The 70660-nt window shown below is 47.0% G+C and overlaps 3 protein-coding genes, 1 long non-coding RNA gene and 1 pseudogene across 10 annotated transcripts in view; 4 read left to right on the forward strand and 1 right to left on the reverse strand.

Annotated features, from left to right (window-relative positions):
• The first annotated feature begins 8379 nt into the window (after positions 1–8379).
• LOC140642115 (uncharacterized) lies at positions 8380–11469 on the forward strand. Its single transcript, XR_012038669.1, has 3 exons — positions 8380–8799; positions 9899–10001; positions 11013–11469. It is a non-coding gene; the product is annotated as an uncharacterized lncRNA (long non-coding RNA).
• Positions 11470–14360: 2891 nt separating this feature from the next.
• Positions 14361–15291, forward strand: OR10P1 (olfactory receptor family 10 subfamily P member 1). Its single transcript, XM_072842642.1, is given in 4 exon segments — positions 14361–14455; positions 14457–14507; positions 14509–14618; positions 14621–15291. Coding segments are annotated over 4 exon segments (927 nt in total).
• Positions 15292–25173: 9882 nt separating this feature from the next.
• LOC140642117 (large ribosomal subunit protein uL1 pseudogene) lies at positions 25174–25880 on the forward strand (annotated as a pseudogene).
• Positions 25881–53300: 27420 nt separating this feature from the next.
• Positions 53301–55285, forward strand: TMT1B (thiol methyltransferase 1B). The gene is made up of 2 exons (XM_072842723.1): positions 53301–53897; positions 54905–55285. Exons 1-2 carry the CDS (start codon positions 53400–53402, stop codon positions 55139–55141), a joined length of 735 nt encoding a protein of 244 aa, XP_072698824.1. The 5' UTR covers positions 53301–53399; the 3' UTR covers positions 55142–55285.
• Positions 55286–55656: 371 nt separating this feature from the next.
• The window catches only part of ITGA7 (integrin subunit alpha 7), a 19065-nt gene continuing 4061 nt past the window's right edge, over positions 55657–70660 (reverse strand). The window contains exons 2-27 of one of the 7 annotated variants that reach the window (XM_072842718.1): positions 69936–70063; positions 69757–69836; positions 68481–68736; positions 67866–67997; positions 67450–67569; positions 66381–66588; positions 66076–66269; positions 65572–65660; positions 65317–65444; positions 65115–65210; positions 64886–64947; positions 64572–64741; positions 63979–64128; positions 63262–63377; positions 62638–62830; positions 62478–62558; positions 62292–62371; positions 62076–62150; positions 61863–61965; positions 61148–61324; positions 60853–60984; positions 58836–58949; positions 58516–58614; positions 58302–58427; positions 57224–57336; positions 55657–56326 (exon numbers count right to left, since the gene is read on the reverse strand). In XM_072842718.1, coding sequence (XP_072698819.1) covers positions 56266–56326; positions 57224–57336; positions 58302–58427; positions 58516–58614; positions 58836–58949; positions 60853–60984; positions 61148–61324; positions 61863–61965; positions 62076–62150; positions 62292–62371; positions 62478–62558; positions 62638–62830; positions 63262–63377; positions 63979–64128; positions 64572–64741; positions 64886–64947; positions 65115–65210; positions 65317–65444; positions 65572–65660; positions 66076–66269; positions 66381–66588; positions 67450–67569; positions 67866–67997; positions 68481–68736; positions 69757–69836; positions 69936–70063 — 3283 coding nt within the window. In that variant the 3' untranslated portion in view covers positions 55657–56265. Of the gene's footprint in view, positions 56327–56663; positions 56820–57223; positions 57337–58301; positions 58428–58515; positions 58615–58835; positions 58950–60852; positions 60985–61147; positions 61325–61862; positions 61966–62075; positions 62151–62291; positions 62372–62477; positions 62559–62637; positions 62831–63261; positions 63378–63978; positions 64129–64571; positions 64742–64885; positions 64948–65114; positions 65211–65316; positions 65445–65571; positions 65661–66075; positions 66270–66380; positions 66589–67449; positions 67570–67865; positions 67998–68480; positions 68737–69756; positions 69837–69935; positions 70064–70660 lie in introns of those variants that run through there. The other 6 variants (XM_072842716.1, XM_072842722.1, XM_072842721.1 and 3 more) reach the window with 6 other exon arrangements.

Below are 70660 nucleotides of genomic sequence, written 5' to 3' on the forward strand. Positions count from 1 at the left end.
AGCTAAAAGAAAAGAGGAAGGGAAGAAGAAGGAAAGGACAGGGAAAAGTCACTGACATTCAAGAATTCCTCAAAGATTCTGAAAGAGATGACTTTTCTGATGAGGGAAGAGTCTCTGGAAGCTTCTGCTCTGCTTCCCTGAATACATAGGGAGAGAGTGAATAGGTAAAGGAATGATGGAGGTTCTGAGAAATTTCCCCCTTCCTCATCCTAATTTCTGATCCTCCTATCTGCCCAGGCTTGCACATTTCTGGAAAGGGCTGATGTCCACAATGGCCAATCAAACCATAGTGACTGAGTTCTTCCTCCAAGGCCTGACAGACACCAAAGAGCTTCAGGAGGCAGTTTTTCTGCTCCTGCTGCTTGCCTTCCTTGTGACCATCTCTGGAAACCTGCTTGTCATCAGCTTGACCTTACTGGACACCTGCCTGCAAACCCCTATGTACTTCTTCCTCCAGAATCTGTCCTACCTAGAAATGGAATATTACTCAACCATTAGAAACAACAAATACCCACCATTTGTTTTGACATGGAGGGACCTTGAGGGTATTATGCTGAGTGAAATAAGTCAATTGAAAAAGGACAAACATTATGGTCTCATTCATTTGGGGAATACAAAAATTAGTGAAGGGGAATAAAGGGAAAGGAGTGAAAATATCAGTGAGGGTGACAAAACATGAGAGACACCTAACTCTGGGAAATGCACATGGGGTAGTGGAAGGGGAAGTGGGTGGGGGGTTGGGGTGACCGGGTGATGGGCACTGATGGGGGCACTTGGCAGGATGAGCACTGGGTGTTATGCTATATGTTGGAAAATAGAACTCCAATTTAAAAAAATTTTTTAATAAATTTGGTTGCAGACCGTCATCATGCCCAAGATGTTGCTCAGCATTGCCACAGGGACCAAGACCATTAGTTTTGCTGGTTGCATCACTTAGGACTTTTTCCACGTCTTCCTGGAGGCTACAGAGTTCCTCCTCCTCACACCCAAGGCCTGTGACCACTACATTGCCATCTGCCAGCCTCTCTGCTACCTCAGTGTCATGAGCAACAGAGTCTGCACACGGCTCATCCTCACCTGCTGGCTGGCAGGATTCTCCTTCATCATCGTGCCTGTCATCCTGACCAGTCATCTTCCATTATGCAACACCCACATCAACCACTTCTTCTGTAACTATATGCCTCTAATGGAAGTAGTGTGTAGCAGGCCACAAGTGTTAGAGGTGGTGGCTTTTACCCTGGCCATTGAGGCGCTGGTCAGCACTGTATTGCTGATCACCATATCTTATGTCCAGATCATCCAGACCATTGTAAGGATCCCCTCTGTCCAGGAGAGAAGGAAAGCTTTCTCTACCTCTTCTTCCCATATCATTGTGATCACCAGGTGCTATGACAGCTGCTTCTTCATGTATGTCAAGCCCTCTCTAGGCAAGGGGGTTGATTTCAACAAAGGAGTGTCTGTAATCAATACAATTATTGCCCCCCTCTTGAATCCCTTCATCTATACTCTCAGGAACCAACAAGTTAAGGAAGTAGTGAAAAACCTGATCAGGAAAATGGCTTGGATTCAAAATAAATGACAGCCGTAGTACAAGGTACTTTCCAGGGAAACACAGCTCTCCTCTCCAGGGTTCAAGAATTCTACAAAACTATTTGCAAGGTTAAGCTTTCATGAATAGTCCTCTTCAAAATCCTTAAAGCTTTTCCGGCTTCTACCCACTCCCTGGTCCCAAAGCCACTCCCATATTTTAGATACTTGTTATAGTTAGCACCCCACTTCCAGGTACCAAAATATGTATTGATTACCGACTGCCACTTAATGAGTTACCCACAAAACCTGGTGGCTTAAAACAAGGAACAATCATTACCTCATAGTTCTAGTGGGACATAATCTGGGTGATTAGCTGGATAACTCAGGCTAAAGGTGACTAGTGAGGTTGTAGTCAAGCTATCAACCAGGGCTGTGGCCTCATCTGAAGGCATGATTGAGAGCATGTGCTTCCAAGTTCACTCAGTTGGTTGTTAGTAGGAATAATCCTGAGACCAAAATCAACACTCCTTGATACCAGGGAATAAGGGAAAGAAAAAGGAGAGGAAGTCAAGACTGGGGCAAGAGTCTAAACAGGGACCACTCAAAAACACAGCAGTGTCTAAATGCTCCTCTGTATGGAGAGGCAGCTCGGAAACTCCAGGAAGACAGGCTATTAAAGGAGACATTGAGGATAATTTTGAGTTGCACACACCATCACAGACTTCCTTGGACTCCAGCTACATCCTCATATGCACCACTGATAGACTTCCAGCACTTAGGCTTTGCTCACTCTCCCGACCTTTGCCTACTCATGCCAAGTCCACCACATTCACCTCAGTGTCAGCCTCTTCTTCCTCTGCTTCCAAGATAGCATGATCCAGAAGAAACATGAAGCCCACAGACTTGGCCTATTATGGCTCCATGCCTCTCCCTTCAAACCTGGCCCTCACAGCTGCCCATAAATCCATTTCTTCACCTCTGAAATCCCTGACAAGCATCCTTGTGAGATAATATTCTGTCTTGAATCATTTGGTCCCTGCCCTTTCCCACTATTTTTCTTTTTGGTGAGCTTATCAGTTACTTTTCAGAAGAGGAGGAAGATGTGCAGCCTAAACTCAGAAACAACCTCTACCTTCATCTCAGCATATCTCTGGACCTGTATCTGCTTCCTCATCCTTGTCCCTCTCTGAGAGGAGGAATTATCTCTGGATCTCTGTTACCTCAAAAGATGCAACACAGGGCACGAGGTGTTAAAAAGAACACAAATTCCCAAGCTAAGCAGACTTGTATTTAGATCCTACTTCTCGTGCTTTCTAGTTAGGTGGCTTTGAGCAAGATACTTTGTCTCTCTGAGCCTTGGTTTCCTCTTCTAAAAAATAATTTGCAATAGAAAACATTTGATGCTTCCAGCTCACTTCCTACTCCCTGCCCCCAAACCCCTCAGAGCTGGTCCTTCACCCCAGAAGTGAGTCCCTATTGCCTTTGTACACTTGCTTCTGCCATGCTGCTTCTTAAAGTAATAGAGATGCAGAAATATCTCTTTTGAGAAGGGTTGGTTCCCCAAACTAGCTCCAAATCATTCCAATTTATATTTGTGGTAGCACCATCCTTTCGCTTTTGGGGCTGGACATCTCGAAGTTATCACTGACTCTTACCTGCAATCTGTCACCCATCTCTGCTGTCTCTTCCCTCAAAATGGTTCTCAGATTCTCTCTATTCCTATATTTCAACACTCTGCACATAGGCCACATGTCAAATACGACTATTGGAGACTGCAAGGGGTGATCTCACATCCTTTGCTTCCCTACAGCCACTCTTTGGTAGTACCCTCCTACACTAACTCTGGGTTTGGCCATGTGGCTTGCTTCAGACATTGTGACAGTAGCAAACATATTGCAAGCAGAAATACAAAAAGCCCTTGAAAACCTCTGACTGCCATGTGAATAAGCCTGGGCTATCTTCTAGATGATAAAAGACCCAAGACCTCCTTGCCACCATCTCCCTTGTTGGTAATAATCACACACACACACACACACACACACACACACACACCCTGCCCAGGTGGGCAGCAGCCAACTGGGGATGCATGAATGAGCCCATCAAAGACCAAAAGAAGAGCCACCCAAAGGAGCCCAGCCCAAGTTGTCAACCCACAGAATCATGAACTAAGTAAATGTGGTTATTTTAAGCCACTAAGTATTTGGTTTATTATTCAACAAAAATTGAACAGTACACCAACCAAAAGTAAGTATATATGGTAAACATATGCTGTCTCCTGGTTAAGGATCCAAGATTAGGAAGTGAGTTCAGTTGGCTTGGTCAGGTCTGGAAAGAGAACTTCATCTCTTCTCATCATAGTTGCAAGCTAGAGAAAGTCACCAGGAAATAGGCCCTAACCAGAAAATATAATGATGCAAAATTATTTTTCCTCTGGGGCATTCCATGTCCTCCTCACAGGTAATCTGGTCCCTAAAGTAAGACTCAAATGAGGATGTTGCCCAGTAGACTTTGAAAGTCTTATCCCAAGGAGCCTGATTTGAGCATTCTCAGTGTGAAGTGAGGTTTTTAAAGTTTCCCAGAAAGCTTAGAAACCATGTGGAACCTCAAAGTCCCCACATTCTTACCCCGCATTTCTGAGACATCCTTTTCCAGGAATTCTGTCCCCAGAGAAAATAATTCTCACATGAAGGCCATGGTCTAGAAGAGAGAGACCCAGAGCTACCTAAGGTGTGTCTTTTTCTCAGAAACTGCGGGAAACAATCTGAAGGAGGATATGCTGGCCGATTCACCCACTTGTCAGACTGAAAGAGTCTTAATTGAATGTATCCCTTTCCTTTCTCCACCCAGGAAAGACACAATTATGAGCCAAGTCCAAAGTAGACACACACGCTGTGCGCACACAATGTTCTCATCTCACACCAGCACACTGTATTAGCACCTCATACATTCATTCCAACTTCTGCTTAGAAGTTATTAGGATTTGAAGGTAATTCATCTGTGAGCACCTCAACTAGGACTGTGGAATGGGGAGAGAGAGTCAAGAGCCAGGACACCACTTAAAACATGTACCGGATCTCATTCATTTGGGGAATATAAAAATACTGAAAGGGAATAAAGGGAAAGTATAAAAAATAAGTGGGAACATGCAGAAGAATGAAACTAGACCACTCTCTTTCACCATACACAAAGATAAACTCAAAATGGATGAAAGATCTAAATGTGAGACAAGATTCCATCAAAATCCTAGAGGAGAACACAGGCAACACCCTTTTTGAACTCGGCCACAGTAACTTCTTGCAAGATACATCCACGAAGGCAAAAGAAACAAAAGCAAAAATGAAATATTGGGACTTCATCAAGATAAGGAGCTTTTGCACAGCAAAGGATACAGTCAACAAAACTAAAAGACAACCTACAGAATGGGAGAAGATATTTGCAAATGACATATCAGATAAAGGGCTAGTTTCCAAGATCTATAAAGAACTTATTAAACTCAACACCAAAGAAACAAACAATCCAATCATGAAATGGGCAAAAGACATGAACAGAAATTTCACAGAGGAAGACATAGACATGGCCAACATGCACATGAGAAAATTCTCTGCATCACTTGCCATCAGGGAAACACAAATCAAAACCACGATGAGATACCACCTCACACCAGTGAGAATGGGGAAAATTAACAAGGCAGGAAACCACTAATGTTGGAGAGGATGCGGAGAAAAAGGAACCCTCTTACACTGTTGGTGGGAATGTGAACTGGTGCAGCCACTCTGGAAAACTGTGTGGAGGTTCCTCAAAGAGTTAAAAATAGACCTGCCCTACGACCCAGCAATTGCACTGTTGGGGATTTACCCCAAAGATGCAGATGCAATGAAACGCCGGGACACCTGAACCCTGATGTTTCTAGCAAATAAAAAATAAATTTATTATTTAAAAAAAAGATGTGGTTTATGTATACAATGGAATATTCCTCAGCTATTAGAAATGACAAATACCCACCATTTGCTTCAACATGGATGGAACTGGAGGGTATTATGCTGAGTGAAATAAGTCAATCTGAGAAGGACAAACATTATATGTTCTCATTCATTTGGAGAATATAAATAATAGTGAAAGGGAATAGAAGGGAAGGGAGAAGAAATGGGTAGGAAATATCAGAAAGGGAGACAGAACATAAAGACTCACAGCAAAATAGCTCAGAGGAGGAGAGTCAGAGAAGCTCTCAACACACATAGGTTTGCCAGGAACCATATCAACAATGGCAGCATCCCCAGATTTCAAGAACTTGGGACCATCTTCTAGCTTTTTTCCAGAACAACAATCTATCTTCTCCTTCAGCTCAGCAAACTTGCAAGAAATGTGGACCGTGTGACAATCCAGCACAGGTGCATATCCAGCATTGATTTGGCTTGGATGGTTCAGGATAATCACCTGAGCCATGAAGCCAGCTGCTTCCATTGGTGGGTCATTTTTGCTGGCACCAGCCATGTTGCCACAACGAACATCTTTGACAGATACATTCTTGACAATGAAGCCCACATTGTCCCCAGGAAGAGCCTCACTCAAAGCTTTATGGTGCATTTCAACAGACTTTACTTCAGTTGAAACATTGACTGGAGCAAAGGTGACCACCATGCCAGGCTTAAGAACACCAGTCTCCACTCGACCCACCGGGACAGTACCAATACCACCAATTTTGTAGACGTCCTGGGAGAGGCAGACGCAAGGGCTCATCAGTTGGATGAGTTGCTGGCAGAATGCAATCCAGAGCTCCAAGCAGTGTGGTTCCACAGGCACTCCCATCTTTACAGGGGGCTTTCCATCCCTTGAACCAAGACATATTAGCCCTTGGCTCCATCATGTTGTCACCATTCCAGCCAGAAATTGGCACACATGCTACTGTATCAGGGTTGTAGCCAATTTTCTTTCTTTCTTTCTTTCTTTCTTTCTTTCTTTCTTTCTTTTTTTTTTGTAGCCAATTTTCTTAATGTAGGTGCTGACTTCCTTTATGAATCCTTGTATCTCTATCTTTTCTGGCTGTATGGTGGCTCATTGGCTTATCCATTTTGTTAACACTAACAGTTGTTTTACACCCAGTGTGAAAGCCAGAAGGGCATGCTCACGGGTCTGCCCATTCTTGGAGATACCTGCTTCAAATTCACCAACACCAGCAGCAACAATCAGGACAGCACAGTCAGCCTGAGATGTGCTTGTAACCATGTTTTTGATAAAGTTTCTGTGTCCTGGGGCATCAATGATGGTCACATAATACTTGCTGGTCTCGAATTTCCACAGGGAGATAGCAATGGTGATACCACATTCATGTTCAGCTTTCAGTTTATCCAAGACCCAGGCATACTTGAAGGAGCCTTTTCCCATCTCAGCAGCCTCCTTCTCAAATTTTTCTTTTTTTTTAAGATTTTATTTAATATTCCTCCGCCATTAGAAATGACAAATACCCACCATTTGCTTCGACGTGGATGGAACTGGAGGGTGTTATGCTGAGTGAAATAAGTCAATCGGAGAAGGACAAACATTATATGGTCTCATTCATTTGGGGAATATAAAAAATAGTGATAGGGAATAAAGGGGAAAGGAGAAAAATAAGTGGGAAATATCAGAAAGGGGGACAGAACATGAAAGACTACTAACTCTGGGAAACGAACTAGGGGTGGTGGAAGGGGAGGTGGGTGGGGGGTGGGAGTGACTGGGTGGTGGGCACTGAGGTGGGCACTTGACAAGATGAGCACTGGGTGTTATTCTGTGTGTTGACAAATTGAACACCAATAAAAAATAAATTTATAAAAAATATTTTTATTTATTTATTCATGATAGAGACAGAGAGAGAGAGGCAGAGAGTCAGGCAGAGGAAGAAGCAGGCTCCATGCCAGGAGCCCAATGCGGGACTCGATCCCAGGACCCCCATATCACACCCCGGGCCAAAGGCAGGTGCCAAACCACTGAACCACCCAGGGATCCCCTCAATTTTTCGATAGTCCTTTTGTCAATCCCACCACATTTGTAGATGAGATGGCCAGTAGTGGTAGACTTGCCCAAATCTACATGTCCAATGATGACAATGTTGATGTGAGTCTTTTCCTTTCCCATTTTGGTTTAGGTTTAGCTGTGGTTTTCACGACACCTGTGTTCTGGTGACAAACCCATTGACTGTTTTGTGATTTTCATGGGAAGGAACGGGCAAGGCAGGATAAGTAGAATAGATAAGTTTAGGTTTAGACTAGTTTGGATAATTTCAGCCAGCTCTGAGTTTAAGGGCTGTCTCTAGTTGTCTGGTACCTGATCCTAGGATGATTAGGTCCCAGGAATACTTTGGCCCAGAGTCTTAGAACCCAGGAAAGGTGGTGGCTGAAGGCACAGACTCTGGATTGTTGGTTTGCTTATGAAAGGAAGACTTGTAGGTGAGCCATTTGTTATCTCTGGGAATTAGCTGGCCCTGGGAGGGCAGTCTACCCAGAGTCAGTAAGGCTCCAGATGTCAAAATATCAGAATAAAAAGACATACTTAATATACCCAACCAAATCATTGGGGTGTTATAAATCAAGGGAAGGAGTCTGCAGTTTATTCTACCTCAAGTGAGAAGTTACTGAGTTACTGGAGGGTTTAAGAGAGAGGAATATCATCTGACTTACACTTGGAAAAAATTACACCGGCTGCGTGGAGACAAGTTGGAGAACAGGAATGGCCGTGGTGAGGGACAATTTGCTGGACTAAGACCCTAGCTGTGGAGGTGATGAGGTGCTTGGGATTACATTGTGAAGTCAGAATTGACAGGAGTTGCTGAGAAGTTGAATGTGGAGTGCTAAAACAAATGAATTAAAATGGACAGATAGATTTTTGATCTGAGCAACTGGGTGGGAACAGGTCCCTTGCTGGGATAAAGGAACTTGGGAGAGGAGCAAGAATTCTATTTGAGACACAGTAAATTTGAGATGCTCTAAGACATCCAAGGGGAAATACTCAGCTGTGTATACAAGGAGAAGCCTGGACCAAAGATGTGTGTTTGGGAGTCACAGAGGTCAAAAAAGAAAGTGTTTTAAGGAGAAAGGACAAAATACTGCTGAGAGATTGAGTAAGATGAAGACTGAAAATCACCTAGTGAAACTGCCAACATATTGGTGGTCTCAGTAAGAGAGATTGGGTGGAGTTGTAGGGACAAATGTGGAAAGCAGGAGATGAGAAGTGAAGAAAAAGCCAGTGTCTACTAGAGGACATCAGAAATTGAGGGAAAGGCCCTCACTATTCCAGGTAATACCTCTTTTCTATCCCTGAACTTCACCACCCTCCCCAAACTGAAAACATTCAGAAAGCTTACTCTTGGTTTAACGGCCCCACTAAGAACATCTGCAGTAACACAGGAGACCTGGAGACAGGCAATGTCTTCACTGGAACACTTTCCATTTAAAAAGCACACTAAGAATGGAGATCAATATGACTACATCATATTTCACTATAATTAACTTCTAGAATTTTCCAGAAACATCTACATTTAACTAGGAGCCAAGATTTCACACAGATGAATGAATTACCCGTGGTGAGAATCTAGGCATATTGGAAGGAGACGCTCAAATCTTATACTATTTGTGACCAAGGGGATCCTAAATGAGTGAGGAGGTGAAAGCTAGGCAGAAGAGGAAACAAGGTGTGAGGAAACAGAGAAGGACACAGGTGGGCCAAGAGAAATGAGATCAAGGAGAAATGAATGGGGGTTCGTGGTGGCTCAGTCAGTTAAATGTCTGCCTTTGGCTCAGGTCATGATCCCAGGGTCCTGGGATTGAGCCTTACATTGGGCTCCCTGCTCAGCCTAGATTTTCACTTCTCCTTCTCCCTCTGCCACTCCCCCTGCTTGTGCTCACTTGCTCTTTCCCTCTGTCAAATAAATAAATAAAATATTTTTAAGGAAAGATGAGAGGAAATAGTAGATACTGGGGACCTAGGCAGAATCACCTGGCCCATGACACTCCTTCAGCTCAGAGTCATCTAGGGAAACACCAAGAGTTAAGTCCTCCCAGGTCCCAAGGGAGTGAAGACACAACAGCAGCTAGAGAATAACTGTGGGCACCAGAGAGGTTGAGACTTCCAAGAGGGGAGGAAGAGCAGAGCTCACACCCATCAGCCCCTACCTTGGCTAGGTGGCCTTTTCCATCTCCCCCAGGTAAGTGCCCCACACGATCTTGGCCAGGTTGGCCCTTCCCTGACAAGGCTAAACCTTGGTAAGGGTAGGAAGGGAAAAGGAATAGAAGGCCTTAGAAACTCTCTCTGTGGCCTGGGAGCCAATACCTATCCCTGGTCACAAGAGAAAAGAATTCAGCTGAAGTTTCCCAAAACTTTACCATTGCATTTGCAGATATGTGATCCAGGTGCCACCAGGCTGGCTGGGGAGAAGGGACAAGAAGGAGCTGGGGGCCTGGACAATTTCTCCCAGATGAAGGCATATGTAATACAGCAAGGCAAGTGTACATACTCAGACCAAGGAAACCTTTGAATGCATGATGAGGTGTGTATGCTGAAGAGGTGGACGTGAGACAGTGGGCAGCCAGCATGTGCAGGGCAAGTGTAAGTACATCAAGAGGGCACTCATAGTCTCCCTACTGCCTGTGGTCAATGCCTGATGAAAACTTAGGACATTCTTAGGTTCCTGTTCGTGGTCCCTATCTCAGAGCCCATAGATGGAGCTGCTCACATTCTCCTTTGCTGCCCCATATCCTCCCCAATACACACACACACACACTCACACTCACACACACACACACACACACACACACATGTGCAGTGCCCATTATTAATGTTTCAGGCAAAAAAAAGTCTGAAATAACGAAGATAAGTTGTCTGGCTGTGCTCCTCAAGACCTCCCTGACTTAATAAAGGTGGTCCTCCCTCTATTTCCCACATCCTGCAATGGCCTCCAGAATCCCAGCTTACTTGTCCCCAAGATGGCAGATCTATCCCTAAAGAGCTGCTATCAATTCCTGTCCCATTTTGAGAGCCTCACCTCCTATACTCAGGGCTCTCTAGGCTGACCTGTCATGCAGTCATCTAGCCACACCTCTGTCCCTTCGTTCTTCTGTCCATCTAACCAGTTATCCACAATCTATCTGTTACTCAATCCACATGCCACTTACCTGATTGATTTATACACCTGCCTATGTCACTAAGACTTACTGAAGGGGTTGGAGGTGAGAGGTTAGGTTTTCAAAAGAGTTATAGGGAGGCTGGAAATGGGAAGTTGTTTGATGGGTATAGAGTTTTAGTTTCGCAAGATGAAAAAGTTCTGGAGATTCGCTGTACCACAATGTGAATATACTTAACACTACTAAGCCACACAGGAGAAAGTGGTTAGGATGGTAAATTTTATGTTATGTGTTTTTACCACAATTAAAAAATAATTTTTAAGAAAAGAGAGAGCCTCAGCCCCTCTTTGTGACCAAAAAGGGTTCTCTATCCTCTCTGTTCCTCTGTAGGAGATTTTGGAAGATAGGAGTGGCCTCAGAGCCAGTGTCTCTCTGAAGATTGTCCCAACTATGTCAGGATGTACAAGAGATAAGTTGCTGGAATATGAGAAGTGTTCATTAAATGGTAGTGGAAAAATTCAATGGACTACTAAAGAACTTTGAATAAAAAAAATAACTTTGAATGAGATCACTCAAAATCCTATGTGATCTCACAGCAAAATGCTTCAGGCAAACATTAAAAAGAAAAGGAAAAAAGGGCACCTGGCTGGCTCAGTCAAAAGAGCAATACAACTCTTTTTTTTAAAAGATTTTATTGGGAACCCTGGGTGGCGCAGTGGTTTAGTGCCTGCCTTTGGCCCAGGGCGTGATCCTGGAGACCCAGGATCAAATCCCATGTCGGGCTCCCAGGGAATGGAGCCTGCGTCTCCCTCTGCCTATGTCTCTGCCTCTCTCTCTCTCTGTGTGACTATCATAAATAAAAAAAAAATTTTTAAGGTTTTATTTATTTATTTATTTATGAGAGACACAGAGAGAGAGAGAGAGAGGCAGAGACACAAGCAGAGGGAGAAGCAGGCTCCATGCAGGGAGCCGGATGGATCACGCCCTGGGCAGAAGGCAGGCGCCAAACTGCTGAGCCACCCAGGGATCCCCCACAACTCTTAATCTCGGGGTCATGAGTTCGAGCCCTACCCTGGGTATGGAGATTACTCAAATAAATAAAATATTTTTTTAAAAAAAGGAAAGGAAAAAGACAAACTGCATATACACTATGATTATAAACATGTAAAATGGGTTTGTGGTGGGACAAAGACTTAAGGGTAATATATAAGATAGAAAAGAACTCAAGTGGGAAAATCATGGATGACTTTACACCAAATATGTTAATTGCAAAAATAACATTTTTTAAATTTGAAAATAACAAGATCTATCCTGTAGGTCATCAGTGGTGCAAGCACCTAAAGGGCTATGAATAGGAAAGAAGAGGACCAAGGGACTCAGATACTCCTTCTGTCCAAACCCATTAGATGGAGTTTATCTCCCAGGAGTATAGAGTAAGGCCGTTGGCCTCCCTGGAGATACAGTAGGCATGATGGTTTAAACCTCAGGCTCTAAGTTACTATTCTGGTTCTGCCACTCAGTAATCATGTAATCCTAGATTGGTAACTTAAACTCTCAGAGCTCCAGTTCCTTCTCTGCAATGATGAAGTAACAAATTACAACTAGCACAAGAGCTGTTATGAAGGAACCGAAGATCATGCATGATGCCCAGCACATGGTAATCTCTAAATGTAAGCTACAGAAAAAAAAAATTAAGCAGACAAAGTGGAGGTGGGAGGAAGGTTAGGTCTATGAGCAATAGGAAGGAAGTGTGAGACTCTCCTCCCTAACAATGAAGATGGCCAGGCTAATCTCGTGTGTGGGATGAGTGTGGGTGATAAAAGCCCTGCAAATGCTGGGAACCCAGACTTCTACAAGACTCGGGCTCAGTGTCCTGTCTGTCTTACTGGCTGCATAACTTTAAGTGGGTCACTTTTTTAAGATTTTATTTATTCATTTGTGAGAGACAGAGACAGAGGCAGAGACACAGGCAGAGGGAGAAGCAGGCTCCATGCAGGGAGCCCGATATGGGATCCATCCTGGGATTCCAGGACCACGCCCCGGGCCGAAGGCAGGTGCCAAACCGCTGAGCCACCCAGCGATACCCTAGGTGGATCACTTTATCTTTCTGTCCACCAGTTCCCCTATCTTTATAAGTGAGATTCATTCATTCATCTAATCAATATTCAGCCGAGCACTCAGCAGGTGCCAAATCTCATGCTAGTTGGCCGGGTGATTAAATTTGCCTCTAAGATGGTTGAGAACTGACAGACTCAGTTCTCAGAGCACAGACTCTGGTGTTACGTGGGTCTGGATTTAAGCCTGAACACCCTCAGTTGCTAGATATGTGGCTTCAAGAAGGTTACTAATGCTGTCTGGGCTTCCATTTGCTCTTCTGTAAAATGGAGAAAGTAAAGGTTTCTGTGTCACAGTGTGATTGTGAAGATCCAATGATGTTTGGAATGCTAAGCCCTTTGGCGTGGTGCCTGGCAGGGACTGGGCACCTGGAAAGCACCAGTAGTTGTTAAAATAGACAGGCCGCCACCACCACCCCAACTGTACTGCAGGATCTTACAATGGAGACTCCACTAAAAAGTGCTGGGACCCAGGTACAACTAATGACCCATGAGAACACAGATAAAGGTGCTTTCCTCAAGCATGTGGAGAGCTGTCTGGTACAAGAGGAGTGAGACATTCTGTAAAACACTAAGAATTTAGCCAAGACAAATATAATGAAAGACCCATCCTATAAGCAGAGAAAGCCAAAGCTAGATAGGGCTACCTCTTAGGTGCTGAACTCCCTGTCACTACAGATGTGCCATCAGACACTGCCCAGCACCCCTCTAAGATGTTGTTGATAAGCCTTGAGCCATGCTGAAATATATGACCCCTACAGACACATATCCTGACATGCCATGGGCAATCATTTCTGACCATGAGGAACAGAGAAGCTGCCACAGGGGAGGTAGAATTTGAGTTGAGCTTGAAGGATGAGTGGGATTTTAATAGAATGCATAGAAACATTCTCTGCAGGGGCACACACTGTGGAAACGTACGGGAGAACAGAGCATGCTAAAACAGGGTAGCTGGTGTAGCTCAGCACAGGGACCCAGATAAGAGGGAGCAAAATACAGTGTGGCCAGCCCCGGGCCCAATCCCTTCATGGGGCACAGGTTGGGAATCTGTAATCTGTGGAAAATGGCTTGATAGAATCCCAAAGCATGAGACAATTGGGCAGTATTCCCACAATCCCATCATTGCATGGCATTCTAAATGCATGGCCCACCACGGAGATTATCAGATGCCAGCCTAGGACAGTCCCTGGCTGAGTCCATGATGCAGGTGCTACATTGTCTCTCAGGCCAGAGTTTCAGTACAGGAAATATAATGGAACTTAGGACATAACTCCATCTCCACTCTGAAGAAAGACCATCTCCATCTCCACTCCATCTCCACTCTGAAGAAAGACCCAAAGTACAGAGACGGGGTCTCTTCCTGTGGGAACTAGGCCGTACAGCAGGATTCAGAGTGTAAGGAATAGTGGGAAATGCAGCAAATTTGGAGTCAAGAAACCTAGACTCAAGCCCCAGGCTTGCACATTATTTAACCTCCAAGACAAATGGCCTCATCCATAAAGTGGAGATGCTGTCTCAGTTGATTCTGGGGAGACTGAGTGAAAAATACTAAATTACAGAAGTGCTGCTCTTTTCTGTATACATGTCTCTTCCTTGGTTGTGCCATAGGTTCCAGCCTGAATTGATGGCTGAGGAAAATCAGACTCTGCCTGAATCTCTCCTAGGATTTTCTGACTTCAGGGCTCTGCAGGGCCCCCTGTTCTGGATGGTACTTCTGGTTTAGGGTCACCTTGCTGGGTAACTGTGCCATCATCCTCCTCACACAGGCGAGCATCCCTGCATTCCCCCATGTACTTCCTCCTGCGCCACCTCTCTGTGGTGGAGCTCCTGTACACCACGGACATTGTGCCCAGGACCCTGGTTGACCTGGCCTCCCCATACCCCGGGCCATCTCCTTCCAGAGCTGTGTGGCCCAGATGTACGTCTTCATGGTCCTGGGCATCTCAGAGTGCTGCCTCCTCACAGCCATGGCCTATGACCACTATGCAGCCATCTGTCAGCCCCTGCACTATGCCACCCTCATGAGCTGGAGGGCCTGCACGGCTATGGTGGGTGTCTCCTGGCTCATGGGCATCGTCACAGCCACCACCCATTCCACTCTCATCTTCACTCTGCCCTTCCCCAGCCACCCCATCATCCTGCACTTCCTCTGTGACATCCTGCCAGTACTGAGGCTGGCAAGTGCTGGGAAACACGAGAGTGAAATCTCCGTGATGACAGCCACCGTGGTCTTCATCATGGTCCCCTTCTCTCTGATCATTGCCTCTTATGCCTGCATTCTGAGTGCCAACCTGGCAATGGCCTCCACCCAGAGCCGTCACAAGGTCTTCTCTACTTGCTCCTCCCACCTGCTTGTGGTCTTCCTCTTCTTTGGAACAGCCAGCATCACCTACATCCAGCCCCGGACTGGCTCCTCTGTTACCATGAACCGCATCCTCAGCCTCTTCTACACAGTCATCACACCCATGCTCAACCCCATCATCTACACCCTTCGCAACAAGGAGGTGGCAAGGGCCCTGCAGCGCATGGTGAAGAGGGAGGTCTCCTCACCATGAAGGCACTCAGGAGATATCTGTTCGCTTACTGACTACTCCTCCTCTCAGCCTTCAGGTGCCAGATGAACAGAAACCATGTAGCACCTCAAAGAAATAAGGCTTCCTGGCAGAAAGTGTTGGAATTAAAGCAAAGATAAATCTGTATCCTACCTTCTATCCCACACCTGGCTCACTATCAGAGCACAGTTATGAGGACAAGGTAGACTGAAGGGAAAGCTGCTCACAAAGAACATTTATGGGAAAGAGCATCTTCTAGATTGTTCTGGATCCCTGAGCAAGGTGATTGCTGTGTCTATACCAGTAGTGAGAAGTCTGTGTCAGTCATGAAGGCAAATGTCCATGAAACTGACACGAACTAAGTGACCTACCAGAGCCCATGAAGGAGTTTGCTGGCTCTTCAGTCTAGTTTTCTCCCAGAAACACACTACAGTCTTGTGCTCTGGGCCTTTTAGAAAACAGTTATTCTTCCTTGAAATATTCCACAGAAATATTTAAACATTCTTCCATGCCCCCCACCTTTGACTTCTGACATCATCCATAAAGGGTGATACAATGTCCAACTGGACAAGAATATCTCCCTGGATTCCCTGTTCCCCTTCCAGTGCACCACCAGCTTGATCTCATACCTCCTTCACCATCTAATACTGAGTGAAGCCCCTGAGGCCATCCTGGAGAGGACCTAGAGAGTAAACATTTAACACTCATTTTTGCCACCTCACTTCTGACCCTCTTTCAATGTTGGGAGAAGTCTCATATTGAGGAGGCTGGTGGGCAGGGAAACCGCTTCCCTATGTGCAGCTAAGAACTCTTCCCAGCCCTCCAAGCATGTGACCTAGTTCCACCAATAAATGCACTCATGCCTGACTAAGTAGCTGGTGCCCACAAGAGGAAGGAGCAGCACTGTTTCCCAGGGGACAGCAAAGAAGACTGCAACAGCAAGTTTCTGGCATATAAGTGGCATCTAGTCCCTGGTGGCAGCCCCAGTGTTTGACATGGTCATGTTTGGAAGTTACTCTGAGAAGCTTAGCCTCTGGCATGGTCCTCATCCCGCTATATTTTGTTAATCAATTATTCTTCTGTTTCTTCATCCAGGCAGCTTCTGTCATTGGCAAGAATTTTGACTGATGCAATTGCTTTGGAGGCTGGTGGCATCAGAGGAAAAACCTTAACCCTGGTGTACTAGGAATAAAATTGTCTCGTTTGGAAAAACCAGATAAAAAAGAAAAAAATAAAAGCCCACCTAAAGGGAACTTGGGGTCAGAGAACATCCTCAGACAAGCAGTCAGAATCAAGGAGTCCACAGCTATATGGCACTCCTGATCTTCAGAAAATACCTTGCTCTCGTGGGGCTCCTAACCTCCTAGTCATGAGGAGAATGGAGTGGAAAGAAAACAAATCAGCAGAAAAATATAATGAAAGTAATCATAAAGATGTATAAACATGTACTGGAAGGTAAATGATAACAGTTTGAGGGTGTTTCTGAATATCTTCCTGGAAGAAGTGGCTCAGTGCAGTACTTCCAACCTTCCTCACATCATGACACACATAGAAAGTGCTAACATTTGAGTGGCACACCAGAGTAAACTGAAGGGAATTGGAGACATCAAGATGGGGCTTGATGGAAAAAAATTCATTGTACTCTCTTTTCACTATATAATTACAAAGAAAATAAAATATATGGTAATATGGAAGTTTTTAAATACTAGCTTTCCATAAAACTTCCAAATAATTCTCTTTCTCTCAAATAAATAAATAAATAAAATATTTTTCAAAAACAAAAACAAATAAAATATTCATATTTTTATAAGAAACTTGAGCTTGTTTCTGTAAACATAATTTTTATATTAGATTTTGGGCTTTAAAATGGCTAAATCCCTCCTGGTCAAGATCTTTAAGTACTGATTTCTTAAAAATCACTGATAAGGGATGCCTGGGTGGCTCAGTGGTTGAGGGTCTGTCTTCAGCTCAAGGTGTGGGTGTGACCCTGGTCCAAGAATCGACTCCCACATTGGGTTCCCTGAATGGAGCCTGCTTTTCCCTCTGCCTGTGTCTCTGCCTCTGTGTGTGTGTGTCTTTCTCTCATGAATAAATAAATAAATAAATAAATAAATAAATAAATAAATAAATACAAACTTTTTTAAAAAAGACATGAACAGAAATCTCACAGAGGAAGACATAGACATGGCCAACATGCACATGAGAAAATGTTCTGCATCACTTGCCATCTGGGAAATACAAATCAAAACCACAATGAGATCCCACCTCACACCAGTGAGAATGGGGGAAAAAGTTCTTTTAATAAATTAATTTTTTATTGGTGTTCAGTTTACCAACATACAGAATAACACCCAGTGCTCATCCCGTCAAGTGCCCCCCTCAGTGCCCGTCACCCATTCACCCCCACCCCCCACCCTCCTCCCCTTCCACCACCCCTAGTTCGTTTCCCCGAGTTAGGAGTCTTTTTCTTCTCCCTTCCCTTATATTCCCTTTCACTGTTATTTATATTCCCCAAGTGAATGAGAACATACACTGTCCTTCTCCGATTGACTTACTTCACTCAGCATAATACCCTCCAGTTCCATCCACGTTGAAGCAAATGGTGGGTATTGGTCGTTTCTAATGGCTGAGTAATATTCCATTGTATACATAAACCACATCTTCTTTATCCATTCATCTTTCGATGGACACCGAGGCTCCTTCCACAGTTTGGCTATCATGGCCATTGCTGCTAGAAACATCGGGGTGCAGGTGTCCCGGCGTTTCATTGCATCTGTATCTTTGGGGTAAATCCCCAACAGTGCAATTGCTGGGTCGTAGGGCAGGTCTATTTTTAACTCTTTGGGGAACCTCCACACAGTTTTCCAGACACAGTTTTCCATTTGTGGTTTACCACAAATGTTGGAGAGGATGCGGAGAAAAGGGAACCCTCTTACACTGTTGGTGGGAATGTGAACTGGTGCAGCCACTCTGGAAAAAAATCTTTAAAAAAAAAAAAAAGAAAGATGAATGGATAAAGAAGATGTGGTCTATGTATACAATGGAATATTCCTCAGCCATTAGAAACGACAAATACCCACCATTTGCTTCAACGTGGATGGAACTGGAAGGTATTATGCTGAGTGAATTAAGTCAATCGGAGAAGGACAAACATGGTATGTTCTCATTCATTTGGGAAATATAAATAATAGTGAAAGGGAATAGAAGGGAAGGGAGAAGAAATGTGTGGGAAATATCAGAAAGGGAGACAGAACATACAGACTCCTAACTCTGGGAAACGAACTAGGAGTGATGGAAGGGGAGGAGGGCGGGGGATGGGAGTGAATGGGTGACGGGAGCTGAGGGGGCCACTTGGCGGGATGAGCACTGGGTGTTATTCTGTATGTTGGTAAATTGAACACCAATAAAAAATAAATTTTTTATTAAAAATAATAATAATAAAAAAATAATAAACTTTATTGCCATTAAAAGATTTCAAAAAAAAAAAAAAAGAGCACCAAACCAACCAGAGTTGGTTCAAAATGGGATCACCTTGCCCCCTTGTGGTGAATCTCAGAATAGCCATTTTCCACCTCTGGTCCTCGCTGGGATCTGGGTTGGGGGCGGTAAAAGGAAAAGTCCTCGAAGGTCTTCTACTCATTCCCAACTTCAGTATGCGGAGGAAGGAATGAGATCTTCTCAGTTTGTAACCTGCTATGGAACTTCTCAGGTGAAATCTGAAACCGGCGCCCATACTCAGAGCACAAGGAAAGCCAGAAGAAAGAGGCCACTCCAGGTGGCAGTTTTAATAAGCAAAGGGAACTTACATATGAGGCTTATCTTGGGAAACAGCAATGAAAGTGAAGCCCCAACCCCACCTGGCAAACTGTAAACGTCTAGACAGAGGACTTAAATGGGTTCGGTCACACATACCGTGCAGATGTTCTCAACACCATATCACTATCTCAAGGCTATGTCCTTGGAGCAGCCCCTGCCAGCAGGGAAGGCAAGTGGAACTCACATTCCAAGCACAGGGGAGGGGGCGAGGAGCCTGTTATCACCCGGGTCCAGTCAGGGGTCAACCGGTGGTCACGTCTTTTCAATGACCTTCTCCAACAGATCTAGGAAAGCTCAGTTGGTTTACCCAAGATAACTCAGTGAATTAAGGGCAGTGCTGAAACCAGTAATAACATGTGTCATTTATAGGTCATGGCATCATTGCATAAACCACCTCACCTAATCCTGACACAATGAGGTTCCATTAATCCCACCCTACAGTTCAATGGGTGAGAGAGATGAAGTGTCTTGTCTGAGGTCACACAGCCTGATAGCAGCAGAGCCAGAACTCAAATACAGTCTATCTGCCCCCAAAGCCAGTGTAACTGAACACTACAAATCTAGTCTCTGGCAAACCCAATGCCTACCCCATAGGTCTTTGTAATGTGTCTGCACCTAGATCACAGAAAGAAGATGCCTTGGAGACATCTGTCCTAGTCCCATCATGTCACAAAAAAAGAAAACAAAGATGGAAGAGAGATAGATATGATTTTTCCACAGTCACCCAGGTACAGAGCTAGGGCTGAGGACAGGTTCCTCATCTAATGCCCTCTCTCAGCCTCTTTCAACCTACCTATCTATGCAACCCTGCATACATGCACATGTGTGTGTACATATGTGCTGTGTGGGTGTGTATGTGTTCCACACATGTGCATGCAGGTTTGTGTGCAGGGACCATCATAAACATAGGAAGAGAGCCATGAAAACCCCAAAGTAAGCCCCACCAGTAACAGGAGCTTCTTGAATTGACATCTGTCCCTTTGCAGAGCCTTGAAATCAAAGAACAGAGTTTAAAGGAAGAAAGGAGTCATCAGTGGTGTGAGGACCACAACTGGGGACCTGAGGGACTAGATGTGCTTCTGTGGTGCAATAACCTGGGAGTATACAGTTGATCCTTGAACAACACGGGGGTTAGGAGCTCCAAACCCCCCCACACACAGTCAAAAATTCACTTATAACTTTTGACTCTCAAAAAACTTAACCCGGTTGACCAGAAGCCTTACCAGTAACATAGTCAACTAATACTTATTTGATATGTTATATATTATATGCTGCATTCTCACAATAAACTAGGCTACAGAAAAGGAAATGTTATTAAGAAAATCATAAGGAAGAGTAAACACATCTATAGACAGTACTATACCAAAAAAGCCCTACAAAACCCATGCAGCTCAAACCCATCCTGTTCAAGGGTCAACTCTATTTCTCCCAAGTCCAGTGTGCAAGGCTCAAAGGGATACATCAGTATACTGGCGGTTCAGCATCCTATAAATAGAGCTCAAACCATAAGCCCAGGGAACCAAAATAGGACTACCCCAACCAAGAAGCTTAGCCTCTTTGATGTTCCTGCTTCAGTGCAGAACTCTGTCTGAGCCACTACATGGATCCCATGGCAGGGAAGCCGGCAAACTGACACAGAGCAGAGATGGTATAAAAGGTACCACTGACAGGAGAGGGGATAGCATGGCCAGAGACAAGGGAGGAATTTCCCCAATGCCCTTGAGGTGGGGTCTCCTATGTCAGTGAGCTCATGTTAGAGCACTTGAGGGCAAGACGTGAAGCAGCATGGCACCACAGGCCCTGTGAACACAGGTATCATTGACAGAGAAGAGCCTCTCCTACCTCAGGTAGGATGTTTTCATCCAGGTACATATATAGGTGAGATGATTTCCACCAAACCAGATTTCACATTCCTGGAAAACTCCTGTTAGCTGTTCCCCTGCTTGAGACTCTTTCTCTACCTACTCCTCAAGTTCATATCCTGTCTACCTTCCAGACCCAGCACAGACACACCTCTTCTGAGAAATCTCCCCTGGCTCTCTCAGAAAAACCACATCACCCCACAGTCTTCCATGTATATTATCTCAAAACTGAGTCACTTGAAACAACAAATATTTATTATCTCATGGTTTCTGAGTCAAAAGTCCAGGTGTGAATTAGCTGGTGCCTGTGCCGCTCACAAGACTGCAAGTAGATGTCCACTGGGCTGCCTTCTCTGAAGGCTCCCCTGGGAGAAGGCATGCTCCCAAGCTCACCCACGGGGCTATTGGCAGGCCTTAGGTGCTCACTGGCTGGCAGTATCAATTCCTTGCCACATGGGCTTCTTCATAGACAGCTCACACCATGACAGCTGCCTTTCCTCCAAGTAAGGGAGCAAAGGAGAGTGAGAGAGAGTGAGCAAGACATAAGTCAGCCCTTTTGTAACCAATCTCAAAAATGACATCCCGGGGGAGGGGCAAGATGGCGGAAGAGTAGGGTCTCCAAATCACCTGTCTCCACCAAATTACCTAGAAAACCTTCAAATTATCCTGAAAATCTATGAATTCGGCCTGAGAATTAAAGAGAGAACACCTGGAATGCTACAGTGAGAGGAGTTCGCGCTTCTATCAAGGTAGGAAGACGGGGAAAAAGAAATAAAGAAACCAAAGGCCTCCAAGGGGGAGGGGCCCCGCTGAGGCCGGGGCGAGTGTCCCCAGGACAGGAGAGCCCCGTCCCGGAGAAGCAGGAACTGCACCAACCTTCCCGGGAGGAAAGGGGCCCGCAGGGAGGTGGAGCAGGACCCAGGAGGGCGGGGATGCCCTCGGGCTCCCGGGGACACTAACAGACACCTGCGCCCAGGGACAGTGCGCCGAGCTCCCTAAGGGCTGCAGCGCGCACGGCGGGACCCGGAGCAGCTCGGGGGGCTCGGGGGTGGCTCCGCGGAGGGGGCTGCGGGGCGGGAGCAGCTGGGGGGGCTCGGACAGAGGAAGAGGCTCCGTGCAGAGGGGGCTGCGCGGTTCCAGGAGCAGCTCGGAGGGGCTCGGGCAGAGGAAGAGGCTCCGTGCGGAGGGGGCTGCACGGTTCCAGGAGCAGCTCGGAGGGCTCGGGGGCGGCTCCGCGGAGGGGGCTGCGGGGCGGGAGCACGAATCCAACAGCGCAGGCCCCAGAGCACATGGCGCCGGGACACAGCCCAGGATCCGGCCTCCCCCGGGACAGGCAGAGGCCGGGAGGGCCCAGGACAGCAAGGACGCTCCTGCCCAGAGCTGAGCAGATCAGCGGCCCCGCCCCGGAGCCTCCAGGCCCTGCAGACGGAGAGCTGCGGAGTTACTGCGGGGGCTGAATCCAGGTTTCCAGAGCTGGCCCCGCCACTAGGGCTGTTCCTCCTGGGGCCTCACGGGGTAAACAACCCCCCCCCCCCAGCCCTGCACCAGGCAGGGGCACAGCAGCTCCCCCAAGTGCTAACACCTGGAAATCAGCACAACAGGCCCCTCCCCCAGAAGACAAGCTAGACGGACAAGTTCCAGGGGAAGCCAAAGGACTTAAAGTACACAGAATCAGAAGATACTCCCCTGTGGTTCTTTTTTTCTTTCTTTTTTTTTTTTTTTTGTTGTTGTTTTGTTTTGCTTTGCTTTGCTTTGCTTTTTGATTTGTTTCCTTCCCCCACCCCTTTTTTCCTTTCTTTCTTTTTCTTTCTCTTTTTCTTCTTTTTTTTCTTCCTTTTTTTTCTCTTTCTCTTTTCTTTCCTTCTTTCTCTCCTCTCTTTTTCTCCTTTTCCCAATACAACTTGCTTTTGGCCACTCTGCACTGAGAAAAATGACTAGAAGGAAAACCTCACCTCAAAAGAAAGAATCAGAAACAGTCCTCTCTCCCACAGAGTTACAAAATCTGGATTACAATTCAATGTCAGAAAGCCAATTCAGAAGCACTATTATACAGCTACTGGTGGCTCTAGAAAAAAGCATAAAGGACTCAAGAGACTTCATGACTGCAGAATTTAGAGCTAATCAGGCAGAAATTAAAAATCAATTGAATGAGATGCAATCCAAACTAGAAGTCCTAACGACGAGGGTTAACGAGGTGGAAGAACGAGTGAGTGACATAGAAGACAAGTTGATGGCAAAGAGGGAAACTGAGGAAAAAAGAGACAAACAATTAAAAGACCATGAAGATAGATTAAGGGAAATAAACGACAGCCTGAGGAAGAAAAACCTATGTTTAATTGGTGTTCCCGAGGGCGCCAAAAGGGACAGAGGGCCAGAATGTGTATTTGAACAAATTCTAGCTGAAAACTATCCTAATCTGGGAAGGGAAACAGGCATTCAGATCCAGGAAATAGAGAAATCCCCCCCTAAAATCAATAAAAACCGTTCAACACCTCGACATCTAATAGTTGAGCTTGCAAATTCCAAAGATAAAGAGAAGATCCTTAAAGCGGCAACAGACAAGAAATCCCTGAATTTTATGGGGAGGAATATTAGGGTAACAGCAGACCTCTCCACAGAGACCTGGCAGGCCAGAAAGGGCTGGCAGGATATATTCAGGGTCCTAAATGAGAAGAACATGCAACCAAGAATACTTTATCCAGCAAGGCTCTCATTCAAAATGGAAGGAGACATAAAGAGCTTCCAAGACAGGCAGCAACTGAAAGAATATGTGACCTCCAAACCAGCTCTGCAAGAAATTTTAAGGGGGACTCTTAAAATTCCCCTTTAAGAAGAAGTTCAGTGGAACAGTCCACAAAAACAAGGACTGAATAGATATCATGATGACACTAAACTCATATCTCTCAATAGTAACGGGCTTAATGACCCCATCAAAAGGTGCAGGGTTTCAGACTGGATAAAAAAGCAGGACCCATCTATTTGCTGTCTACAAGAGACTCATTTTAGACAGAAGGACACCTACAGCCTGAAAATAAAAGGTTGGAGAGCCATTTACCATTCCAATGGTCCTCAAAAGAAAACAGGGGTAGCCATCCTTATATCAGATAAACTAAAATTTACCCCGAAGACTGTAGTGAGAGATGAAGAGGGACACTATCTCATACTTAAAGGATCTATCCAACAAGAGGACTTAACAATCTTCAATATATATGCCCCGAATGTGGGAGCTGCCAAATATATCAATCAATTATTAACCAAAGTGAAGAAATACTTAGATAATAATACACTTATACTTGGTGACTTCAATCTAGCTCTTTCTATACTCGATAGGTCTTCTAAGCACAACATCTCCAAAGAAACGAGAGCTTTAAATGATACGCTGGACCAGATGGATTTCACAGATATCTACAGAACTTTACATCCAAACTCAACTGAATACACATTCTTCTCAAGTGCACATGGAACTTTCTCCAGAATAGACCACATACTGGGTCACAAATCGGGTCTGAACCGATACCAAAAGATTGGGATTGTCCCCTGCATATTCTCAGACCATAATGCCTTGAAATTAGAACTAAATCACAAGAAGTTTGGAAGGACCTCAAACATGTGGAGGTTAAGGACCATCCTGCTAAAAGATGAAAGGGTCAACCAGGAAATTAAGGAAGAATTAAAAAGATTCATGGAAACTAATGAGAATGAAGATACAACCGTTCAAAATCTTTGGGATGCAGCAAAAGCAGTCCTAAGGGGGAAATACATCGCAATACAAGCATCCATCCAAAAACTGGAAAGAACTCAAATACAAAAGCTAACCTTACACATAGAGGAGCTAGAGAAAAAACAGCAAATAGATCCTACACCCAGGAGAAGAAGAGAGTTAATAAAGATTCGAGCAGAACTCAACGAAATCGAGACCAGAAGAACTGTGGAACAGATCAACAGAACCAGGAGTTGGTTCTTTGAAAGAATTAATAAGATAGATAAACCATTAGCCAGCCTTATTAAAAAGAAGAGAGAGAAGACTCAAATTAATAAAATCATGAATGAGAAAGGAGAGATCACTACCAACACCAAGGAAATACAAACGATTTTAAAAACATATTATAAACAGCTTTTCCTGGGCACTGGGGGTTATTCTGTATGTTAGTAAATTGAACACCAATAAAAAATAAATTAAAAAAAAATAAAAATAAAAAAAAATAAACAGCTTTTCCGGTTACTGCGGCGCGAGCTACCATGAGCAGCAAAGTCTCCCGCGACACCCTGTATGAGGCGGTGCGGGAGGTCCTGCACGGGAACCAGCGTAAGCGCCGGAAGTTTCTGGAGACGGTGGAGCTGCAGATCAGCCTGAAGAACTATGACCCTCAGAAGGACAAACGCTTCTCGGGCACCGTCAGGCTTAAGTCCACCCCCCGCCCCAAGTTTTCTGTGTGTGTTTGGGGGACCAGCAACACTGTGATGAGGCCAAGGCAGTGGACATTCCCCACATGGACATTGAAGCGCTGAAGAAACTCAACAAGAATAAACTAGTCAAAAAGCTGGCCAAGAAGTATGATGCCTTTTTGGCTTCAGAATCTCTGATCAAGCAGATTCCACGAATCCTGGGTCCAGGCCTGAATAAAGCTGGCAAGTTCCCTTCCTTGCTGACCCACAATGAGAACATGGTGGCCAAAGTGGATGAAGTGAAGTCCACATCAATTTCCAGATGAAGAAGGTGCTATGTCTGGCAGTGGCTGTTGGCCACGTGAAGATGACGGACGATGAGCTTGTGTACAACATCCACTTAGCAGTCAATTTCTTGGTGTCTTGCTCAAGAAGAATTGGCAGAATGTCCGGGCTTTGTACATCAAGAGCACCATGGGCAAACCCCAGCGCCTTTACTAAGACCATTTAATAAATCCTAGTGCTACCGTTAAAAAATAAATAAATAAATAAATAAATAATAAAAACATATTATAAACAGCTATACGCCAATAAATTAGGCAATCTAGAAGAAATGGACGCATTCCTGGAAAGCCAAAAACTACCAAAACTGGAACAGGAAGAAATAGAAAACCTTAACAGGCCAATAACCAGGGAGGAAATTGAAGCAGTCATCAAAAACCTCCCAAGACACAAGAGTCCAGGGCCAGATGGCTTCCCAGGGGAATTCTATCAAACGTTTAAAGAGGAAACCATACCTATTCTACTAAAGCTGTTTGGAAAGATAGAAAGAGATGGAGTCCTTCCAAATTCGTTCTATGAGGCCAGCATCGCCTTAATTCCAAAACCAGACAAAGACCCCACCAAAAAGGAGAATTGCAGACCAATATCCCTGATGAACATGGATGCAAAAATTCTCAACAAGATACTGGCCAATAGGATCCAACAATACATTAAGAAAATTATTCACCATGACCAAGTAGGATTTATCCCTGGGACACAAGGCTGGTTCAACACCCGTAAAACAATCAATGTGATTCATCATATCAGCAAGAGAAAAACCAAGAACCATATGATCCTCTCATTAGATGCAGAGAGAGCATTTGACAAAATACAGCATCCATTTCTGATCAAAACTCTTCAGAGTGTAGGGATAGAGGGAACATTCCTCGACATCTTAAAAGCCATCTACGAAAAGCCCACAGCAAATATCATTCTCAATGGGGAAGCACTGGGAGCCTTTCCCCTAAGATCAGGAACAAGACAGGGATGTCCACTCTCACCACTGCTATTCAACATAGTACCGGAAGTCCTAGCCTCAGCAATCAGACAACAAAAAGACATTAAAGGCATTCATATTGGCAAAGAAGAAGTCAAACTCTCCCTCTTTGCCGATGACATGATACTCTACATAGAAAACCCAAAAGTCTCCACCCCAAGATTGCTAGAACTCATACAGCAATTCGGTAGCGTGGCAGGATACAAAATCAATGCCCAGAAATCAGTGGCATTTCTATACACTAACAATGAGACTGAAGAAAGAGAAATTAAGGAGTCAATCCCATTTACAATTGCACCCAAAAGCATAAGATACCTAGGAATAAACCTAACCAAAGATGTAAAGGATCTATACCCTCAAAACTATAGAACACTTCTGAAAGAAATTGAGGAAGACACAAAGAGATGGAAAAATATTCCATGCTCATGGATTGGCAGAATTAATATTGTGAAAATGTCAATGTTACCCAGGGCAATATACACGTTTAATGCAATCCCTATCAAAATACCATGGACTTTCTTCAGAGAGTTAGAACAAATTATTTTAAGATTTGTGTGGAATCAGAAAAGACCCCGAATAGCCAGGGGAATTTTAAAAAAGAAAACCATATCTGGGGGCATCACAATGCCAGATTTCAGGTTGTACTACAAAGCTGTGGTCATCAAGACAGTGTGGTACTGGCACAAAAACAGACACATAGATCAATGGAACAGAATAGAGAACCCAGAAGTGGACCCTGACTTTATGGTCAACTAATATTCGGTAAAGGAGGAAAGACTATCCATTGGAAGAAAGACAGTCTCTTCAATAAATGCTGCTGGGAAAATTGGACATCCACATGCAGAAGAATGAAACTAGACCACTCTCTTGCACCAGACACAAAGATAAACTCAAAATGGATGAAAGATCTAAATGTGAGACAAGAGTCCATCAAAATCCTAGAGGAGAACACAGGCAACACCCTTTTTGAACTTGGGCACAGTAACTTCTTGCAAGATACATCCACGAAGGCAAAAGAAACAAAAGCAAAAATGAACTATTGGGACTTCATATAGATAAGGAGCTTTTGCACAGCAAAGGATACAGTCAACAAAACTAAAAGACAACCTACAGAATGGGAGAAGATATTTGCAAATGACATATCAGATAAAGGGCTAGTTTCCAAGATCTATAAAGAACTTATTAAACTCAACACCAAAGAAACAAACAATCCAATCATGAAATGAGCAAAAGACATGAACAGAAATCTCACAGAGGAAGACATAGACATGGCCAATACGCACATGAGAAAATGCTCTGCATCACTTGCCATCAGGGAAATACAAATCAAATCCACAATGAGATACCACCTCACACCGGTGAGAATGGGGCAAATTAACAAGGCAGGAAACAACAAATGTTGGAGAGGATGCGGAGAAAAAGGAAACCTCTTACACTGTTGGTGGGAATGTGAACTGGTGCAGCCACTATGGAAAGCTGTGTGGAGGTTCCTCAAAGAGTTAAAAATAGACCTGCCCTACGACCCAGCAATTGCACTGTTGGGGATTTACCCCAAAGATACAGATGCAATGAAACGCCGGGACACCTGCACCCCGATGTTTCTAGCAGCAATGGCCACAATAGCCAAACTTGGAGAGCCTCGGTGTCCATCGAAAGATGAGTGGATAAAGAAGATGTGGTTTGTGTATACAATGGAATATTCCTCAGCTATTAGAAATGACAAATACCCACCATTTGCTTCAACGTGGATGGAACTGGAGGGTATTATGCTGAGTGAAGTAAGTCAGTCGGAGAAGGACAAACAGTGTATGTTCTCATTCATTTGGGGAATATAAATAATAGTGAAAGGGAATATAAGGGAAGGGAGAAGAAATGTGTGGGAAATATCAGAAAGGGAGACAGAACGTAAAGACTGCTAACTCTGGGAAATGAACTAGGGGTGGTAGAAGGGGAGGAGGGCGGGGTGTGGGAGTGAATGGATGACGGGCACTGGGGGTTAGTCTGTATGTTGGTAAATTGAACACCAATAAAAAATAAATTTAAAAAAATAAAAAAATGACATCCCATCACTTTTGCTGTGCACTGCTAGTTATGAATGAGTCACTAACTCTAGCCCAAAAGATCCCAGTTACAAAAAGACTGTAACTTCAGTTTTTCTCACTCTCTCTCTCAGAGAGAGGGCATCTGCCATGTTGTGAGCTGCCCAATGGAGAGACCCACAAGACAAGGGACTGATGTCTCCATTTGCTCAAGGGAAGAGGGTTACATGAAAGCTCAAACCCCAAAATGTGGGGAGAGTTGGGGGCCAGCTGAGGGGCTGCTACCCACCATGCAGCTGTTAGCAGCATTGCTTGAGCAGCTCCTGTACCCAGCACTAGGCTGAGAAACCACGTTAGTTAAATTTTATCATCCACCTAGTGAGCCAAGCATGATTATTACTTCTTTACAAATAACAGTGCTGAGGCCAAGAGAGAGGTAATATGTATGACTTTCTCCAGGTCCCATTAGTCAGTGACCCAGCCAAGATGCAAACCCAAGTTCTGAGCCAATCCCATGCCCTTTCTACCTCAACTGCCTGACACTGATCTCTTCCCAGGTTAGATTCCTGTCTTCACCACCTACAAGCTAAGTAACCATGGGCATGTTGTTTAACCTCTCAGATACTTGGTATTCTTATTTGTAAAATAAAGATAATTCTTATATCATGGGGTTGTTGCAAGAACTCAACAACATAATGTTCAAAAAGCACTTAGCACAATGTCTGGTGTATAATAAAAACTAGCATTGTGTCACATGAATCAAAGAGATAGAGGTAAGTTTATTATATCCATTTCCACCCTAGTCTGGGAAGATAATAAAATTTCAAATCCATAAGAAAAAAGGATACCAAGATTGGAAAAAGTGGGGGGCTAGAGGAAAAATATCGTGAATGTTATTACTTTCAGCAAATGGAAGGCTCAGGAGGCCCTCCTTTCACAGACCTCAAGGGCCAGGAGAGGATTTTCTTGGTCGTATTTTTATTCAGGTGCAAATAGAAATTGGTTGGCTGGAGTATGTGTTCATGGGGGGACATGAGGAGAGCCAAGGAGAAAGAAAACCAACTGTTGGCCAACCCCACAAAGGTCAGAAGATGAAGCTGGCCTCAAGATGCAGCTGATGACATCACAATCAGACCCAAGAAACTAGGCCTTCCTCCTAGAGATCATGAAAAAACACACAAGTCCAGGAAATCCATTTACCCTGAACCCCAACCTTCCTGACTCTCCTAAGGCAAGCTTTCTCTTTGTAGGGAAAACTGGTGAGTGAATATCTCACAGGTGCTAAGAGCTCCTGAGAGAACAAGGTGGGGGCAGGGGACTGGCCTCTCCAACCTCCTGAAACGCTTTTTAATTTAAAAGTCTAAGCAGTGACTTGCATCCCTCTGGATGTATGTATGGAATGATTAACAAATACTTTCTCCTGTGGATGTTGTGTAAGTTTTAATTAATTCCCTCATGTCAGCCGTGTCTCCCTATCTCCCTCAGGCCTGCTTCCCAGCTCCACAGCCCCCCCAGAGCCTCTGCAACAGCAATTACCTGCTCCAAATGAGCATGTCTCCACAAGCACAGCAGTAATCACAACCATAATAATTCCATGATGACTTTTGTCCCTTGACATTTAAAAAAAAGAAAGAAAGAAAGAAAAGGTTTGCAGCCTAGCAATAAATAGAGCACTTCAGCAATTTCCTTTCATTATCTCATTTGGTCCTCACAACAACCCTAGAGACATGACTAACAGATATTACTCCCCTGTTCTAACGATGAGAAAACTAAGGAACCATGTGAATGCAATGTCACTTGTCCAACAAGAGTGGAACTGGGACTTGAAACCTAGAAGCCAAATCCCTGTATCCTGGTCTAGGACACCCTAATACACCACCCAGTCCTGCCCATTATGAGGCCCCCTCTCCTACCAGCTCTGTCCCCACATCAGTTACTTAACCTCTGAAAGCCCAGCTCCTTCCAACACTAAGAGGCCACAATGTCCCACACAGCAAGAAGGAACAACTGACCTCCTCTGAGAGGTCCCCTGCTTCCCCATGCCCTCACCACCTAGCCTGGCTTCTGGATCATGGACCAGTGCACCCTTTGGGGGAGTTATTGCTCCCAGCCCACAGTCTTCACTATGACCCTGTAACACCACCACAACGCCACCTGATTATCTGCCTCCGACCTCCCACTTCCATCCCAGAGCTACAGAAAGATTCATTACTTCTATGTGTTAATGTCCTGTCTTGGTTCTTATTGCACAGCATGAGTAGCTCACCAGGACATATCGAACACCACCAGATGGCAAAAATTAAATGCAAAGGAAAGAAAGAGAAAGAAAGGAAATTTTTTAAACAGAAAGGTAGTGACATAAAATGGAGCCAGGAATGAAACTAAAAATCAAAATATAAGATCTATGCCCTTCTTAAGGGTGGGTCACAAGTTTGGCCCAAACTGTTTAGCAGCCAATCCAAACTCTGATCAGGTCCAGAGCTTTATTGTCCATGAAATAAAACAGAGACAGGGCAGTACAAGTATTCTTGGAGCCAGGACCAGACACAAATTTCTCCCAAGGACACTCCTAGAGCGATGACTGTGGTTCACATCCTGCCCTTGCCTTGAGAATGAGTTACCCAGGATGGTTCTAATAACTACCCTCAACGTAGGGGAGGCCATCACACCAAGGACCTCAGAGATTGTAGGAGAGGCAAGGTACACCATGTACTCTGCTGTCTTGAGGGAGCTTAATCTAGGGCAGATTTCTTTTTTTTAATAAATTTATTTTTTATTGTTGTTCAATTTGCCAACATATAGAATAACACCCAGTGCTCATCCGTCAAGTGCCCCCCTCAGTGTAGGGCAGATTTTTCAACCTTGACTCTACTGATGATTGGGGCCAGATAATTCTTTAGTGAATGTACTGTGCCTTGTAGGATACTTCACAGCATCCCCAGCGTCTACCCACTAGATGCCAGTAGCACCCATCCCCCAATTGTGACAAAATGTCTTCAGATATAGCCAAATGTCCCTTGGGAGACAAAATCACCAAGAGTCACTGATCAAACAGGAGAAATCATTGCTCCTACATTCTATTTAATGTGAAGAGGCAAAGAAGGGACTCGCTTTTATTTTTACTATTTTATAGCTTTATTGAAGTATAATTTACATACCATAAAAAATCTCCCCACTTTGCTGAGGCATTATGTGTGTGTTATGGCATGCCTTTGATTTAAAATATGCAATTCAGTGGTTGTTTTTGTTTGTTAGTGTATTCATAGGATTGTATAAACATCAGCACTATTTAATTTTAGAACATTTTCATCATTTCAAAAAGTAACTCCATACCCCATAGCAGTCACTTCCTAATCTTTTTTTCCTCCAGCTTCTGGCAACAAATAATCTGGCATCTCTCTTATGGATTTGCCTATTATGGACATTTTATATAATACAATATGCAAAGTATAGTGGGGTTTTTTGTGCCTGGTTCTTTAATTCAGCATAATTTTTTAAAGTTTTGTCCATATTATCGGTACTTCAATTCTTTTTATTGCCAAACAATATTCCATTGTATGGATATTTCATATTTTATTTATCCATTCATCAGTTTATAGACATGGAGATGTTTACACGTTGGGGCTAATAGTAATAATTCTGCTATGAACTTTCATGCACAAGCTTTTATGTGGGTATTTGGTCTTAACTCTCTTGGTATATACCTCAGAATGGAACTGTTGGGTTATATGGTAGCTCTAAGTTTAATATTTTGACAAGTTGCCAGTTTTCCAAAATAACTGCACCTTTTTATATTCTCACCAGCAATGAATCCTGGTTCTAATTTCTCCACATCCAGCTCTTGTTAGTTGGTTATTCAAACCTTCTATTTCTCAGTTGGTCTTCCTCCTAGTTGTTCTGTGCATTATTGGAAGTGGAGTGTGAAAGTCTCCAGATATTACTCTTCGGTTGTCTATTTCTGCCTTAGTTCTGACAGGTTTGGCTTCTTGCATTTGTTGTTAGATGGCTGTACTAATACTAGGCAAAAATAGAGGTTACAAAAGAAGTTATTACTAAAGATGGAGAAGAAAAAAAAAGATAAAAAAAAAAAAAAAAAAAAAAGATAAAGAAGAACATTTTCTAGGGATAAGGGATTCACTCATACCGTGAAGAAAATAATAAACATTAGGTGGAAATAAATGAAGTAGGAATTTTTTTTAAAGATTTTATTTATTTATTCATGAGAGATATATATAGAGAGAGGGGCAGAGACACAGGCAGAGGAAGAAACAGGCCCCACGCAGGGAGCCTAACGTGGGACTCGATCCCGGGTCTCCAGGATCAGGCCCTGGGCTGAAGGCGGCGTTAAACTGCTGAGCCACCCGGGCTGCCCATGAAGTAGGAATTTTTAAAAACAAAGAAAATCAGCAAAACAAAAAGTTGAGTTTTGAAAAGATCAACAAAATTGACAAACTTTCAACTAGACTGACCAAGAAAAAGAATAATCAGAAATGAAGGAGGAGACATCACTACTAACCTTACAGAAATAAAAAAGATTATAAGAGAATGCTGTATCCAACATCTGGCCTTCCTTAGCAATCCTATTTATTGCTTCCTTTTTTTTTTCTTTTCCCTGTGGCTGGGCCATAATCTTCTGTTTCTTTGCATGTCTCATAATTTTTGTGTTGAAAACTGATATTTTAAATAATATTATGTGGCAGCTCTAAGAATCAGATTCCTACATCCTCAGGGATTATTGTTGTTGCTGTTTGTTATTTATCTAGTGACTTTCCTGGACTAATTCTATAAAGTCTATGTTCTTTGTTATGTGTGGCCGCCTAAGTGCTCGGCTAGCTTAGCAGTGAGCTAATGATCAAACAGAGATTTCCCTAAGTGCCTTGAGCACTAAATCTCCCCACTTTGCTGAGGCGTTGTGTGTGTTACAGCATGCCTTTGATTCTCCAGCAGTTTACAACTCCCACTTAGTCTTCACTTCCTGCTTGTACAGAGTCCTTAGGTCAGCCAGAGGTCAGAGGTGAGCAGCCATGTACAGCCACCTTGCATTCCAGACCCCCAGGACTAAGAGATTCTCAAAGCCATCCTCAAATTCTCCTTTCAAGATTTTAGCCAGCCTCTTATTCACCTCACAAGATGGCCACGTCAGGCAACTGCAGTTTTTTAATGTTGCCACTGATTATATGACCAATGCCTTTCATGGTATGGATTTCCTCACTGACCAAATAAAAGAGAAGCCCTGTAAATGGGGCTTTTCCAGGGATCTTTCAGACAGGCCTAATAATGACAATTCTCTGGAAAACAGCTCTTTGGGGAGCTCAAGCCCATTCTACCCCTTCTAGTAGCTGCTAGGATTCTGGGTTTTGCAGTTATTGTGGATTCAAGGCCACTGGCTTCAAGGCTATGTGGAGCTGAGAAAAGAGAGTAAGAATAGGACAAGTCAAAACATCACAAAACTCACTGTTCTTGTAAGTTTCTGTCACTTTTCTTTTTTAAAAAAAATTCTCCTTGGGTTGTAACCCTTTGGTTAATTTCTAGAGTTCTGAAAAACTTGATTTTGACCATTTTTATGTTCAAAGCAATGTTCTTATTGCTTTTATGGAAAAACATGTTTTCAGAGGTCTTTATTCCCCCATTCCAGAAGTGCTTCCTCCTGCTCTTACATGTTAATCACATTTCCTTACTAGTTCCCTGGGGTCTCAGAGGGGAGTAGATCCTGAAGAACCAGCAGAGCCAAAAAAGATTTCAAGGACTTCAAGTCTGCCTTTTGCCAGATCCCAGAGTCATAAAACCTCAGGATGAGCCCTCTGTTTCCTCACAACCGTGGTTTTGGGGGTGTGGGGACACAATAGCCTTGTTAGGAAGCTGGGGCCAGTGCTGACAAGGGGTGTCTCAGGAGCTGGGCAGGACCGCAGCTGCTGGGATGAGTGGGGAGTGAGTCACAAGTTTTTGTGATATTGGTATGTCAGTCATGGGGCACCTGGGTGGCTCAGTGGTTGAGCATCTGCCTCTGGCTCAGGTCGAAATCCTGAGGTCCCGGGATCGAGTCCCACATCAGGCTCCCCACATGGAGCCTGCTTCTCCCTCTGCTTATGTCTCTGCCTGTGTGTGTGTGTGTGTGTGTGTGTCATGAATAAATAGGTAAAATCTTAAAAAAAAAAAAAAAGTTGGTCCATAAGACTAGCATTCATGGTTTTCCACTGTTTTTAGTGCCTGTGATGCAAGGGGAGAATACAGTTTTCAGTGTTTCACAATATACAAAACCATGAGTAACTTTCTTTTTTTTTTTTTTAATTTATTTTTTATTGGTGTTCAATTTACTAACATACAGAATAACACCCAGTGCCCGTCACCCATTCACTCCCACCCCCCGCCCTCCTCCCCTTCTACCACCCCTAGTTTGTTTCCCAGAGTTAGCAGTCTTTACGTTCTGTCTCCCTTTCTGATATTTCCCACACATTTCTTCTCCCTTCCCTTATATTCCCTTTCACTATTATTTATATCATGAGTAACTTTCTATAATTGTCGTAACTGACTTCACCTTCTCTCTACAACCTGCACGTGGCAGGCAGGGCCACTCAGAGACTGAGAGAAGACTACTCCTCTTCATTTTCTTGGCTCTAAATATACTTAAAAAAATAAAGAAATGCCAGTATTGACTTTAGATATTTATATTTAACCAACTAAAGCTTTGAATACAACTAATAAACACACAAAGACAGTGTGACCTTATTTGGCAATAAGGCGAAGGCTATACTTGAGGCCCTTCATAGATACAAAAGCCCAGGCCCTGTGGTTTTCCTGGTTTCCCTAGTAATAAGACTCCTCCGGGACACCTGGGTGGCTTAGCAGTTGAATACCTGCCTTCAGCCCAGCGCATGATCCTGGAGTCCCAGGATGGAGTCCCTCATCAGGCTCCCTGCATGGAGCCTGCTTCTCCCTCTGCCTGTGTCTCTGCCTTTCTCTGTGTCTCTCATGAATTAATAAATAAAATCTTAAAAAAAAAAAAAAGACTCCTCCTTTCTGTGCAGCTGGGGAGTTCGTTGCTTCCCAGTGGGAGGCAGTGAGAATTCAGATACATCAACTTCAAGTTTTCCCTTGCCAGGAGAGGCACCTACAGCTCAGTAGATCAAAGTGATAACTCCTAACTCTGGGCAGCCCTGGTGGCTCAGTGGTTTAGCGCTGCCTTCAGCCCGGGGTGTGATCCTGGAGTCCTGGGATTGAGTCCCATGTCAGGCTCCCTGCGTGGAGCCTGCTTCTCCCTCTGCCTGTGTCTCTGCCTCTCTCTCTCTTTGTGTCTCATGAATAAATAAATAAAATCTTTTTTTAAAAAAGTGATAACCCCTCTTCACAAACCCAAGAAGGTGAGAAGTGCATCCTCCCCAACTCTTGGCTGTATCTCAGCCTTTGATTATGCCCTCCTGCTTCTCTGGACTTCCCCAGGGAAAAAACTCATGCCCCGTGTTCTAAGAGAGATCTGCACCACTCTATAAGAGGGAACTCTTACAGCACAGTCCAGATGAAGACTAGAAGAATTGCTTTATCTAAATAAATAATTCTCTTGTATCACACAAGTAAGAGTCCTTATAGCCCTAGATCTTCAGGAGAAAGGATTTCTTGTAGACCTTTTCTCTCTCTCTACCCATGTTCAAACTTCAAATTTTAGCCAAATGCTAACAGAAACTTTCTTCTGTCCAGATTTTTTTTTACCAGATCCGAAGTGAAGAAGAATTATCTCTGATTTCATGAATGAAGTAGACACTGTGTACTGTAGCCAATCTCCTCACAATTTACCTAAAAAGGAAGCACACCTCATTAATCCTAGCAAGGATTAATTTTTCTTCCAAATCAATAAAAGCCAGTTTCATTTAGAAAAGCATACGTTGGGGAACCTGGATGGCTCAGTTGGGTAATCGTCTGACTCTTGATTTCCACCCGGGTTATGATCCCAGAGTCATGAGATCAAGTCCCACATCAGTCCAGGCTCAGCAGGAGTCTGCTTGGGATTCTTCCCCTCTCCCTCTCCCCCTCCTTCCTGTTGATTCTCCCTCCTTCTCTCTAAATAAGTAAATTTTAAGAATTCTTTTTTTTTAAAAAAGCATATATTGCCCTGATGTTAAGACCTTGACTCTATTCCTTGCAAAATGATAACTCTAACAGGACTGTGCTAAGGAACACGTGCCTTCTTCCCAAGCCTGCAGTATCTCTACTAGGTCACTCAGCCCTCCCAGGCCAGGTGCAAGGTCCAAATTCTGATCCACGACTCTCTTCCCTGACAGAAGAAAATGGCAAGTGTCAATACTTTACACAGATCACGGTGTGCATTCTGACACATATCTGATGGTTTCCATTATTTTTGCTGTGAAATACCAAAACATCACATTTGAACATAAGAAGGTGTACGTAGGAGTCATAGGTACAACAAGAAGAGCACCCTAGGATGTTGGGAGGACACAGGCTCCTCTGCCACTCCACCCTGCTGGGGTGCTCCCTGCGAGTCATCCTTATGACCATAGGAAACTGAAGATGAAAGTCTGCCAACTGTAGGATAAAGCAGGACGTTTATCACAGCCATGCCTTCAAAAGGTAAATTATTGCTTTGGGTTAACAAGAATGTTGTTCACACTCAACATTCTGACCCTTACTCCAAGCCTGTGCCTCGCCTCATTCCTGACGTTGAGCACCCAGCCCCAGTCCCTGCCCCAACGCCAGGAATTGGCTCATCTGATCCTCTGGCCCTGACCATTGCTCACTGACCAGGCCCCTCATTGTTTCCCCATCAGTCCCATCCAGGCCCTCCTGCCACTCCTCCCTGCTTAATCCTAGCCAGACTCCGTTTGGTCCTATTTACCCAAGCCCAGTCTCAGGCCCCAGACAGCTGCTGTTTGACCCCACCTGTGAGGTACTCAGTCTCTGGACCTGACTATGTGGGCACAGCTGCTAGATCGAGTCCTTTGCCACCACCCCACCCTGAGGTCAAGCTCTGGAATGTCCAGCCAGCCAAGCCCTACTATAGCACTGCTATCTGGAGGAGTGAGAGGGACTAAGGACCTGAGCTTACAGGCTTCAGATCCCTTTTCAGCTAATAAAGTGGTTTCCTAAGACAGTGCTTCCCAAACTTGGATACACATAGGAATGATCTGGGAACCTTGTTCAAATGCAGATTTAGATTCAGCAGGGATTGGTGGGGGTCGGGGGGACCAAAGCTGAAGGTCTGACAAATACTCAGGTGGTGAAGTCAGTATTGTTGGTCCAGGGACTACACTTTGAGTAGCAAGTTTCTAGAATACTTATTGACATTTTGCAAAATAAAATATTTCACAGTAACAAAAGCTCTGATGTCACTAAGTGAAGGGGGGAAAGTTCCCTCATAGTTTGTTCCAGCCCATAGAATTTGGAGTCTGTCCCATGCATATTTTGCACTAATCACATGCAATACTGCTTTGAATTTCACACAAAAGTTTCCTATATGGGGATGCCCAAGTGGCTCAGTCGGTTAAGCATCTGCCTTTGGCTCAGGCCATTATCTCAGGGTTCTGGGATTGAGCCCCACATTGGGCAACCTGTTCAGGTGGGGGCCTGCTTCTCCCTCCCTCTCAGACTCCCCCTGCTTGTGCTCTTCGACTCTCTCAAATAAAAAATTCTTTTTTATAAAAACAAACTGATCTTTAAAAAAAGATTCTTATATGTTGTGATGAGCGCCAAGTAATGTATGGAAGTGTTGAATCACAACATTGTACACCTGAATCTTTTTTTTTTTTTACATTTTTATTTATTTATGATAGTCACAGAGAGAGAGAGAGAGAGGCAGAGACACAGGCAGAGGGAGAAGCAGGCTCCATGTACCGGGAGCCTGACGTGGGATTCGATCCCGGATCTCCAGGATCGCGCCCTGGGCCAAAGGCAGGCGCCAAACCGCTGCACCACCCAGGGATCCCTGTACACCTGAATCTAATACTATACTGTATGGTAACTAACTGGAATTTAAAGTAAAAAAATTTTTAAAGTCTCCTATGTATGTGATTTGTTTACTACTCAACTGATTCCTTTACAGCATTCATTTATTCTGCAAACAATATTGATTATTACTGTGTGGGGTGGGGGTGATATAGGAACATATGAGCCATAGAGCCTGTGTTCAATAAGCCAATGGGCTTTTAAAGGAGACAGACACATAATTAGATATTTTTGGCACAATATGGTTTAAGTACAACAATAGTGTCTGTATATCATATGAGGGAAAAGAAGCCTAGGAGAATATCAGCATTGGGGAGTCAGCAGGAAACCCATTCTGGGCAAAGGACAGCCTGAACTGAATCTAACAAAGAGAAAAAGAACCAAGTGAGGTGTAAGGGAACCTCCTGGCAGAGAGGCTCCAGTATAAAACATCCAGTAGCAGGGTGTCAAAGCACATTAGCAAAGAAGAAGGCCTTAGAGATGAGATGTGCATCTGGGGCTGGTCACAAAGGGCCTTTGATCGCAGTAAGCAGTTTGGACTTTATCCTACAGACGACAATGAGGAAACAATTCAGGTTTATGAATAAGGGCATGGCATTTGTGTTTTAGGTGAATCATGTTTGGTGACTGTGTGAAGAATGGATTCGAAGGTGACAAAAGTAGGAAGCTGTTTACATGGTCCAGAAACCAGGTGAGGTGGGCCTGAACTTACAGCACTGGCAGTTGAGATAAGAGAGAGGATAGAGGGGATCCCTGGGTGGCTCAGCGGTTTAGCACCTGCCTTCAACCCAGGTTGTGATCCTGGAGTCCCAGGGTCGAGTCCCACATCAGGCTCCCTGCATGGAGCCTGCTTCTCCCTCTGCCTATGTCTCTGCCTCTCTCTGTGTGTCTCTCATGAATAAACAAATAAACTCTTTAAAGAGAGAGAGAGAGGATACAAATTCAAGGTATGTTGAGAAGGTATTTGGAAGTACACAGCAAGATGTAGTGATGCATTGAATGGGGATGAGGGTGAGAGAACAGGAGGGTGAAGAATGGCTCCCAGGCGCCCAAATGAGAAAGGACAGGAAGAGTTGCTAGGTTGGAGTTCCAGACCAGAACCAAACTCTATGCTAATAGATCTCCAATATTGGCTATACATTACTCTTCAAAATTCCAGATTCACATATTTAACTGCTCACTGGACATATCACCTCCAAGTCAGCGTGCCAAAACCAAATTCACCATCTTTAGAAAAAAAGAAGAGTCTTTATCCTGGTGAGTTGCATCCAGTAACCAGAGTCAGAAGTCTCAACGTAATCTGTTAAGAATTATAAATGTTTAAAAGGTGCTTGGGTGGTGGAGTCAGTTAAGTGTCTGACTGTTGGTTTTGGCTCAGGTCCCAATCTCAAGGTCATGAGATTGAACCTGACATGGGGCTATGCACTCCGCATGGAGTCTGCTTGAGACTCTCTCTACATCTCGCCCACCCTCTAAAATAAATTAATAAATCTTCAGGGTGCTTGGGTGGCTCAGTTGGTTAAGCATCTGACATCAGTTCAGGTCATGATCTCGCAGTCCTGGGATTGAGCCCTGAGCTCAATTTCACTCCTCAAAGAATATGCTTGTCCCTCTCCCCTGTCCCTCCCACAGGTCATGCTCTCTTTTTCTCTCTCAAATAAATAAATAAATCTTTTTAAAAAATAAATAAGTAGGGATCCCTGGGTGGCGCAGCGGTTTGGCGCCTGCCTTTGGCCCAGGGCGCGATCCCGGAGACCCGGGATCGAATCCCACATCGGGTTCCCGGTGCATGGAGCCTGCTTCTCCCTCTGCCTGTGTCTCTGCCTCTCTCTCTCTCTCTCTCTCTCTCTCTCTCTCTCTGTGACTATCATAAATAAATAAAAATTTAAAAAAAATAATAATAAATAAATAAATAAATAAATAAGTAGGGACACCTGTGTGGCTCAGTGGTTGAGCATCTGCCTTCAGCTCAGGTCATGATCCTGGGATCCTGGGACGGAGTCTCGCATTGGGCTCCCCCACATGGAGCCTACTTCTCTCCCTGCCAATGTTTCTGCCTCTCTCTGTGTCTCTCATGAATAAACAAATAAAATATTTAAAATAATAATAATAATAATAATAGGTGTGGAGCCTCAATTGAGAAGATCAAAAAGTTCTGGAGATGGACAGTGGCAATAACTGCACAATAATGGGAACGAAATTAATACTGCTGAACCATACACTTAAAGTTGATTTAAATGGTAACTTTTATGTTATGCATATTATACCAAAATCTTGTAAGTGAAAAATAAAAAGCTACTTCTTATCACCTCCTACATAATACTCCTTTCTGTCCCTATTGCTCCATTTCTTATTTTCCCTTCACCGGACCATTGCAAATCATCTCTCTTTTTTTATTTTCATTTATTTCTTTAATTCCCGTGTAATTAATATACAGTGTTATATTAGTTTCAGGTGTACAATATAGTGATTCAACAATTTGATACATTACTCTGTGCTTATCACGATAAGAAGATGCTTAATCCCCTTTATCTATTTCACACCTCCTCCCACTCCCCTCCTCACTCCCCACAACCATCAGTGTATTCTCTATATTTAAGAGTCTGGTTTTTTGTTTGCCTCTTTTTTTTCTTTGTTCATCTATTTTCTTTCTTAGATTCCACATACGAGTGAAATCATATGGTATTCGTCTTTCTGTGACTGACTTATTTCACTTAGTATTATACCCTCTAGATCCACCCATGTTACTGCGAGTGGCAAGATTCTATTCTTTTTATGGCTGTGTAATATTCCTGTGTATATATAAACTACATCTACTTTACCCGTTCATCTATCGGTGGACACTTGAATTGCTTCCTTACCTTGGTTATTGTAAATAATACTGCAGTAGGGATCCCTGGGCGGCGCAGCGGTTTAGCGTCTGCCTTTGGCCCAGGGCACGATCCTGGAGACCCGGGATCGAATCCACGTCGGGCTCCCGGTGCCTGGAGCCTGCTTCTCCCTCTGCCTGTGTCTCTGCCTCTCTCTCTCTCACTGTGTGCTTATCATAAATAAAATAAAATAAAAAGTTAAAAAAAAATGCTGCAATAAACATAGAGGCATATATACCTTTTGAATTACAGCTTTTGTTTTCTTTGGGTAAATACCCAGTAGTTGAATTACTGGATCATATGGTAATTCTATTTTTAATTTTTTGAGGAGCCTCCATACTGTTTTCCACAGTGGCTGCACCAGTTTGCATTCTCACCAACAGTGCACGGGGGTTCCTTCTTCTCCACATCCTCACTAGCATTTGTTGTTTCTTGTGTTTTTGATTTTAGCCATTCTGACAGATGTGAGATAATATCTCATTGTGGTTTTGATTTGCATTTCCCTGATGAAGAGTGACGTTGAGCATCTTTTCATGTGTGTTTTGGCCATCTGAATAACTTCTTTGGGAAAATGTCTTTTCATATCTTCTGCCTTTTTAATGAGATAATTTGGGGTTTCATTGAGGTATACAAGTTCTTTATATGTTTTGGATGCATCATTTGCAAATATCTTCTTCCATTCAGTAGATTGTCCTTTTGTTTTGTTGACAGTTTCCTTTGCTGTGCAAAAGATTTATATTTTGGTGTAGTCCTGATAGTTTAAGTTTGCTTTCGTTTACCTTGTCAAAGGAGATATATCTAGTAAAATGTTTCTATGACTGATGTCAATGCAAATCATATCTCAACTGGTCTCCCAGCCTCCAGGCTTTTTTCCTGTAAATCAGTCATCAGAGATGCTTCCAACAAGCCATCAGACTCCTCGTTTCCTGTAGGATAAGATCCAAACTCCTTAGATTGGCATATAACATCTTCAGTGATACAGACATTTCTCAATGAAATGGACCCTTTCTCAGTGATATGGACCTCTTTATTCATCTATCCAAGAAATATGTGTTGAGTAATCTCTGAGACTGACACTGGAAATGGCCCTGAGTATATATGGCAATGAAGAGGAAAATATGCTTTCTGACATTGTGGAACTAATTCACCAGAGGAACAGCAGGCTTTAAAATATTGACAAAATTAAAAAATACATATTGACAAAATTTTATAATTATAAATTGTAACAAAACTATTTGTTGTTTACTAATCACATATGTTTTTGATAAGCTTGCTAGGTCCAAGAACGGGGGGTGGGGTTCACATAGGACAAGCCAGGAGAGTCCTTGGCTTCGCACAGGATGCAAATCAAATGGAACCTGAGAGGAAGTGAGAGTAGTTTATTGGAGACATAGAAAGAGTATAGATACACAGAGTATCTGGGAGACTGAGACAGGAAAGGAGACTGAGTATCATCTTTGCTTGGGGTCCTGGGTTCTTTTTTTTTTTTTTTTTTATTTATGATAGTCACAGAGAGAGAGAGAGAGAGAGGCAGAGACACAGGCAGAGGGAGAAGCAGGCTCCATGCACCGGGAGCCCGACGTGGGATTCGATCCCGGGTCTCCAGGATCGCGCCCTGGGCCAAAGGCAGGCGCCAAACCGCTGCGCCACCCAGGGATCCCATGGGGTCCTGGGTTCTTAATGAGGATCATGGTCCTAATGTGTCTTCTCAGGCATCCAAGAACAAGTGTTTAGGTCCTCCATGAGTCACTTATGCCCTGGAGTCAGGGATCTTGGTGAGTCAGTGGTCTTGGAAAATTTTCATGACAACCCCACCTGGTCACTCCTTAGAGTGACCCACTCTATTGTGCTGGAAGGGTCCAAAGAAACATTAACCCTTTGACCTTTACAAAGAGGACATATACATTATCTGTTCTATAAGGCATGTGTAAGGCAGGGGTGTAGGTCCTAGCAAAAATAGAAGCAGGAAAAGGAGCAAAAAAAGCAGCTTTTCATGGGGTCCCTTTATTTTTCTTAATAATTAATTTATTTTTTATTGGTGTTCAATTTGCCAACATACAAAACAACACCCAGTGCTCATCCCGTCAAGTACCCCCCTCAGGGACGCCTGGGTGGCTCAGCGGTTGAGCATCTGTCTTTGGCTCAGGGTGTGACCCTGGAGTCCTGGGATCAAGTCCCACATCGGGCTCCCTGCATGGAGCCTGCTTCTCCCTCTGCCTGTGTCTCTGCCTCTCACTCTCTCTGTGTCTCTCATGAATAAATAAAATCTTAAAAAAAAAAAAGAAGAGGAAGTTTATTTAAAAAAAAGTGCCCCCCTCAGGGCCTGTCACCCATTCACCCCCACCCTCCGCCCCCCTCCCCTTCCACCACCCCTAGTTCGTTTCCCAGAGTTAGGAGTTTTCATGTTCTGTCTCTCATGGGGTCCCTTTAGTTTCCCTGTCTCGTTTTCAGTGTCTACTACTTGCCAGGCACCATCGTAGGTGCTGGATATGTGATGATAAAGAAAAAAGACATAATCCTTGCTTTTAATGGAGCTTATTGACAGAAACTAATCAGATAATAACAGCAACAAATATTAATTACAAACTGAGCTAAGAGTTCTTGACCTAGATAGAGGAAGGGAATGTTATGTTTTCACTATAAGTCAATCAGAAAAGGACAAACATTATAAGGCCTCATTCATTTGGGGAATATAAAAATTAGTGAAAGGGAATAAAGGGAAAGGAGAGAAAATGAGTGAAAGTATCAGTGAGGGTGACAAAACATGAGAGACTCCTAACTCTGGGAAATTAACAAGGGATAGTGGAAGGGGAAGTGGGCAGGGGGCTGGGGTGACTGGGTGATGGGCACTGAGGGGGGTACTTGGCGGGATGAGCACTGGGTGTTATGCTACATGTTGGCAAATTGAACTCCAATAAAAAAAATTTTTAAAGAAAATTTAACAATTTTTTTAACAATTTTTTTAAAGACATGAAGTCAGTAAAAAGTTAGGAAGGAGGAGGGCACTACTGCAGAGAGAGTGCAGTAGGCAAAGGAAATGACCAGCCCTGAAGCAAAAAGAAGTGAGAGTGTGAGGAAGTGAAGAATTGTATAGTTCAAGCTTGGAGAGTGTGGGAGAACGGGGTGAAGTGGGCAAAAGCTAGATCTGCAGAGCCTTTGGGCCACCATTAGGATTTTGGATTTTATGCTAATGGTGATGGTAATTCTCAAAAGGATTTTAAGCAGGAGTGGCAGTGGGGAGAGCAGTTATGAGGCTATTGTAATGGGCCAGACAGACAAGGGTTTTGGCCTGCTCTATCCCAATGGAGATGCTAGAAGTGCATGAAATGAAGATAAATCCGAAGTAGAACTGGAGGGACTTGGTAACGGGTTGGGTGCGGGTAAAGGGAAAAAGAAACTCAAAGACGAGTCCTAGAAATTATATTAGACTTTTTTAAGTGTGATAATATTGTGGTTATATTTTTTGTTACATATCTTTTAAAGATAAATATTAAAATATTTACTGATGATGGCATGATGTCTGGGGTTTATTTCAAAATAAAGCCCAGAGTGGAAGGTGGAAGTGGATGAGGATAAGGATGGAGCAGGGTTGATCATGGCTTGATAGTTGTGTTGTGGCTGGATGATGTATACATGGGGGTGCATGATTCTGTCAGCTTTTGTGTGAATTCAAAATTTTCCATTATGCAAAGTTTAAAAAGAGACAAAAAAAAGGAGGGGAAGAGGTGATAGGGAAAGATGGAGAAAGGAAGAGGGAGAAGAAGAAATAAAATAAGTCTTAGGTTACTGTTTATGCAATTGAAAAGCTAATGGTGCCATTTATCAAGATGGTGAGGAGAATGGGCAAAAGAAACTTGGGGAGTATCACAAGTCCCATTTTTGGACATTTAAGTGACACATCCAGAACACATGCTGGATGAATTTGTCAAATAGGCAATTGGATATGCAAATCTGAATGAAACTCAGAGGGAAAGTCTACATTAAAAAGATTAATATGTGAATAATTAAACCCATGAACATGGATAAAATTACTTAATGAGATAATGGAGACAGAGGAAGATCTAAGGCTCCACCTGAGGAAACAAAATCTAGTGGTTGAGTAGATAAGAAAGACTTAAGAAAGGAAAAGGAGTCTGAGAAGGAACAGCTAGGCATATAAAAACAAGAAGGCTGTGATGTTGGGATAGCTTAGATTAGATAGTATTCCAAGGAGGAAGTAGTAACCAACCATTCCTGAGGCTGGCAATGGTCAAATAAGATAAGAATGGTTTTTATTAAGCATGTGACTCTTTTTTTTAAGATTTTATTTATTTATTCATGAGAAACACAAAGAGAGAGGCAGAGACATAGGCAGAGGGAGAAGTAGACTCCCTGCAGGGAGCCTGATGTGGGACTCGATCCCAGAACCCCAGGATCATGCACTGAGCCAAAGGCAGATGCTCAACTGCTGAACTACCCAAGCAACCCAAACAACCCAACATCTGGCCATTGATCTGAGTGCAGGTCAGATCTCCGGGTCTTAGCTCAGGTTTGATCTCAGAGTACTGAGTTCAACCCTCACATTGGGTTCCATGCTGAGAATTAAAAAAAAAAAAAAAAAGGAGGAAGAAAAGAAAAAGGAAGTGTGACTGTAAGAAATAGATCTATAGAATGGGGTGGTAGCTAAAGAGAGACATGAAGTCAAGAGAGGGTTATTTTGTTATTAACCTGATACATATTAAAGATAATAGTATATTGAAGATCCATAGAGATAAAGGATCTAAGAGAGAGGAAATAAAACTAAGATTAAAATTCATGGCAGCATTGTTTATAATACCCAAGAAGTGGTTAACAACCCAAACAAGCATCAACTGATGAATGCATAAACAAAATATCTCATATCTATACAATGGAATGCTGTTTGGACATAAAGATGAAGCTATTGATACATGCTACAACATAGGTGAACCTTGGAAACATTCTGCTAAATGAAAGACGCCAGTCACAAAAGGCTACATAGAGTAGGATTCCATTTATATGAAATGTCCAGAATAGGTAAACCCATAGAGACAAAAAGCAGATTGGTGGTGATGAGAAGTTGGGGGAAATAGGGAGTGACTGTTAATAGGCATAGAGTTTCTTTCTGGAGTGGTAAAATATTCTAAAATTGATTTTGGTGATGGCTGCACAACTCTGAATATACCAAAAACCACTGAATTTCATAATTTAAATTGGAGAATTTTAAGGTAGATGTATTGTGAACTCTATTTCAGTAAAGCTATAATGTTATGTGAGAAGTCAAGAAGGTGAGAAGAGGTATAATATAGACATAAATAGAGAGATTTGACCCTGGACAGGAGTAACAACATACCCTCCATTATAATAAAAGAAGAAAGATGGGAGAAGAGACAGGTAATCTATAGGCTTTGTGATAGAAAATAAAGAAGCTTATACCTGATGATTTCTATCATAAAGTATGATGTAAATTCATCAATGGAAAGTAATGGTAGGAAAGAGGTTTTAAGAAGACAAAGGATTTAAGGACAACTGGGTGGCTCCGTGGTTGAGCGTCTGCCTTCAGCTCAGGTCATGATCACCAGGTCCTGGGATCAAGTCTCACATCGGGCTCCCTGCTGGGAGCCTGCTTCTCCCTTTGCTGTGTCTCTGCCTCTTTCTGTGTGTCTCTCAAGAATAAATAAATAAAATATTTTTTAAAAAAGAGGACAGAGGATTTGATATGAACCATTCATCTCAATACTTATTTAACACAATTAACTATTTTTATCTCAACCCCAAAGTCCACATCATTCTTAATGGGTCTCTTAGTCAAGGTCCAGTCAGGCAAACAGAAATCACTCCAATGCTTTCAAACAGAACTGGTTTAAAATATGTTAAACTGAAGGGGTCCCTGGGTGGCTCAGTTGGTTAAGACTCTTGATTTCAGCCCAGGTCATGGTCTCAGGGTCCTGAGACCAAGCCCTTCTTTGGGCTCTGTGGTCAGCAGGGAGTCTGCTTGAGAATCTCTCTCCCTCTGCCTCTGCCCCTCCTCCTGCTCATGAGTGTGCGCTCTCTCTCTGAAATAAATAAATCCTTTTTTTAATGTTAAACCAGAACTTAATTTAAATATATAAATTAAACCGGGGGGGGGGAATTAGGAAGTTTGGAGGGGCAAAAGGAATAAGGGATAATACTCAGAGATCATAAGCTACGACCAGCCCTGGACTGGAGCCCACAAACCCTGCAGCTGTCCTGTCGACATTGTCACATGTTCTAGATCTGCCAGAGAGGGCAAAGCTGGAATTGCTAAAAAGGTGTAGCCTTTGGCTCAGGCTGATGGAATCTGGGATCACTCCTTCTACACTGCTGCTGTGACACCACTACTGCCAACAAGTGCCACACTGTGCAGCTGGAAACAGGATAATGCCCTCCTCCTCCCATGGTCTGATCTCCTTCCAGTACTTACTATTGGCAGAACCCACAAAGAAGCCAGCAAGTGAGCCAGGTAAATGCAGGCTCTTAACTCCAGCAATATAGAGCAAAGAATAAAAGGGTGTGCAAAAAGCTGAGAGAAAATTGATACAACCTGTGGAAAAGCATCTGAAGTATACCCATTAATATCAGGAACAAGAGGGATTCCTGGGTGGCACAGCGGTTTGGCGCCTGCCTTTGGCCCAAGGCATGATCCTGGAGACCCGGGATCGAATCTCACATCGGGCTCCCGATGCATGGAGCCTGCTTCTCCCTCTGCCTATGTCTCTGCCTCTCTCTCTCTCTCTGTGACTATCATAAAAAAAAAAAGAACAAGAAAAGGATTTAGCACTTATACTACTATTTAACATTGTTCTAAGGGATTAGATAAAGCAATTAAGCAAGAGAAAGAAATAAAAGATATAAAAATTGAAAATAAATAGGTAAATTATTATTATTGGCACAGATCATTTAATGCTTAGAAAATCCAAAGAGGGGTGCCTGGGCGGCTCAGTCAGTTAAGTGCCCAATTCTTGATTTCCACTCAGATCATGATCTCAGGGTCATGAGATCGAGTTCTGTGTGGGACTCCACGCTCATTGACAAGTCTACTCTCCTCTCTCCCTCTCTCTCTCTTGCCCTCTGCCCCCCCACAAATAAATAAATAAATATATATATATATATATATTTTTTTTTTTAGGACTTTGCTTATTTATCTGACAGAGAGCACAAACAGGGGGAGCAGTAGGAGGAGATGGAGAAGCAGGCTCTCCACTGAGCAGGAAGCCTGATGAGGGGCTCAATTCCAGGTCTCAAGGATCACAACCTGAGCTCAAGGCAAATGCTTAACCTACTGAGCCACTCAGGTGCCCCAATAAATAAGTAAATATTTTTTAAAAGAATCAAATAAAAATAAAAGTTATAAACAATAAGAGCATTTAATAAGATGACTAGATACAAAACTAACATACAGAAATCAAAAGTGATGAGATATATATACAAATGGAAGCCATTTAGAAGATATAAATGAAGAGACTTCCTTTTATATTAGTCCAAAAAAAGTAATATAGCTAGAAACAAGCTTAAGAAATGTTCGATATTTACATGAACACATCTTTGAAATACTACTGATGGGACAAAAGAAGATGTGAACAATTAGGAAAACATAACATACTTTTGGACAAAAAGCTATGTCAGTTCTCTCTCTCTAAGATATATTTCACATAATCATAAATACCAAGAGTGAAAATCATACTCAATGGTGATAGACTAAAAACTCTTTCTCTGAGATAAATAAGAGAAAGATGCCTGCTTTCGCCATGTCTATTCAACACATTACCGGAAATTCTAGGCAAGAATAAGAAATAAAAGTCATTTGAATTGGAAAGGAAGAAGTAAAATTATCTTAAATGTAACTGCATTATTTATCTAACACAAAGATTTTTGCCTTGACTCCAAAGCCCACAACATTCTTAGTGGGTGCTGTGGAAAACAGTATGGCAGTTCCTCAAAAACTCTAACATAGAATTACCGTATAATCTGATAACTCCACTTATGGAAATATAGCCAAAAATATTGAAAGCTGGGTCTCAAAGAGATATTTGTACACCCACATTTTGGCGGGAGGTAAGGGGTGGTAGTTTTTTTTTTTTTTTTTTTTTTTAAGATTGATTTATCTGGGATCCCTGGGTGGCGCAGCGGTTTAGCGCCTGCCTTTGGCCCAGGGCCGATCCTGGAGACCCGGGATTGAATCCCACGTCGGGCTCCCGGTGCATGGAGCCTGCTTCTCCCTCTGCCTGTGTCTCTGCCTCTCTCTCTCTCTCACTGTGTGCCTATCATAAATAAATAAATAATACCTTTAAAAAAAAAGATTGATTTATCTACTTGAAAGAGAGAGAGAGAGTAAGCATGAGCAGGAGGGTCGGAGAAAATTTGAAGCAAACTTGGAGGAGGGACTCTGTCCCACGAGCCTGAGATCAGGATCTGATATTAGGACCTGAGCCGAAACCAAGAGTCTGACATTTAGCCACTGCACCACCCAGATGCCCCCTAGACCCGCATTTATAACACTATTATTCACAGTAGCCAACGCAAGCACCTGTGATAGGTGAATGGATAAGCAAAATGTGGTATGGTATATATATATAATATTATATATATATAATAATGTAATAATAATAATATATATTATTGCTGTTATGCATCTTTTATATATATTATATATTATATATATACAAAATATTAGCCTTAAAAAGGAAGAAATTATTCAATATGCTACAACTGGATAACCTCGAGGACATTAAATGAAATAAGTCAGTCACAGAAAGACAAATACTGTATGATTCCATTTATAGGAGGTACTTAGAGTGGTCAAAATCATAAAGACAGAAAGTATAACGATGGTTTCCAGGGACTGGGGGCAGGGGAGAAGGGGGAGTCATTGTTTAACAGACATAGAGTTTCAGTTTTATAAGATAAAAAGAGTTATGGAGATGGATGATAACGATGGTTGCACAGCGGTGTGAATATTTTTAATACCACTGAATGGTACACTTAAAATGGCTAAGATGGTAAGTTTTATGTTATGTGTGTCTTACAACAGTAAAACACAAAAAGGAAAAACTCTAGAAAATGCGAACTAACTTATGGTGAGAGGGCAGATCAATGCTCACCTGAGGATGGGGAGGGAAGAGGGAAGGATGGATTGCAAAGAGAGGTGAAGAAACTGTCATGGTTGGTAGACATGTCCACTATGTTGAGTGCGGTGATGGTTTCACAGATATATTCATATGTTAAAACCCATTTAGTCATGCACTGTAACTATGCATGCCTTCTTCTTTTAAGATTTTATTTATTTATTCATAGAGAGAGAGAGAGAGAGGCGCGGAGACACAGGCAGAGAAAGAAGCAGGCCCCATGCTGGGAGCCCAATGCGGGATTCGATCCCAGGTCTCCAGGATCACACCCCGGGCTGCAGGTGACGCTAAACCGCTGCGCAACAGGGGCTGCCCTGTATGCCTTCTCATACATGATTATGACTCAATAAAACTGTACGTAAAAAGGGTATTAGGTTACAAGCCACTGAATAAGATAGGAAATCTGTGAGTCATTAATAATAATAATGAATGAGTGAATTAAGAGCGATGATAGGTAGGTAGGTAGATGATAGATGGATAGATAGCTGATAGAAGATGACGATGATGATGAAGATAGATAGATACATAGATAGATAGATAGATAGATAGATAGATAGATAGATAGATAGATAGATGATAGATGATAGATGATAAAAGATGCATAACAGCAAATGTTACTAATAGAAGTGTAAATTGAAATAGCCACTTTGGAAGACTCTTGGGCAGTATCTACTAAACCCAATAAAGCAAGGTATTCAAGAGTGTTTACAATGTACTGCCATTTGTGTAAAGAAAGGGGAATGTGGGGCCACCTGGTGGCTCAGCAGTCCAGCGTCTACCTTCAGCTCAGGTCGTGATCCTAGAGACCCCGGATCAAGTCCTACGTCAGGCGGCCTGCATGGAGCCTGCTTCTCCCTCTGCCTGTGTCTCTGCCTCTCTCTCTCTCTCTCTCTCTCTCTCTCTCTCTGACTATCATAAATAAATAAAAATTAAAAAAATAAAAGAAAGAAATGGGAACCCTCCTGCACTGTTGGTGGGAATGGGAACTGGTGCAGCCACTCTGGAAAATTGTGTGGAGGTTCCTCAGAATTAAAAATAGACCTGCCCTACGACCCAGCAATTGCACTGCTGGGGATTTACCCCAAAGATACAGATGCAATGAAACGCCGGGACACCTGCACCCCGATGTTTCTAGCAGCAATGTCCACAATAGCCAAACTGTGGAAGGAGCCTCGATGCCCATCGACAGATGATGGATAAAGACGCTGTGGTTTATGTATACAATGGAATATTCCTCAGCCATTAGAAACGACAAATACCCACCATTCGCTTCGACGTGGATAGAACTGGAGGGTATGATGCTGAGTGAAGTAAATCAATCGGAGAAGGACAAACATTATATGGTCTCATTCATTTGGGGAATATAAAAAATAATGAAAAGGAATAAAGGAGAAAGGAGAAAAAATAAGAGAGGGAGACAGAACAGGAGAGACTCCTAACTCTGGGAAGCGAACTAGGGGTGGTGGAAGGGGAGGAGGGCGGGGGGTGGGGGTGACTAGGTGACGGGCACTGAGGGGGGCACTTGATGGGATGAGCACTGGGTGTTATTCTGTATGTTGACAAGTTGAACACCAATAAAAAATAAATGTATTTTTTAAAAATAAATAAATAATAAAAAATAAATAACATAAATAAAAAAAAACAAATTCCCTTGGCCACTACGCAATTGGTGTGCAGCCTTCGGAACTGCCTATGGGGAGCTTCCCCCAAGGTTCTGAGGGAGGCTTCAGCCAAAAGAGAAGCCACTGCTTAATTATTTGAGGACTTTCTGCTAAGACGACTGTGAGCCCACAGTCTGGGCTCCGAGACTCCCCTGCCTCCATGGCAGCCTGGTGCCGAAGCCTGGGGAGTACTGGGCCGGGCTGTGAGGACAGCCAGCACCGCCTGCTTCAGGTGCTCCCCAACTGTCCTTAGATCACACAAATGTGGAAGCAGGAGGAGACCTTAGAAACTATGGGAGGCCCATCCAACCTCTGCATCTCCCCATTTTACAGTTGAGAAACTGGAGACCAGGAAGGAAAAAAGATGCCCACAGAAGCACACAGCAAGTTATAATGGCAGAGCTAGCTGTGGGAACTGGGCTACCTGGTTCTTCTCCACTCTGCCTCTTTCTCCCTTTTTTTCTTCTATTGCTGGGGCACTGCGGTCTTGAATGTGATAACAAACACCAGTCAGTTGAGAAAATGGCTTTCTTTTGACCTGCAACCTCCCTCCTGTTCTGGCCAATCAGGCCTTACCCTGAATATCCTGAGTTTGGCTCCTATCTGGGGCAAAGGCATGTTACAGTTTACAGAGCCCTGGGGATGTGCCAGGGGAACCCAACCAGATTTTCCAGCTTGCATAACCTGAACAGATCCTGGGGACAGAATGAGGGCAGCACATGCCCATGAGTCAGCTCCATCCGCCATTTGGCCCCCGCGAAGCTGTGATCTGAGACATGTCCCCCCTTCTGCCCTCCCCTCTCCCCTCTAAACCTTCAACTGCCACCTTCAACTGCCAGTGCCCCAGAACTCAGGACATCGGCACCACCTGTTCCTCTACCCCACATAAAACTACAGGGCTGTAGGACCTGTGCCCTCTGGCCGGATTCCATACACCCTCCCCACCCTGGCAAAGAGAAAATTGACAAGTAGAACACAGGGAACAAAGTCCCGTCACAGGGGTAAGAGACTCCTGTCTGCAGCACTGGAGGAAGAAAAAAAACCAGTGCCTCGAGTCAGTGGGTCATGGATGCCCTGGTCTGCCTGCTGCAGCTGCTGCTGCTGCTCCTGACGCTGCCCCTGCACCTGATGGCTCTACTGGGCTGCTGGCAGCCCCTGTGCAAAGCCTACTTCCCCTACCTAATGGCTGTGCTGACGGCCAAGGGCAACCGCAAGATGGAGCGTAAGAAACAGGAGCTCTTTGGCCAGATAAACAGGCTTACAGGAGCCTCCGGGAAGGTGGCCTTGCTGGAGCTGGGCTGTGGCACCGGGGCCAACTTCCAGTTCTACCCAGCGGGCTGCAGGATCACCTGCCTGGACCCAAATCCCCACTTCGAGAAGTTCTTGACAAAGAGCATGGCTGAGAACAGGCATCTCCAATATGAACAGTTTGTGGTGGCTTCCGGAGAGGACATGAGACAAGTGGCTGACAGCTCCATGGATGTGGTGGTCAGCACCCTGGTGCTGTGCTCTGTGCAGAGTCCGAGGAGGGTCCTGCAGGAGGTCAAGAGAGTGCTGAGGCCGGTGAGCAGGACGGAGCGGGAATGGGCGAGGGGCAGGCGACCACCGAGCTGGCCACTCCAGGGTAGGGGATGCGGTGTCCTAGCACTTTCCACCCCCCTCTGCTGGTAAGGGGCGAATGCGAGCAGCGAGCAGCGCCTCCCTGGGGCAGACAGGGTGCCAGGGTGCCGTGGAAGCACACAGGAGAGCCACCTGATGGGGGTGGGGGGACACCTAAGGAGGTGATGTTTACATTGAGACCTGAGACATTAAACAGAATGTGGAGGAGCAGGGAAAGTAAGAGCGTTCTAGATGGAGATGTTTGAGGAAATAGAATCCATAAGATTTCGAACTGGGTGTGAAAGGAGTTTAGGATGGTTTCCAGGTTTCTGGCATGAGTGACTGGTGGAGGGCAAGTGGGAGGGTAGAGGGAAGTGTCATTTGCTGAAATGAGAGAAACCTGCCTGGGACCTGGTTAGGTCTGAGATGCCACCGAGACAGGCCGGCAGAAAAGCCATAGAGGCAGTTGGAGGCCCAGATCCAGAAGTCAGAAAAAGATGTTGCCTGCACATAGAGATTTGGATGTCACCGGCTTGTAGTCGGTAGATTCAGAGCACCAGGGTGCAGGAGATCTTCTAGAGAGGGTTCAGCAAGGAGAGAAGGGCTGAGTCCATCAGGAGTCAGGTGCAAGATTTCCCTGGGACGTTGGCCAAAGCATAAGGTTGGATTGAACGCGTCTGAGTCAGAAGGTGGCGCCTCCGTATACAGCAAGACCTCTGCTCCTGTCTCTCCGTGTCCGTCTGTCTGCCCTCTGGCCACCATCCCCACTGGCAGCTTCTGAGGGGGAGGGTAAGAGCCAGGAGCCACAGGAAAAGTCCAGAGCACAATGATTTGCTCCATAAACCTGCAGACCAGCAACCCCTGCTTCCCTAAGAGGTTTGACCAGGCGCGACCAGGGGGCTGCAGGTGAGGTGAGAGGAAGGTTTTGGAATGGAGCCCAGAAGTGACACTAACTCTCTCTTCTCTGCCAGGGAGGACTGTTCCTTTTCTGGGAGCATGTGGCTGAGCCACGTGGAAGCTGGGCCTTCCTGTGGCAGCAAGTTGTAGAGCCCACCTGGAAACACATCGGGGATGGCTGCTGCCTCACCAGGGAGACTTGGAAGGATCTCGAGAGTGCCCAGTTCTCCCACCTCCAGATGGAACAACAACCCCCTCCCTTCAAGTGGTTGCCTGTTGGGCCCCACATCATGGGGAAGGCTGTGAAATAACTCTTGCCCAAGTCCAGCCTCGGGCCGGGCCGAGCAATCCCGCCTACCGGCGGAGTCTGTCTTCTACTGAGAGGGATCCAGGCAGAGAAGCCACGCTCCCCATCACCCCCTCTTCTCCCTTCTCCTATCTCTGCCACAGGTCTCACTTCAATCCTTCCTTCCAAGGTGGAAAAGCTCTATTTCCTATCTGGCTGCAGGAAGGAAAGTGACATCCTGTCCTATCCCTGACTGCGAATTCCTAGGCTGGGTCTCCCACTTTTTGCCCACCCACTGCTAGAGCAGTTCCCTGTCGCTTTCCCTTGTTCCCCTAGTAAAGCTCCCCCTCGTCTTTGCCTGAGACCACATCCATGTGCCTCCAGGAGCTCATCACAAAAGTCATCATACGTGCACCCCTGCTGGCCCCCAGCCCTCCCTCTCGCTACCACCTCTGCCCTGAGCCCTGGGGGTGCAAAGAAGCAGCCGTCTCCTGGGGACCCTGGACGAGGAGGAGCAGGACTCAACAAAGAAGCCAGAGGTTTTATCCTGAAATATTTTTTAATAAATAGACAAAATCCACTAGATTGATGCACCAAACTAAGGTCAGAAGAGACAGGAAACAGGGAGGAAAGAGCCCCTGAGTCAGCAACACAACCTCCTCCCCACCCTTCTGGGCTTAAGGCACTTTCAGGGGGACAAGTCCTTGGGGCCCAGTTAAACGGGGTAAATGGAGAGGGAGGAATCGAGGTCCCTGCTCCCACTTTTGCGTCAGGACATCGCTGCCCTTCCCCTGTCCCACAGCCCCTTCCTGATATACTGCCCTCATCTCAGTGTTCTAAGGGTAAGTGTTGGGGGGCGCTCCTTGTAAGGGTGCAGGGAGACACCTATGCCTCATCCTGATGGGACACCAGCAACCCACTCTACCATCTTCATCCCAAGGAGCCATGTCCGAGGAAAGGGTGGAGGGGACACAGCGAGCTAGGCGGTGCTTGACATGGGATGCCCATCGGAGCCTGGCTCAGGGTGCCCATCTGCAGCCAGGATGGGGTGTGCATCGGGGCCCTCCCGGCGGGGGCTGCCCCAGTTGTTCCTCAGAATGGTGCCTGTCTTCTCCTCCTTGAACTGCTGCCGGTCTTCCCGCGGGATCTTCACCGCGTGGTACTGGGGTACAGTGGCCTCGGGGTACCGTGCCCGCTTGAAGAATCCCATCTGTAAGGACCCCAGGTCAGGCATGAGGACCCTGCAGGCCTGAGGCCCCTGGAGCAGACGCCCAGCACAGCTCAGCGCCTTGCCTCCACCATCAGTGGGACGGAGAGCACCAACTGCCGCAGACCTGGACGCCAGGTCGGACCGCACCCAGGGCGGTGCGCGTCCCCCACAGGTGCCACAGTGAATGCTGGGCCCCCAGGTCCTCACTCACAGTGAGAGAGACCAGGAGGGGCCAAAGGTGCAGGACCAAGGACATCTCCCTTGGCTCCTGAAAGGGGGTTGAAAACGGAACAGCAGGACTGCTGTCCCCGCCCAAGTTTTTATGAGACCCAGTAGCATGCCCCAAGACGTAAAGGAGATCTGAGGTCTCCCTAGACCCCTGCATACTCGGAATGACTCCTCTCAAGCTTCAGACACACACCCTGTGTCCTCAAACAGCATCCTCCCCGGGGCGGTGCCCTCCTGTCCATGAATATGGTGGCCTAGCTGCTCCCTGCATCGTGAACATGCGGGCTCTTAGGCACCAAGGTGGAAACGTGCCCCTTGCACACTCACACTCAGGCTCCCCCGAGACTCACATGCTCAGACTGCACAGCATGTCCTTGCACGTTTTTCTCTGCACACTCGTGCCCACAGAAAAGCCATGCACGGCACCCTGCCGCACTCCCACATGCTCATATTACATGAGCCCAGCCACCCCTCCCGATATGCCTCAGGTTGGGTATACTCACCCTTAGGATCTCACCCTTAGAATTACCTTCCGCCCCTTTTCCTAGAACTCACATCACCCTTGTGCAATCTCATTTCTTGGTCCCCTGAATGCTGGGGGCTGTGCTCACACTCACACTCACACACACAAACATATGCATACGCACACACATGCACACACACAATTACCCCACAGTCCCTGGGCCCCCAGCTTCCACGGCCGAGGGCTGCACAGCCAGATGGGCCCGGTGATAGTTGGTGGGAAAAGATGAGCTCTGACTGCTCCGATGGAAGAAGCCACACTGGGATGTCAAGGGGTGGGGGAGCAAAAGAGGTGGAGGACGGGAAGACTCAGGAAGCATAGAGGCCCTCATCTCTACTCTGTCCCCCTTCCATGAAACCAGGAGCAGGGATTCTGGAGCCAGTTTCACGAAGGTATGAATCTCCCCAAAGACTGGCCAGGCTCCCAACAGTTAGGACGTTCATCATGAGGCCTGGTCCACTGATGACTCACATTCGCCAAACAGTGAGCTTGGTCTGCAACTGGTCCAGGGAAGACCAGGGGCAGTTTTCCACGAGGGCCCAAAGCCCGGATGGTTCCCCGTAGCCCAGATGTGGCATTTGGTTCAGGGTGTGATGACTGGTGGTGGATGGGAGTCCCTGTACTGACCTGTGCACGCGTGTGCTTTTACATGGAACCCCAGACCCAAACGGGATTGTCTACACTCTTGTGTACGAAGATGGGCCCATGTAGAGCCTGGGACGTGGAGGTTCTGAGTCCAGTCCTAGAGGTTGGTCTCCACGCTGTTGTGTCTTCTCTGTCAGTTTCCTTCCCAGCCTTCCCTGCCATGCTCTCGCTAAATCAGACCCCACTTCCCTGCTTCCATGACTCTGCCTCCCATGGTCCCACCCACCTCGTCTCCCACATCCAGATCCCATGACTCCACCTTCTTCTGGGCTGGCCACCTGCTGTCATGGCTTCTCACCTCTGAACCCTCACTGCACGATCTTGCCTTCGTGCCTACTGCCTTGTCCTTACACAAGGCTCATGTCCCCCACTAGACTACCAAGTCCCTGAGGACAAGACCTGTATCTGACTTCTCTCTGAAACATTCAGAGCCCGACAGAGTCCCTGGGACATACAAGTGTTCAATGCAAGTGGGCTGAATAAATGAGAGAGAGGGTGGGAAAGAGAACCATAGCATGAAAGGCCACCTGCCCAACAGGGAGGCCCAGCCCCTGGCAGCCCCACCTCCCCAACCCTCACCTTCCACATGAGCAGCACCAGCAGCGCCAGCACCAGTAGTCCCGCCAGCACAGCCAGGAGGATGACCCACCAGGGGACTCCTTCTGCCACCACAGCCACGGGGTCCAGGTAAACCATCACTGGGATCTGGGGAATGAAGGGTTAGGGGAACAAGGGCTGGAGCAAAGAGAAGGAAGAGCTTCCCCACCCCAACTTCCCCAGGCCTGCAGCTCACCACTGTGGAGGCATCTCTAAGCACCAAGTTCTTGATAGATGACTTCACGGTGATATTGGCTCGGACAGTCACTTCCAGGGACTTCACAGCTGAGTACTCCTAAGGGAGCAGAGGAGGCCAGCCTTCTCCCACATGCCCCATGCCCCCCGCCCCAGCTCCGGAAATTGTAAAAGGAATGGCGTCCAATGCAGAGGGCATTTCTGCCTGTCTCGGGTTAAGAGCAGGCTGCATCCGGCCAGGGAGAAGGCTGGAAGGGCAGTGAGCCCCAGAGGGCCTGCTGGGGAAGAAGATGCCAGCCAGCACCACCACAGTGCTCTTACCTCCAAGAAGGTGCTGTTCCAGAGGCGGCCCCACACATGCAGCACAGCGGCGCGGTCAAAGCTATATAGAGGGCAGCTGAACACCACACAGTTGGCAGTGCCCCGGGCACAGTCCTAGGGGCCAGGACAGGCAGGGCTCTGAGCCAGCTGGCCCCAGCCCACTGAGCCTCCGCAGGGCCCAGCACCCTCACATAGAGACACAGAGTCTGCCTGCAGACTTCACTCCATCCCTCCATGAGCTCCCGCACCTTAGATCCCCTTTTGCCCTTGTTCCTCATTCATATCTCTCCCATTTTCCTTATCCAACCTCAAACTCGCCTCCTCCAGAAAGTCTCCCCAAACTAACCCCATGGTCCAAAAGAGCAGCCTACCCCAAATTTGGTCTATCTGGCTTTGAAACACATGAGGAGCAGGGAGGAGGTCTCCCATTTGACAGCAGCAACACAGTAACTTCCCCAATTAATGCTTACGTTATATAATAACGGCCCCATTTACTGAGCACCTCTTGTCTGCAAGGTACTTATTAAAGCTTCACAGCTGTCCTGCAAGATGCATATTATTATCATCCCCATTTTCCAAATTAAAGTTCAAAGAGGCCAGGTGTAGGGTGCCTGACTGGCTCAGTCCATAGAGCATGTAACTCTTGACTTCAGGGTCATGAGTTCGAGCCCCATGCTGGCCAAAGAAAAATATTTTTTTTGACAAACTGTTTATTGAATTTTATGTCACTACAGGGTATCTCTTATTGTAGCCTAGGTTTCCGGGAATCAGGGAGGTGGCAAAGTGGCGATGGTGAATTTGGGAATCTGGTCTCTAAAAAGTACCTGCCGCTCTACCCCTCATTCTACAATGGCTGCCAGGCGAAAGGAAATTACTTTAAAAAGAGAGAGAGAGGGCAGCCAGGGTGGCACAGCGGTCTGGCACCGCCTTCGGCCCAGGGTGTGATCCTGGAGACCCAGGATCGAATCCCATGTCAGGCTCCCTGCATGGAGCCTGCTCTCCTTCGGCCTGCTCTCCTTCGGCCCTCTCTCTGGGTCTCTCATGAATAAATAAATAAAACTTTAAAAAAAATAAAAATAGGGGATCCCTGGGTGGTGCAGTGGTTTAGCGCCTGCCTTTGGCCCAGGGCGCGATCCTGGAGATCCGGGATCGGATCCCACATCGGGTTCCCAGTGCATGGAGCCTGCTTCTCCCTCAGCCTGTGTCTCTGCCTGTGTGTGTGTGTGTGTGTGTGTGTGTGTGTGTGTGTGTGTGTGACTATCATAAGTAAATAAAAAATTAAAATAATAATAATAAAAAAATAAAAAATAAAATAAAAACAAAATAAAAAGAGAGAAAGAGGCACCTGGCTGGCTCAGTCAGTGGAGCATGAGACTCTTGATCTTGGGGTTGTAAGTTCAAGCACCACACTGGGTGTGGAGGTTACTTAAAAATAAGATTTAAAAAAAAAAAAAAAAAAAAAAAAGAGGCCCTGTGACCCGGCTCAGGTTGCACAGCTAGCAAAGCTGAGAAGTGGAAGAAGAGATACTTGAATCCAGGTCCATGTTGGGCAAAGCCACACTCCTGTGCTAAGCCCAAACCCACTGAAGGAAGAGGCGGCTGTCGTACCCTGTCCCCCAGCATCTCCTGGGACAGCTGGGGGACAGGGTACTTAAGCCCTGCTCTGTCCAGGTCTGACCTAACTCCATTCAGCTCAACACATCCACTTATTTTTTTTTTAAGATTTTATTTATTTATTCACAAGAGACAGAGACAGGCAGAGACACAGACAGAGGGAGAATCAGGCTCCATCCAGGGAGCCCAATGTGGGACTGGATCCCGGGTCTCCAGGATCATGCCCTGGGCTGAAGGCGGCGCTAAACCGCTGAGCCACAGGGCTGCCCATCCACCACATCTTTCAACAGGCCAGCCCCTTGGACACCCAGCCCCCGAAAGCTCATGTGCGTCAGCGCCCCCCGTCACGTCACCAACACCCCCGCCCCACATTCTGACTGTACCATGTTTGCCCTGCCCTCACCAGGGTGATGTTTTTCTTCTTCTCAGCAGAGGACACTGGCCACCAGGATGTGCTGGGCTCCAGATGCTCAGGATGCTCCTCCTGCTTGGGCTGCTCCAGTTCCCGCCGCCTCCTATCCCTGCTGTCCACATCCTGGACGCAGGCAGTGGGAGCAGTGAGCGTCCCTCCAAACACAGCCACCCCGAGAGGGCATCTCCTCCCCACATCCTTCCCCCTGGCTCCCCACGACATCTTCCCAAAATCTAACCCCTGTCACCCTGCCTCAACGGCCCTAACCACTCTGCCTAAGCCTCACCAGATGGAGGATGTTGGGCCTTGGGGAACAGAGGCCCTTCCGCCTGGGCCCCTGCCCGCCCTCCAGCTCCACTCGCATGGGGTACAGCAGCCACTTCCCGTTGGCAATCTCATGGGGCCACATGATGTTGAGGAAGGCAGAGCCCAGGGTGTTAAGTGACTGGCCTTGGTTGGAGACCTGTGGGCACAAGGGAGTGTGAAGGGATGGCGCTCAGTTTCGGAGCAGGCCCGAAATCTGCAGAGACAGAAGGGACAAGGGCTGAGGGAAAGGCATCAGGAAGCAGAATCGCAACAAGGACTTGGGATCCTAAGGCCTCACCAGGCATCATTCTCCTGCCCACCCCAAAACCAGGAAGGTCTGGACATGTCCCTGCGAGACTGCAGAGGCCCCAGCTAACCAAGGGCAGAGTTCTAAGGAGAGATATAAGCCCGCCTTCACTGCCCCCATCCCCCAGCTAAGGCCCCTCACAGAAAAGCTTCCCTGTGCCCTCATGGCCTATCCAGTCGGACAGGTGAGATGTCTATACAGGGATGACCAGGAAGTGGTCAAGTGAGGCCCCAAACACACAACTGGCCGCAATCAAGGTCCAGGAGTGAGAGGAGGCCTTGAACCCACTGGACCATCAAACCGCCATAGGCCAGGAGAACCACAGCTCTTGGGACATGTCTCAGCCTCTGTCTGTGTCAAGGAGGGAGGGGCCTTACAGGACACTCACCGTGACCTCATACTTGACCTTGCTGCCTATATCCCGCTCAGACTTCATGGCGCTCTCACCGCGCACCACACCAGAGAAGAAAAGCTGCTGGGGAACGGCCACCCTAGCATGGACAGGTCAAAATGGGGGCTGAGGAGGCCCAGGGCCTGGCCAATCGGACAGGGGAGCAACACCCACCCCTCTGACCGGTCTGCCCATGCAGACAGAGCTTACCCTGCAATGGACAGTGGCAGCTCAATGAAGACACGCGCTCGGACGGAGATGAGATGCAGGTCCTGCTCACTGATCCTGGCATGCGGGCAGGAGCGGGCATGGGTAGTGGGGCACAGGCACCGCCCCAAGGGCTCCGATGAAGGCAGCAGAGCCCCATCCAAGTGGCACCGGCCCAGCTGCCCCTTCCCTCACCACCCCCTGGCCCACCAGGCTTACGTAGCCAACAGCAGCTCCACTTCCAGCTCTGTGGTCTCAATAGTGATCCCTGAGGTGCTAAGGATGAGGTAAAAAGTGACCTAGGCCAGGAGTGGGGAGCAATGTGAGTCAGGGAAGGCTAGGGGCTGGAGAAGGGGTCAGGGCTTAGAGATGCACTCGGACAGGGATAAGTGCTGATGTGCCAACCTGGGCACCTCTCTTCATGGGGTTCCCCAGCTCGCACTCCACATGGGAGGCATTCTCGTTGGACACGCAGAGCGGCTTCTCCTGCGGCGGGGAGAGAAGGAGAGGTCAGCCGGGGTTACTGGAGCCTCCGAGCACCCCAACCCCCGCCACAGGTCCTCACCGCAGGGTCCAGGGCTCGGACTCCTGAGTAGTGCAGAGAGGCAGGGAGGGTGACCAGAAGCTGGGCTTCGTGAGCATCATCCCCATCAGCCTGGGGCTGGGCTGGATCCGAAGGCAGGTTGGTGACTGTGAGCTCCAGGCCAATGACGGGCTGCCCACTCAGGGCAAACAGGGCTGTTGTCCCGTCCGCATCCCTGGAGGTCAGATCCCACTCAGTCTTGATCTGAACACTTCCCTCTCCTGCCTCCACTCCCCGAGTCTCTCCTCCTGCTGGCTGCCCCACAGTTCCCTCCACCCCAGTCCAGGCCTCAGGTCTTCCCAGCCCAAGAGACCGCTGTTCCGGTCCGAGCTCCCTTACTTGCTCACCTGAGGCAGCTAAGTCAATCACTCTAGGCCCCCATTTTCCATCCACAAAGCAGCTAATAACAAGCCCTACATCGCTGGGTTAGGAAGACTAGGGAGTGCGCTGCGCATCAGCTGCACCCTATTCTGTGTCTCGTCAAGGCTCTTCCTTGCCAGGAGGGCCTCTGGGCCCCATCACTGACCCTCCGCCCTCCTGAGGGGGCTTCCTTTTCTTCCTTGAACTCTTGCCTTCCCCCTGTACCCCACCCCGGCTCCCCCTCACATGGGCAGAGGCTGGAACTCCGAGTCGCTGACCCGGGCGCAGAAGCGGGCCTGGACCAGCTGCAGATTGCTCTGGCAGACCTTGTCCTCGCCACAGCCTTGCTTCAGGAAGTGGATCTGGGGGGAGATGCGAGGAGAGGCTCATTCCCGGGTCAGGCGGGCGAGGTGGGACGGCGCTCAGCCCTCAGATCTGCTGCTTGCCCCAGCGTGGTACTGAGCCGCCCACCGGCCACCCTGAGCCACGGCCCCCCCACCTCGGTACAAGTGTGAAGACACTGAGGTGGAGGCCCGCAGGCCAGCCCTGACCACACTTCCCCAGCGTCCCTTGCTGGGGAATCCAGAACGGATCCCGGGCTTAGAATGTGAAGAGAAGTGAAGGGCATCACCCCCGGACTGCCCAGGAGAGCCCTACAAGGAGCTTCGCGCTCCCCCCTCCAGCTGATAGGGACAGAAGTGACCTAAGGACCTGGAGTCGCGTCTGAAGATGGCTGATCCCCGTCAGCCCTGAATGAAAGGGTGGAACCGAGGCCCGGTGTCCCTTCTAACTAGGAACACGTAATCAGTTGGGCCATTTTCCATTTTGGGGTCTACTTGTCACAGCACCTAGCAACATGAGGAATTACTGGGGTAGCGTGTGAAGGAGTTTCAGAAGCTCTGAATGCTTGTCACTGTGAAGGATGGTGACATTACTCCTTCCAGCTCCCTCTCCTGAGCTCACCTCTGTCCGTTGTGTGCTGGACTGGTGAGCATTGAGGATGGGGGCCACTGGGGGCAGCCCCTGGCCAGGAGCCTGTCGCCGGAGCCGCGGGGTCTGAAGATTGTAGGACAGAGTCACCACAATGGCCCGAAGCTTGTCTTTGACATTCTCCTGGGAAGAGGAAAGATGGACACAGATACTAGAACAATCCTCAGGCCCCAGCCAGACCTAGGACAGGTTCTGAAAGCTGCCAAGAAGCTCGAGGAGATGAAAGAGAGAGGTAGAGACCAGAATGAGGGAGAGGGAGAGCAACTGGCATGGAAAAGGGAAGAGACCAGGATCTAGGACATTGAGGACCAGATGTGACAAGGGAACCTGCCATCTCCACCTCCATGGAGGACAGAACTTGTACTCTGGACACAGAAGGCAGAAGACACAAGAAGGCAACAGGTGAGGAGGAGATCAGCCCATCAGGGAGGCTTCCCCAAAAGTTTAAATCAAAGAATGAAGTGTGAGCATGTTAAGGAAGCAGCTAAAAGGAACCAAAGAAAAGAAGTCAGGCGATGACAATGACCTCCCCCACTCCCCACCCCCGCCAAGGGGCCAGTGTCCACCTGTAGCTGGAACATGGTGTCTCCACAGACTCGGTCATGCTGGTGCTTCAGCCACACAGTGCCTGAAGACTGGTGCTTGGGGTCGTCTGGGCCACGGCTCAGGAAGGTCACACGGGGGACCTGGCCCCGGAGCCTCCTGTCTGTGTCCCCATCTAACACATAATCCAGGGCTGTGGCATGTGGGGAGAAGAGAGGAGCCAGTGAGCTGGGGAACTGCACTAATCTGACCCTGTCTCCAAGATGCCCTCTGTCCACCTCAGAGTGACCCACCCTGAAACCCAACAGGGTGGAAAATTGGAGGGGACCTCACTCACCCACAATAGGGCTGTAGCTGCTGGGTGTTGCGATGTAGCTGAAACAGACCCTCAGGTCCACACTGGGTGGGGGGGGGGCAAGGGTGGCTCCTGAGGCAGGCAAGGCTGACGGGCCAACGCCTCACTCCTGCCCCAGCCCAGCCCCCCAGCCCCACACTGGGCAGAGAAAGGGAGGATGGGGGAAAGCGGACCCTGAAATCTCCCTGCCTCCCCTTGGATCCTGCCTCACCAGACCAAGTGGCCAGCAGCGCAGTTGGGCTGCTCCAGGTCAATGGTTCGGGGAGCGATGAAGACCTCATGGGAGACTTGAAGGATGGGTCTGGCCCTGGGAATGGCGAGTGGAGCACAAGAAACAAGAGACTCTCAGGCAGGGAAAGGGAGGAGCTGGCCTCAGGGAGGCAGAGGAGAGGAGAGGAGGGGAAGGGGCCCACCTGAAGAGCACAGCAGTGTCGGCCAGGGAGCCAACCAGCAGGTCCGGGTAATGGTTCCCATCCACATCCAGGCCACCCGACAGGGAATAGCCAAAGCTCTTTACGCCCACAGCCTCACCCTCCAGCACCTGCAGGACCATCCCATCAGCTTCCCCACAGCATCACCACCAGCTCCACCCCCTGCCCTCCGCTGTTGTGCCCCCCAGACTGCCCACACCCATTCCCTCCACACCTCATCCCAAGACCCCCCCTCACCTGGGAAGGTTTGACGACAACCCCTAGGCTGCTCCCATGGTAGATAAAGACTTTCCCATCCCCATCAAAGGGAGCCCCCACAGCAATATCTGTGGGCACAGGAAAAAGCTAATCAGACTGGGGTAGGGCTGGGGAGGGGGGTCATGCAGACCCCAACTTTCCCTCAGCCATTCACTTCCATGTAATATGTTCTCTATTTTATTGAGAGGCTACTAAGTCCCGGGCACCTTCCTCTCCCTGCCAGCACCTTACACACATCATTTTTAAGCCTCTTGGCTGCTCTCTGCAGATCTTAACCAGCTCCAAAAGTTTACCTGTACAAGGTCACAAAGCTGGTAAATGGTAAAGCTCAGATGGGAGCCCAGGTTGCTTCTCTCCTAGAGCTTTCCCCCTTAAGCTCTGAGGCATTCCCCCTGCCACCCCCCTACCCCTGCCCTGCCTCTGCCCTTCCCCTGTCCCCTCCCCCACTCCCCACCCCCAAGGCTTTCCAGTTCCCAGTCACACCTGCAAAGCCGTCTTGGTTGAGGTCTCCCAAGACAGCCAGGCTGATCCCGAACATGGAGTCAGGGGAACCACACAGCCGGAGAGGGGACACCCCAGCCCAGTGACCTCCCTGGTTCAGGTACACATAGACAGCACCCCCCAGCTCTTCTTGGCGCTCAAAGAAGTAGGGGGCACCCACTACCAGGTCTGTCCAGCTATGGAGAGAGGGAAACTGGTCAGTGTGGCTTCCTCCCCAGCCATGGGAGCCAGAAAGATGCCAGAGGCCCAGCACCCCCCAGGCTGCACTCTCCTGTGCCCACTCTCACCCATCGTTGTTGAGATCGGCCACAGCCAGTGAGTAGCCAAAGCCAGATGTCAGGCGCTCCCCAGACAGCATGACTTCGGGCACCAGGCGGCTGGCGCTGTCTTTGCGCAGAATGACCACAGCTCCCTTGTGGTTGGCACGAGGGGCCCCTGCCACAAAGCTCAGCTCCTCTGCACGCACCAGACCCTTCCCCGAGTCAATGGAGAAACCTGGGTGGAGGGACTTACCAGTGAGCACTCCCCAAAAGCCTCAGGAGCCAAGGTGTGACCAGGCTCCCCCCAGTGGGCCCCCTCCTCAGGGGTCTGGAGCCAAAAGGTATAGGTGCCCGCCAAACTAGCACCACCACAACTGGACTGCTCTGCCTCCCCCTCCGGAGACCCAGCTGCCCTCCCACAGCCCAGACTACAGTTTGGCACAAGAAGTGCCATGCGTCAGCCTCGGGGCCTGGGGAAGAAAGAGCAAGGCAATGGCCAGGAAGGCCAGCTGCCTGGGAAACAGCTGAGCAGGGCACCACGTGCGAGACTCCCAGGGAGCTGCTCTCCCCTCTGCACACCCACGAGGCCCCAGCCCCATCTAATGCACCTACTTTGCTCCCACTCCCACCATGCTGGCAGGGAGAGGAAGTCTTCACGTGGACAGGGGGGAGAGATGGGGAAGTGGGAAAGACCTTGATTCACCCAAACATCACCCAGGTCTGGTTTCCTCCCCCTCTGCAAAGGGGAGAGGAGACAATGAGAGGTACTTACCAACAAGGCTAGACCTCTCTCTGGCATGAGCTAATCATCCAGCCCTCTGAGAAACTCTCACTAGAGCTCTAGCCCCTTTCTCTCCCAATCCAGGCTCAGCCCACATAGTTCTTCCTCCAGGGAGACCCCCATTCACAGCCCCCTAGGTCATCCCCCTTGGGACATCTTCTCAGGCCTGCTCACTGGGCCCATTTCGTCTTGGAAATTTGGGCCCAATATGTATTTCCCTGAGTGTGCATTGGTGAGGGCAGGGCAGGGCAGGAGAGGAGGGGAGGCCAGGCCAAGCCCCCAGGGCCCAGGGGGACATGGTGGGAGCTTACAAACCTAAGTAGCTATTCAAGGCCAAGTCTCCGGCTGGTCCTGGGAGCCGGTCAGCGGGATCCAAAGTTTTATACACCAGCTGGTCAGGGTCTGAGCTATCAATGTTGGTCACAAAGAGCAACCCTGCGGGGGGCGGGTGGGGGAAGACACCAAGGACGGGACATCCAGAGGAGGGGCCACAGAGTGGGGAGGTAGAGACAGACATAAAGGCAAGAAGGAGGAAGAAGAGGAGGTGGAGAAAGCATAGGAGAGAGACAAAGAGACCAGCAAGATAAGAATCAGAGACGGAAAGACAGAGAGAGACCGGAGAGGAGCCAGAGACAGAGCCAGAGCCAGAGACAGAAGGATGGGAGTGTGGAGAGGGAGGACAAGAGAGAGTAGAGGGTTAGAGCAGCTCTGGGCCAGGGAGGGGTCCCTACCAAAGTAGCTGTTGGCAGGGACTGGGATGAGGCGGGGGTCCTGCTCCTTTTCTCCCCCCGCCTCGTAGGGCCCGTCGTCCAGGTGCGCCAGGTCCACCGAGCCCGGCGCACAGAGCTCCACCCTGGCAGTGCCTGCAAGGACAGACCTGTTAGTGCCCAGGGCGGGGGGGGTGGGGTGGGGGGCTCCTCTGGGGCCATGCGCCAGCCGGACAGGCACACAGGGAAGCCCGTCCTGTCCTCCGCAGCCCCATGCCCACCCCTTCCCCGGCCCAAGCCTGCAGGTCCCCCGGACTTGCCACCGCACTCACCGAGTGGCAGCTCAGCCAGGGTGTGCGGAGACAGGAATGGGAGTGATGAGGTGGGGGCTGGGGTGTCGGAGCGGGCCCAGCCGTGCATGTGGGCTCATGCCAGCAGGGTGAGGAGCGCTCGGCCATTCGAAGGACAGAAGACACCCCATTTGCGTGTGCGCTGGCTCGGCTGGCCTGGGACACGAGGCGGTGCCCGGGGCCGCAGGGGGAACGTGTGGGCGTGCCTGGCCACGCGCTGCCCCCAGTCCCAGCTCTGAGGTCAGAGGACATTTTGGGTCCCTTCTCCCCTCCCCAAGGAGTGACTCACCCTTCCAGTTATAGGTTCCCGGGGCCCCAAAGAGGAGGTAGTGGCTGTCGGGGGAGAAGGCGGCAGCTGTGCCCTGCTGGCAGAACCCAAACTGTTCGTGGCCCTGGGGGCGCCCCTCACAGAACTTCCACTCCCCGCCATCCAGTTCATCGCGGGCGGCCAGGTCTTGGCTCAGCACGAAGCAGCGGCCGATCACATCCCTGGTCTCCAGGATCTGGTCTACTCGCTGCCGCGCCTCGTACCGGTGCGCGCAGGTCTGCAGGAGGAGGCAACGCGGGTGGGCGCACCTGCAGACGTCTGCGGAGCACCACTTCCGAGCATGCACAGCGCAGCGACATGGGTCACTTGGGTACCACCCCGCCCAGCGTCAGGCAATGCACACGCCCTGGCCCTACACTCACTCCCTCGTCCCCGCAGGAAGCGGCCTTGTTCCCGCTCTGCCCTGGCAGGCACTCGAGGCAGGACTAAGCTGGCACACAGCCCCCAGACCCGCCGGACCTCTGTCCCCACCGGGCCAAGCTGTCCTGCCTCTGGGCCTTTGTAAGTGCCCCCACTTTGCCCTCAAAGAACTCCCCTCGCTGTGCGCTGGGAGCATTGCTCATTCTCCGAAGGCTGCCTGACACCTCCACCCTCTCTCCACGCCTCCCTTGGACGTTCACGCACTGGGGACTGGACTGCTCACATAACATTGGCCACATTCTGCGCACCGCGACTCACAGTAGTGTGTTTGTGCATATCAGTGATGATACAGAGAAACAGAGAATGAGTCTCCATAACGATGCGGTCGGCTTTTTGAGCCCTGGACCAGGCTTTACACTTCGTGTCTCAGTAACTAGCACAAGCCTGATGCTTAAAAGGTTCTCAGTAAGAGTTTAACAAATGGGGGCGCCTGGGGGGTCAGCGGTTGAGCATCTGCCTTCGGCTCAGGGTGTGATCCCAGGGTCCTGGGATCGAGTCCCACATTGGGCTCCCTGCATGGAGCCTGCTTCTCCCTCTGCCTGTGTCTCTGCCTCTCTCTCTGTGTGTGTCTCTCATGAATAAATAAATAAAATCTTTTTTAAAAATCTTTAAAATTAAAAAAAAAGAGTTTGACAAATGGACAGATGGACGGTTAGATGGTTTTAAATTTGTAGGGACACATACTGTGTCTTGTAACTTTGGTCCTGGGAATCAGGCCATCGTACCACACTCAAGCACACCTGAGCACAGGGACATATGGTTTGTGCCATATACACACACACACACCTTGCACACAGTCCCAAGAAGTGGTACTCACGACAATCTTCCCCCCAGGTCCCTGACTCCGAACGCTGACTCCCAACCACTGGTTCTCCTTACTCTCCTTCTGCACATCAGCTAGAGGCAGGACAGTGGGAATGAGGAGAGGGAAGAGGAGGCCAAGTCCTCTCCTTCCCCTTCCTGTGCCACACGCCCCCAACCCTGCAGGGTCTACACCTCCACGGTCGATGTCCACTCTGTAGCAGTCAGTCTCTTCCAGGCTCAGGGGGCAAGCAAAGAGGCCTCCGGTGCGATTCGCCTGCTGCCCGGGCAGAGCCAGGGCCTGCGGAGCACCCACCAGCAGCCTGCACAGCGGAGCAGGGGCAGGGGTTAGCAGCCGGAGTGCTGTGCCTCCCCAGCACTGCTCAGGCCCAGCCCCTCCCAACCAAGTGAGTGTTGAAGAACTAAGGAGGAGCGCTGGAAGTCCATTTCCCTGAGTCCTGGCAAGGGCAAATTAATACCATGCAATCATCACATTACATAAGCACAGACACACATATGCCCTGGATGAGGGCCCACACGCACTGTAGACACACACACACACACACACACACACACACACGTGTGTGCACACATGCCAAACCAAGTGGCCTGGCCAGCACAGCTAGTTTGAAAGAACCGCCTGTTCCCAGCACCTGTTCCTGACCAGGCCTTCCCTACCCACGTCCTGGCCCATCCCCAAGCTCTGCCCTCCTCCCCAAGCCCAGTCCAGTTGGAACCCACCCAGAAATGCCAAGAATGCTGAGAGCAAAAGTAACAGCGTCCCAGGCTGGCACCACGAGGTGGTCCAGGCACCAGCTTCAGAAGCCAAGGAAGAGGCTAGATCCGGGCCTGTTTCCCCTTCGTCAGGGACCCAACGGAGACCCCATCCCCCCAGCAACACTGCCAACCCAGGATTGTCT

The sequence above is a fragment of the Canis lupus genome, chromosome 11 (assembly GCF_048164855.1).
Source record: "Canis lupus baileyi chromosome 11, mCanLup2.hap1, whole genome shotgun sequence".
Lineage (NCBI taxonomy): Eukaryota > Metazoa > Chordata > Mammalia > Carnivora > Canidae > Canis > Canis lupus.

Coding starts and splice junctions, on each gene's coding strand:
- TMT1B (XM_072842723.1), top strand. CDS start 53,400: ATGGATGCCCTGGTCTGCCTGCTGCAGCTGCTGCTGCTGCTCCTGACG. Junction 53,898..54,904: donor TCAAGAGAGTGCTGAGGCCG/GTGAGCAGGACG, acceptor CTTCTCTGCCAG/GGAGGACTGTTCCTTTTCTG.